The following is a 60,948-nucleotide window of genomic DNA, read 5'->3' on the forward strand; positions in this document are numbered from 1 at the left end:
GAAGATTTTCGGTACACTTTGTGCAGGGAGCTCCTGTGAAATGAAACAAGCTAAATTTCGGAGGATAGTGGACTGAAACTGAAATAATGCTGAATTCATTAGGGCTAATGTATGCGTAACGATTCACACGCGTACAGTCGTAACCAACAGTCGGAAGAGGAACACTGTTGCCGATAAAGTCCTCTAGAGGCCGGTGCAATGGCTTCATTTTTTGACGGCTCGACGAACGAAGGAACAGTAATCCTTCGCCATAAAACCAAACAGCCGGCCAGCGTCATTAGAACCCCAGAATTGCCGGATTCAGCTAGACTGTGCCGGACTATCCAACACTGCAACGGTGCACAAGGATGTTTCCAATCGGGATCGAGAGAACAACAAAAGTAATGAAAAAGGTTCGTACATTTTGAAAAGCTTGTTTGGCTTTTTTGAAAATTTTCTGGGTTCTGTAAACTGAAACAGTGGGCCATTGAGAGAAAGGACTGAAGAATGCCAGGGAGTGCACAAAAACGTTGTTCTATGCATCTTCCATAACATCCTTATTTTTCAGATGTATCCTAAACCTGATAGCTCCGCAGTTTTAAAATCTTTTTTTTTTTTTTAGAAGATAAGTTTAAATCTTTTTTTTGTGATTGCAGTTGCAATAGAGAGATCAAACCTAAAGTTTACACTCTATTCCTATTAAAGGGGATAACTATACGTGACCCAATCTATGTATAAGACTCTGCAACGAATCAACAGCTTACTGAGGATTTAAGGTCATTATCAGATACACAGACTCGTGAATGAATTGGAATCTATAAGCGTATTTTGAATTGTTTTTAGTTTTTTTTAGAATAAAAATTATTTAAAATTCCGTCTTGCGTATTACGTTATACAAAGATTTTTGTAAAATAATACAGCTTGCTTACTCATTTTTCCCTGTAATGAGAGGTTTTGCCTACAGATGGTTGAAAAATGAATTTCTACCGAACAGTAAACACACAAACCCCTTTTATGCCGATCAAGTGTTTTAACTACATTGGTTCCATAAATGTAGGTTCCAATTAGAGTTTGCCTTACTATATAAGATGTCTAGTCAGCGCTAGACATCAATAACGTTTCTATTATCCAGACATTTCCATAGCACCCGCCAGGAGCGAATATTCCGAGTTGTTTTCATGTTGAGTTACAACCCCAAATTGACTTGCTCCATCCCAAGCTCCAGAGGACTTAAATGGAACATCGTCAAATTGTTAAAAGCAGGACGATGGCGACATTCGGGTGAGTTGCTCAAAAACAATGTTCAGAGAGGAAGGAGTAGACCCATAATAAAACATATTTTAATCCGTTTTAAACCGATTTTGCGGTATTATGTGTTATTATGACGATACCGTCACCATGTCGACGAAACTCAGCCATGCCGAGCTAGTGTGTGTTGACGATTCTGATGAGTACGACTATGAGCATCATAATGATTATGATGATAAGACTACGTAGGGTCTGCGATACGTGTACGCAAGATTATATACATGTATAGGATAGGGGTTCGCTATAGGAGCACGCAACGAGAGATTAAGAGTGAGGGATAAAAAAGTAAGGTTACGGTCGAAGGTTGTGAAAGTCCGAACCGATAACTGGTAAGAAAAAACAAATTACAGGGCTACGCAAGGATACGCGTGGCTGTTCCCGGTGAGATAATAATGGTCACAGCTCCCAGGAGACACGATGCTCCCATCCAGGCACGGGGTGCTGCTTATCATGTATGAAAGGATGGTGGTTTGAAGGACGTGAGCGTGTGTCGTTTCAATTAAAGTTACGGTCATTAGGATTAATTCGATTATGTACGAGGATTAGGAGCGAGTGGGCCGTGCCGACAGTATTCTGTTTTCACCAACACAAGTTGTGGGTGATGGTTATCATATCGCCGATGCCACTATGCTTTTACGTATCTTTTCAACGGACTTATTGATTACAAAAACAATTTCTCATCGCTAATAGGAGTCAATTCAGGGCGTAAGTCATATTTAAACAAGAGACTGTATTAGCTGCCTACCTCAACCTGTTCATCAACTTATTTGGTTCCAAGTGGTAGGTAGGTATAAAAAAGGAGTTTATGTTAAAGCTACATATTCATGGTGACAGTAGAAATTCGTGTTGAGTACTGTTCAACTCATAGAAAGTTACGAGTTACGAGTATGCATCAGTGGCTTTAGTTTTCAGTTTTGTTCATATGGAGTCTAATAGAGTGTTTCGATGATGCTTGGTCAAGATGTTCTAGCAATTAATATTAGGGAAAGTTTATTTTATGTTATTTCTTAAAGTGATGCTGAAATTTAATTATACTATTTTAGAAATGAAACGTTGAATCTACAAAGTTATAGTATTTATCGTAAAGGTGGACTTTATTGTTTATAAGTGAGCGATTGTTTTCCCTGGCTGATTGTGGTGGATGAAGGATGGTGAAACGCTTCAGGGGAAAAAACATCATTTCGGCGTCGTCACCAATTGGCTTCTAGTTGAATTTAAAATCTCTGCATCGCTTACCAAAACGTTCACACGTGAAGGGAAGTCACGCAAACATGTCACGAACACCAAGCCAATTACACCGGCACAACCTTCTCGAAGCCACAAAAAACAAGTATTAACGCATCGAACAGCTGTTCAGGAACATGCGCCGTGATGCTGCGTGAAGTCTACAACTTCGGGGATGCGTCGGGTTGGTTCGTTCATCGTTCGGCTATTTCTTGAGTTTCATCCAGGCAGCATCGATGCAGCCTGTCAGTTATAGTTTGTCGCTAGCGGACGAAGGAGCTTCTGTGCGGTTTTCGCGTAATAATGCCGTGTGCTGTTCCTATATCAACATCCGGGTTACGACGATAGTTTTTCCTACAAGCGGTTTGTTATCCAATTACATTTGTAGGTCTCTTAGTGCTTAGTTATACAGAATGTTGGAAGATGATGTGAAGACGAAAACGGAAATGGCAACATTGACCCAATCAAAGTGGACTGTTGAATTGTTGTCATCGCACCGTAGCGACTGCAAGTTGAAAAAAATAAACCAATGCAGTTACGTGTCTGTAGCTTGTGAGCTATTTCCTCCAATGTGCAATGTTCTTCAATACAAAACTGGCATCAAAACAGCAGCCAAGCCAATCCATTTCAAAGGGGTTCTACGCCGGCTGTGCAAGGGCCGTATTATGAATGTTTCGTGTATACGATGTCAGCCAAGATAATTACTAAAAAGTCAAGTGAAAACAATTTGATATGATAAGCAAAACAAAGCCGTGCATACTACCATCTCGCGAGTGAAGATGTACAAGTGCTCATAATGATCTGATAAAGATAACATAAAATGTATAATGAAATACTGTGTGTTCGATAACTACTGTGAAAATGGTTTAGCTTTATGGTGGCGTAAATGGAGTATGTTGCTTAACTAAACAGTTCGTAAATAACTATAAGAGTAGCCGTTCCATCATTTACTGAAATAAATTGTTTGCATCGAATGTAATAACCAAACAGAAAGGATTATCCGTCTTCTGCAACTGGGGCATGGCAAGACACAAGTGAAAATACCCTATTCCAGAGCAACTAGAAACTGGCTCACCAGAGGTGAGTGTATGAGGTACTCCTGATGGAAATTCGCTGACAGTACTTCTTTGCTTTTATTGTTGATGGGAACGTCGAGAGAGCACAAATTCAATTCAAGCATCCAAGCAAACTGCTTCAACGATCGAACAAAAACAGCATGGCGTTTCAACCATGCTTTTCTTCCCCTTTTCCATCTTTCAACTGCGTCATATTTGAAACTGGAAAGCATCATCAAACTACGATGGCAAGAGATAGGAACGAATGAAAGGGGGGCGAATGCTTTTCCCGACGGAAGGATTATAGGCAAATTTTTCAGGATTATAAGGTGATTATTTGGAGATCTCCCTATGTTCGTTCGTTTCTTACGAATCTTCCTCGTTAAATCATGTAACTGAGGATGAGTATAAAACGAATAGAGACATAATTCACAGAATTTCGTTAATTCACTTGTCGCTAAGCTTTATAGCTACTATGTTCCTCTTGTTTATAAAGTCGAAATATAATTATATTTTGTTATCCATTAGTAGACTATAACAAGGACACTAGCATTCTTTTTAAATGTTCTGTTTGTGAAACTATATGATTTAATTTGTAAAAAATAATGTCAATCCATATCAGACAATTCGTTATATACATAAATATGACAGAAAAACCCGTTTTTGCCAGAGTCTGTTTTTTTTGTGTGTCAAAAAACCATTGACAATTTTACGATTGAGAAGTGACACGAATGTGTACAAAAAATTAGATCGTGTTACAGGATATGGCACTCGTATTAATGGCCCCATTAATAAAATATTGTCGCCGCTACCGTTTTTGATTGACGGATGAAGCAACAAATGTCGGGTCAAAGAAATAAAGAACGATAGTGTCGCTGGAGAGTACCATCTGGGGATAAACGGGGAGGATCAAAAAGGAAAAGGCAGAAACAACAACCAAATTTTGTTGGTTCGTTACTTGCCCGAGTTCTTTGATGTTTATCTGCAAGGCTTATTGCCCGTATCACCGTTTCAATTTCCTTAGAAACTTCATAAGCATGGTGCGTTCACGATATAAATATTTCAGATTTTTTTCCTCTGTTTTGCTTCATCTTTAACCAACCTTTTACAAGTTAAAACTCAAAACGATGTTGCATGTTTTTTGTTCAACATAAAATTCCTGCTATAACTCTTATAACAGTTGAGAGGAAGAGGAAAAAAGCAATCAAAATAAGTTGATAAACACGAGTTTTCATCAAACTTTTCACTTCCATGTAGGTATTCGTTCTAGAATATGAGGCCTCTTATGAGTCTAAAATTTCCATTATAACATTTTAAATAAAGCTGCATGAATAATGTTGCTTGGATATTGCTTGGAATACGCAGTACTTTCTCATTCGCAGTAAATAACAATACATGCAAGATGACTAGAACTTATCACCATATGAACACAGGCATAGATTGTGATAAGCTGAATGAGAATATTAGAATATATTTTAATAAAACTGGGGAAGAAAAAATGGAATTAAATAAGTTCATTTAAATTCAATTACTATTCCAGATATATGTTGAGCATTTGAGTAGGAGTATTATAATATAAAGCACATTTTAACATTCCAATAACTAATTCAAATTTAAGGGTTGATTTCCAACCCTATTAAAAATATGTTTTCATAAAAGCTTTGATGCTTTCTTTTTTATGCAATTATTTCTGAAAAACTCCAAAAATACGAGTCTAATTAATGAGTTCATACTTTCGTTCACATAACGATGGGTTTCTCAAAGCGGTATGTGAAAATCTTTTTCAAAAGTTAAAACAACTTGTATTTGAAATAGCAAAAGCATACAGCAAATAAAGTCAGACGAGTGTTTTCTTTCGTACGAATAAATCTTTTTGTGTTGTTTTTTATTCGGATGTAGCTTTATATGGTTGAACGGACACATGGTTGCATGTACCAGTAACGTTTGTTTTTCTCAAAATTACAAATAAGCTTCCCTTGCTTTCGGTCACCATTTTACAAACAACACAATTGAACAGAATGATAATATTCCTCGTCAATATTTTGTATCTAATTTGTGTATTTTATAGTGAAGACATTCGAGCAATATGCTTTTGTATCTTGAGAACTTTAATTGATTAAAACAATAACATTTTCAAATTCAACTTGTCCGCAACCTGAGCAAGCAATGTTGTACTATGTTCAACATGTCGTATGCTCTTTGATTCAATGGTTGCTCTATTACATTCATCGGTTGCTATTCATCAATTCTGTTACCACAAAACACAGGAAGCAAACCATGGGGTGCGGTTTCAATTAATTAAAAGTGATTACATCGTTCCTTCGCTGTCCAGAAACTGCTGCGGGCGCTTTTGAGGTACCCATCCTGAACGCGCAGATTTTGGGCGATGTTGAATCCGTTGGTCGCAAATCTTCCTCAGTAGTGAACATGTTCTAGCGCGAGAGTTTCAATAGCATACGAACTAGGACGCCGCCAAATGGCGCGCGATTAGCAACCGCATAGTCAAATATTGACGTTCAAGCTGAGGCTCCTCAGCACTGATGGTAAAAGCAGCCAAAGGTCCAACGGGAAGCACATTGCCGCGAAAGATGAGATTTGCGAGGGATGTTTTGAGGGAACAGCAAAACTTGCGTACGCCGGCGAAAGCTAAACAGCAGCACTGTGCTTACGGCAACGATGAATAATGTTAAAGGCTATTTGTGGGTGTTTTTGCAAAAACCGACAGCAACAACAACATGGGTGCCTCCAAGCAAATGGTCCCCTATTGCGCTCTTTGTTATTGACGGTAAACAGTATCGCGGGAGCTACAGGGAATAAAATTAGGATTCTTCTAACGAACGACCAAGTTTCCTTAGCCCATTCGTGGAATGTATTGATAAAACCGTGCCTCGAGGGAGGCGATATCTTATACTGTATATTGTTCTAAACGAACTTGAGAATCCCATTCGCTTACTTCGATTTCATGAAAAAATCAAAAGAAAAATATCCCATGTTTCTTTTCCGACTTCGAATTACAAATAGCTTGTATGTAATTAACCAAATTAGTTGCTTTGGGTTGAATAGCTTAGCTTTGGAAGATCAAATGTTAATTACCTAATGATTCTAAATATCTCGCATATTCATGAACTGAAAATATTGAAACTTGAAAATACTCCTATAAATTGAAATACACCTATAGAAACACTCTTCTTCTTCTTCTTCTTCTTCTTCTTGGAGTAACGACCTTGTTGGTCTTGCCTGCCCGTTAAGGGCTTACGAGACTTGTTTTCCCTGTTGTACGTGGATAGTCAGTCCTCTCGTACAGGGGCGGTCTAGGTTGGGATTCGAACCCACGCCGTCGAGGTGGTGAGCCCCGGCGGCGCTCATGGGTCGATTTTCTAACCGGCGCTACCGCTCGGCTGTCGCGGACCTCCAAAAATACTCACGTTTGCCATTTGCCATTATTAGCCAAGTTTAAGCTCGTTTTTCGTTGGTTTTGTTTCAACATATTTTATGTTGAATTTTGCATACCAAAATGGGAAAACAGTTAAAATTTAAAGATTTCTCTACACTTTGTGAAAAGCTTCGCAATTTCTCAGCAATAAAGTAATGCAGTTTTATCGGTTAGGGAGTTTTGGTTTGCAGTCAAATCATGTAGAGAAAGTAGTAGTAGTGTATATGGTTTTGAGATGTTTTGAGTCGGGTGGCTTCTTTCACCTCTTCAAATCATGTAGAGAAACATGTTTATAATCGTACCAGACTTGCTACATCCTTTTTTTATTTTGGGAAAACTAGAGTTTAAAAAAAAATCCATCCTGTATCATGACAACGGGCGCATGGTCTTGGGTATCCATAGTGTTGTGGAAATCTATCAAGGGGTCAACAGCGGGACAGGCGATGTGCTAATGGGTAACCGACCAGCAGCTAAGAATGGAAATCTTTATAAGGTTGCTAGTATTGAAGTTAACCACTTTGAGGCTCGTTGCCTTCCAGCCCGTAGCCTATGCTGTGTATTGGTCATTAATCTTATCGCCTGATCGGCAGAAGAATAGCATGTTCGTTTCATCGCTGGCTAGACGCGGCGGAACCACGCCGAGGAATTATTGTGGGAAAGGTAGCATGCCTTTGGTTCCCCATCCTGCAGCATTTTTACGACAATTGGAAATATTCTACCCTATTTACTCAATGGTGATTCGGGTCGAGGTTGAAATCTTTGCAGCGGTCGATGCGTAGTCCCACGGTTTCGCAACGATCAAGATGAAGGTGGAGCGGTTGTTGTCTTGTCCCTGAAATGCGGTTCGTTCTGGTCCGAATTCGGAACGGTTGGTAGCTTTTGGGAATAATTGATTTCCTCGGGATCACAAGAAATGGACTGGAAAATAGTTCACATCTCTATAACCGAACCCGAAGATCCAACAGTAATGGCTCGGTGTCGTCGTCCAGGAAGTAGCAGAAAAAGGAAAAACACTCGGTTGCAGCTGTGCCGAATGTTTTGTTTTCACATTCGAAAGACCTTTTTTTCTACTTGCCGGTCGATGTTTCGGCCCGTCTAGGAGGATGGTTTGGTAGGAACGAAGGAGAACTGCAGGAAAAAAGAAAAAGCCGGGCGGAAGCACATAAATTAGTCATTGAATCAGCCTGGACGTCCCTGGAAACGATACCCATCTGTAACTCGTCTCGCAATTTGGCCTCGACTTGCGCGTGAGCGAAAGCATAAATCGCCACTCGGAACCACGGCTACGGTTGGTCGGAGTCAAAAGTTGTCTTTGATCGCCGTCCAGGCACTATGCTGCCAAGCGAAGTGCGAAAATTGTCATCAGTTTTTCGCGAGCTCGCCGGTGAAAAGTGTTTTTGTAGTTTTAAACTAGTCAAAACTTAAGCCGCAGTCTGCAGTTTGAAGTGCTGCTCGTAGACCAATTCGTCAGGAAGGACATGTGCGTCCGACGCCACTTTTGGCCAAGCGGATGAAATGCAGCGGCTATTGTGGCACACGGGGAGAGTGTGTGTGAATGTAGCAGAGGTGGAACGGAAAGCGGAGGAAAGATCAGTTTCGCTATAAATAGAGGACGATGCCAACACGAGCAATTTACGCATTGCCTCAGGGTACGCACCATCGATGACTAATGCAACGACAGCAGCATTTAAGCCAAGAGATGGCCGACACGACAAAGCGGTCGGTTTTCTCGAGAGTTCAAAAAAGTGGATGCATTCTCAAAAGCCATTGAACTTTCGAATCCAAAATTGTTTTATGTCTGGGAACATGTTATCCACTTGGATTTAAATAAAAAAATGGATTAAAATAATTCGTCAAAAAGTCATGGAAATGTAGAGAATATTTTTAATAAAATAAAAATAAGTTTCCAGTTTTCACGGCACCTTGGATTCCTAACAGACTGCCGTGTAATGCACGGTAAGTGCCAGCGTTTGGATATAATATTTAAGACCCCCTCTGCGACTCATATTATAAATTAAGATCAATGCCAGCGAGGTCTTTTTTATCCGAGGGAATTTGGATGCCTTAATATTGATTTGAATTCGTTCCCGACGAAGCATGCTTGGCACTTGGTGAATGAAGTTGGAAAATGGAACACAATGTAATGTCCGGGTCGTACTGAATAGTCGTAGTAGAGCGTGTACCTTATGCCGCTTTGGTTGAGTTGCTGGAATGCAGTAGCGTCAGTGTTCGCAAACAACACGAAATCCGAGAAATGCTTTTCAAACAGCACGGAGAAATCATCAAAAGCGGTTGTGGGAAATCGACGTTCTAGGGCGGGAAGCTGAAGAGTGTCGCTGTGTGTGCTCAAGTGTTGACGGAAAATGAGTAGAGAGCTATTGAAAAATCTACCGGTAGGTCCCACTGGCGTGTCAGTCCTTGTGGGCGGAGATCAACAAGCGTATCATGGCGGAATCCCAGTATCCTGGACACAGCACGAGCTCACCCTGGCAGCAGTAGGGCAAGGATTTGCCTTGCCATGGATGGCAGGGGAAAGGCGAAGGTCTTGCCGTAGCTCTCATTACCTCCCGCTGCTCACGAGAAGGTATTCGGGTACAGCGGAGCAGATTATTTTCCAAAGTGCTTCTTTTGGTAGCATAAAAGCAGCACAGCATAACGATGCTTTCATAAATCAGCATCAGGAGCAACAGGGCGGCGATGTTATCAAAAGGACGATGAAACGTAAAATTCATTCAACGATTCGTACAATGAGTCTATTGCAGCAGGCCGATAGAGTGAAAGAATGTGAGAAAACTTTTCCGTGTACGAGTTCCGTTTGTAGTTCTATTTCTTGTATCGTGCCTCACATTAGTACGATGCTTTTATTAACCTTTTGTGGAAGTGTTACAGACATGGTTCTCAAGTTTAATGTAAAAATACACTGAAAACTATTATAAACATTTCGTATATCACAGAAAGCAAATGGAAAATTGACGTCACCGATCGTCTTCTACATGAATCGTCAATATATAGATACCTATCATCTCACATAGCTATATTCAAAAGTTGAGTGTGCGAATGTTCCTGATAAATGCGTATCACTATAAAAATAATATTCTTTCTTAGAAACCATTCGATACATCATCGAATCAAAAATAACAGCACCACGCCATTTGTGAAAACCTTTTTGGAATTAAATTCACACGATTCTCAGCAGCTCATATACCACCACTTTTCTAATCGTGTTAACGATTTTCTTTTCCTTTCAGATCCAGACCAGCACGGGGAGCATTCCAACTCGCGTGTCTGAGGGTTGAAATTAACACGGCAACACATTTACAAGCGAATCAGTTGTGGGTGTATTTAACTCTAGTCGATAGGGGCCATCCATTAATTCCACAGATGATTCTTTCAATATATCATGTTAAGCGCTGGTGTCAGACACTCGTTTAAGGGATCAACTACGTGAGGTTTGAAAAGTGTACATTAAAACAAACGGTTGTGTGTGACGGTGTTATGAATGTAAAAAGTGTATACTTTTCAAAGCAAATCTTGTTATACTGTCAAACAGTTTATAATGTCTTATGACATTTATGAAGAATTTTCTCCATTCATTAAGGCATATTGTGGTTGTTTACGTGGCGTGTAAAAACACGATGAAATGTTTCATTTTAGTTTAAAATAACCTTGTCCAAATGAAGTACAGAAATAATTTATTCGTTTTCTCTTCTTTCGCTATGTGCTTTATCAGAACTGAAAAATGTTCTAGCTGTGCTTCTTGTGATTGAAATAACCTCAGTGTCGATGTTAAGTTGTAAAGCGGTTGAATGCTTTGAAGTGCAACGGTGAAAGTACCAAGTGAAGCTTATGTTTGTCCATTACAACCCTCGTGTCACCGATAGTGAAAGAAGTGAAAATTGGCCCAAGTTAGCTGGTAACGTAGGCGTGAAAAATGAATTCCTGTTCAAGCGTTGGCCTAATAAGTATCGTATCATGGTTGTTTATAGTTTCCAGTATATTGTGTGTGCCTATAAAAGGTGAGTTAACGTTTAAATTATCATTCACCATTGAAATGTTGGAATTATGGAATGATTAAGGTGTGTAAAATCCAGTAGAATAGCTTCTCTATCGGTTGAGTCTCTCTACTGTTATACTAAGGTTAAATAAACCAAAGCTCTGTTTCTTTACCCATGCAAGATTATGTGAGATCCATCCCTAGTAAACCATCGAGCAGGCATGTTTCATGCCACGCGTATTATTTGTTTATTTACCCTTTGCATGAGTGGGTTCTCTTACGAAGAATCGCACTGTGCTCCAGAAGCACACTATCCATGGCACAACTCAATCCGGTATAGGCTTCACTACCGTAATTCGGTTTTGTTATCTGTTATTGAAAAAAGAAAAGAACAGGATGGACAAACCCTCTAACACAAAGCAACTTTTATAGGTTACGAAGTCAACGAGAAACTGATAACAGCACCGGAAGGATAATTCCTGTGCGTGTATCGATGTTTGTCTAACGGTTTAATCTAATTTATTTTTGAAGCTAATTCCATCCACCCACACAAGATACATAGAGATGTTTCTAGATTCATTTTGATCCTTCCACAAGGAAACTCGTGTTATTCTTTCATGCAAACTAGAATTTGCTCTCGCAGCTCTGCGTTTTTAAGCTCCCTTTTAAGTAATATGATCTTACCTTAGTAAGATAGCAATCAAAAGATAGTGGTTGAAATATGAGTGGAATGGAATAGGTTGGTAATTACTGTAAAGAATAAACTTATATAGGAAGCAAAGTCAAACCATAGTGATTCAAGTAAAACCAACTTTTTCTCTCTGCAGATCGGTGAAACTTCAAAGAAAGTTTACCCCAAACACACGTTAATGTCTTTCTAGCTCGTCTGTGAAATGTATTTTCCTTCTAGATTAATTTAAGGAACAAGGAAAAAGTGACACGAGAAGGGATACGGGGTTACATTCTTTAAACCGCAACACCAAAAGATACACAACTTTAAATTTGACTCGGAATCTGTTTTGTAAACGGCACAGGATGTCGGTTGTTCCGGAACGCTTTGCTCGAGTCCCTAGAGTTTTGGAAAACGGGGACAAAACCTTTTTGGAGGGGTGAAAAGGTCAATTTGAACAACATGGAAAATTAAAAGTGATTCATGATTCCCTTAAGGATACCGTCTGTGAGGATATCTTCCTGACGATCAATGAGAATGATTGGCCGGAGGAATGTTGCTTTTTTACATTTACCAAAAAGAGAATTAATTACTTAATATGGATCACATAAAATTTTACCACCATGGGATTACAGTGACTTTCTCTCAAAGTTGAGGTTAGGAAACTTAAGCTTAATCTATTGTATATAAACGAAAAATGCATGCCGTCAAGAAAACATAAAATGATGGATAGGTCGTATGATTAAGCACTCGTCTTTCAATCGGTGAAAATTTAGCAATTAGCTACGGTTCACAGTGAATCACGTAATTTACATTTAACTTGACATAGGGTTCTTTCATATTTTTAAACCACCAACGCGTATGAACAAATGAGGTAAGCTTATAGGCAGAATATACGCAAAACGCTACTATGGTGGTACCATACGATATCTAGGGTTTAGGGGTTTAGAACTACACATATTCGATTGAATTCGTCGCTTCGGAGGGATTGCAAAACAACTGTCAGTCGCACGCACACACCATCAGGAATGTTCCTTTAGTTTTTGTTTGATGCTGCCCCTATTAGGCAGTCTTCTGAATCAACGCACTTTGAGCTATCAGAAAAGGGGATGTAAAAAAAATGGCCAACCTATCTTACTAATCAACCATTCAGCGTGTTCAGGGTGAAGGAAAATTTTCTAATTTCTAGCCAAAAAAAGAAAACAACCCAGTGATATTTCGCATGCTGACAGAGCATGTGCCCAGAGTCGAACCTTCCCGGCCTGCTGATTTCACTCAGCCTTACCCAGATTTGTTAAAGCTTCCAACAAACATCTGATGGCTAGGGGAGTGCAATAGTTTTTGCTAACGGTGGACAATGGCGTACAACCGACGACTCTTTAGGGTCCTAGAAATGGGGTGTTTCTCGTGTCACTCACCAGGTGGTTGTTCAAAATGTGGATTAGGCTTATTTTGCGCGTCATCCATATTTTTGATTTACGCTTTAACCGTTTCATTTGGGGTGCGGCTGTTTCGGGAAATATTGAACCTTACCTCGATATGTCAACTTTTCATCATATATACCAAAAGTGCACTAATACTTTTTCAAAACTGCTTTAAGAATATTATCATGCAGTGCCATTACTGATTACGTTTACTAGTATACAAACTATCGATAGCAACAGTGCACGAAAGGAACTCTCGTAGGATAGCATCATGTCCACACTCATTTGATTCTTCTTCCGAACGAAGTTGGCACAAATTTCGTTTAATGCCATAACGTCGACGGTTTGCTACGTAAGGTACAAAGTAAAGAAAGCCGACAAGTATCACCTCATTAAACTAATGAAAAGATCTGCTCTGAAGATTAGCCTTTCATGTGTGCGCTTGAGAGCTTGCTTACAAAAAGTCGCTTTATAGCGTCAAAACGTTCCATGTGCAGCGTTGTGTGGAACCCAGCATGAGTGATGTGATGAAGTGCAACGTCAACCTTTACCACTATTTTATTTAAAATTACCATGCGAAAGGAAGGAGTTTCGTGCTACATTGGATGTGATTTACAGGGCTGGCAAACTAAGCGACCCATAGAAGATGAAGGGAACTGATTAGAGATTAAACCAAAAACCTCCGCGTCCTATGTCCTAGCTTACTGACACATAACCGGGAAGAAACCGATGTCGATGTTTGTCTTAGAACACGTTTCCTGTTGTTAAGCAAAAGGTATAAATAAATAAATAAAACGGATCACAAAATAACTGAAAATCGTTAAACACCATATACGCTATGATCTTACATCAAAATCTTAGAAAGCTGGGAGTTTCAATTTTATTCTGAGGAGATTTTATTTCATTTTCAGTTAAAAACTTTATACTCAAACGAACTAATGAAAAACTGTTCATCTTGAATATCTTCTGCTTCGCGTAACAACCGTCTTCGGTCATGCCTGTCCCATGAAGGGCTTACAAGACTTTTTCCGTTTAAGTACGTGGATAGTCAGTCGTCTCATACAGGGGAGGGTTCGGTCTCTGTTGAGATTTGAGCTCAGTCGAGGTGGTGAGCCACTGCGTTCATAGGACGAATTTCTAACCCGCGCTACCGCTCGGCTATCGCAGACCATATCATAAAACCCCCTAAAAATTGGCATTAATATTGTTATTCACATGATTGTTTGTGGTGTTGCATTTTACTTGTTATGCTTATGTTGCTGCTTGCCAACATAATAAAAACGATATTTAGGCAAACCTCGTACATCTATGTCGAAAATCCCAAAACTACGGGTATCCATTCAAGTGGTGTTCTATTCGAAATAAACCAATACCATCAAAATAGGTGCTATACTGTTAAATCGAAGATCAATAAATTTAAGTCGATTCGAACTCAAGCTGGATTTTCAAAACTAGTTTGATAGCCGGTCGATTTTTCGAAGTTCGGAAACCATCTGGAAGTAAGTTGACCAATAGCAAAGATACTGCACTTTAGGCTACCGTCCATTAATTAAACGAAAATAATTGATGGATGATGAAGTTTGCTTTGTTTGCTTCCTTCGAGTCTTTTTCGCAGTATCGGCTCAGCATGGCATTTTTGGTGGCTATTAATTTAATACAAACTCCATTAAGGTAATTATTACTTCCTCTCGCTATCACTCATTTCAGCTTCAACGGAACAAAAAGGCTTACACGACCCAAAGCGGACGAAGATGATTGCTCTTCGTCTGTCCGTATTGTATCCTTATCCATACCTTTACCACTGCTTCTAATGGTTCAGTTGTTTTCGGCACACATTTTCAACAGTTCAAAACTCATGGCGAAGAGCTGGTAGCGATGATACTTTGATTTTGTTTGACAGATTTTTCTTATAAGCTGCAAGAAAATTTGGTTTTGATGATGTTAAGACATGTTTCATTTCGCGTTGCTTTCTATGATGCTTATCTTACTTACATAAGTATCATTTTATAGGTAAGCCCTTAACGAGACAGGCATGACCAACTTGGTCCTAACGCCAAGAAGAAGATACAAAGATTTTCTCGTTATTAAAAGTCACTAGTAATTAGCTGTTCCATAACCTTTTCCATTTTTCATAGATATTTAGGAATATTTATATTGGAATATTTTCCCTTGTATCTTTAACAAACTACTAACCATCAAGGGTCGCTTTCATCTTATTTTGTATTCTTTTCTAGTATAAGAAAACACAGCTGAACCCGAAAGTACACAAAACCTGCGTACCTCTTATGGGATTACTGACTGCACAAGCTGCACAGAAGACGTAAACTTTCCCCCAAGGCAGTAGGAACCGTCACATCATCCGCTCATTTAGCGACCATTATATAACCTCCCACCGTCAGAGAATTTCATTGAAAAAAAATGTCACCAATTTTGCACGGAAAGAGTGGACAAAACGACTTTGTACGGAACCGTACTGCGTTTGTCTTGGGTGATTATAGCCGTCTTGCTATTATGAGACTAATCAAGATGTATTCCACAAATCAAAGCCATATCAAGCTTAACTTTACACAAAAGCTACCATGTTTAAGTGAGTGTAAAAATTGATTGATGATTAACTTCAAGCTATGAATTAATTCTACAAAGATATTGTAACTATTTATAAAATTCAGAATCAAGTAGAAATAATATAAAAAAAAATCTTTAAAAAACAAGGTCTTTAGAGTTATTTTTATGTTTGATACTACAAAAGGATGTTTTTCTTTGATTTAATTATTTGATTTGAAGAAAGCTATAAGCCAAAAGCAAATAAAAACTCCAGCCAGAAGCTGCATGGTACTAGTTTCCTTTTGCTAAGAAATCTGAGCGACAATGGTATGTCTCGATAAAGTTAAATGTCTTGTCTGGCGCCAACCAGTCGATTTAATTTTCCTGATAAAAAGATCATGGAGACATATCAGCTGCAATCAAACCGTCACTCAAGCCCCAAGTTCTAAGCAGCTATGACAGCTTCAACCACTAACGTGGTGAATTGATTGGCTACCAATGTTGTTTTGGTCAATTTGATTTTGTTTCTTGTGCCCTTGTATTCTTAAAGGTTCAGGATTAAATAAGTTTCAAATGTATTTTACAAAACTTACATAACTTAAACTACAAGTGTATACATTAAATCGAATTTAAATGAAAGATGAAAATATTGTGTCTAGGTCAAAAACTTCATAAGCACTGTCCAATAGAGATAACATTATATTTACTTTTACGGATAACCGAACTTCGGATCCGGTATAGTATTGCATGTAGATTTATGCTTACGCTGTAGTCGTTATATACAGTGCTAATTCAATGGTAGCTCTAAAATCGCTATAAGTTCTTTCCATAGCCAAAACGAAATCAATAAATTTACTCAAGAGCAATAGAACATAAGTAGACGTAGATGAACGTTGAAAGCAACAGAGACTAGCTTATCACACGAGCAAACCGTTCGCGTACTTAATAGTCAGTTGGACTTCACTTTTTCTCTATTTATTCTATTTCGCTTTTTCCATAGTACTGGTGTGAACCAGAGTCGAGAAAAAACCGAATACAGAAAATAAATAAATTCAAATTCAAGTTTGAATCGCATTCCGTCCCGGTCCTACCTGTTCAAATGGTCCGATGACGTTAAAAATTGCGGTAGGGATAAAATAGACTACTCGAGATAAGCATGCCTGTGGATCGTTAAAAGGCTCGTGATTATTTGGAGACCTGTACGAACATTCATTCAATTCTGAATTCTCTCGTGCTGCTCGAGACTGAGTCCTTCTTAACTTCTAGGTTGGACATCGCCTGAATATGGTTAGGTCTGAAGGGTTCTTGGTTGAAACGAATGTCCAATATCTATGCGTCGGACCCAATTCCTGAAGACACCGTAGCAAATGCCATTGGCGATCTGTCCATCAGATGAGCTGTTTAGGAACCTTACGCCGTTGCAGACCTTTGTACAACGACTGTTGATCTTTTTCCTGCTGAGATTCAACCTCCCGAAACTAGTTTAATTCATCACCATCGCTGGGGAAATGTGTTGAAATATTGCCAGCTGCCATACTACTTCCAGATATAACGAAAAACAAGCTAGACAGGTAACGTGTGCATCCAATTTAATTTTGACACGATGGGACGGGTATCGATAAGATATGATTAAATTAAAAAACCCCAAGTCTATTGTGCGCTCATCAGCAGTAGAAGCTGAATGCTTTGAGAACTACCTTTGAGTAGTTTATTTTAATATGGATGTTATAGAATGTGATAATTTAAAGTGCATTAAATTTGTTAATCCCATTGTATTTATTCATTTTTGTAGGGACAGGCTGGGAGCATTTCTTGTTGTTAACACTTTGACCGGTCCGCACAACTCGCGGTGTCGCAACGCTTCACGATCGGCGGGTTTGCACTAGTTCCTCCGTATCTGGCCGCCCTGTTTGATCATTCTTTTCCAATCTTTATTAGAATTTACGTACGAACAGTAACGCGCACTGTGAAATTTGTTTACTTTCCATTTCATATTTGTTTACATCCAGTAGTCTGTGGTGCGTGTCAGGAGACAGCGTTGACAGCACACCAAAATGATGTGATCGGATGCAAACTGAAACTGAGCCATTACATCTATAGGTGTTTCCGGACGTTAGAGTGTTAAGCCTCTCTTCTCTTTTCATTAATGTATTCGATCGTAGGTAAAGATAAGTAGGTTAGATTACGCCTTTAAATGACATAGCTTATAAGATATAAGAGATCTAAAAATAATGTAGTTGGAGCAGTTTGAGCTGACAGGCTAACAGCGGTTACGTCCATTACAAAATTGGATAATGAGCGCCTAGGTGCTGTGTGTTTGAGTATGATTAACTTAATCAAACCTGACTTAAGAATCAAAATGCATGTTTCAATTTACTTAATGATTCACTTAAAAAGATTGCATAAAATATTAGTGTGCTCAATCTCTTGTAGCCCTGGAAAGCACATTTAGCTGGTTAATATTGGATATAAATCAATATCTGAAAGGGAAAAGTCACGTGTTTCATAACGCAATTGTTTTCTCATCCTCATTTGGCCGTATGTTGAAGTAAAAATTTTGGATTTACACAGCAATTCGATACAACGTTCTGCTAGCTTGATTTGGCTTGATGTGCGGTGATTCGTAAATCTTGACAGAAAACGCATCAACTGATAGCTTCTACTATGATGGTGTAATATGCATAGGGAGGTTTTGACGTTTACTGACTTGGTGTACACCCCCTCCCCAATTCACACACACACAGCAGCTACTATTTACACACCCCGCTTTAGGCTAGCGTTTTAAATCACCAACAAATAATTCATTTCCATTCAGGCGAATGAGCATGTTCCAAACCCGATAAACCGAGCAACCCGCTGTGACAAGGAACAAGGCGGAAATGCTCACCACAGGATAGCCGGAGCTGTCCAGGGAATTTTGGAGATCAATGAGGGGCGTTTGCACACGCCGTGGCAGTGTCTAATTGAATCATTGCTGGATGATTGCATGAAGGTATTTCCATTTGTGAACGGTACCAGTGCTACACTTGTCTTACCTATTCTATACATGGTTGTACAAGTAAGCCTTGCAGAAGCATGATGTGTTGTTGGATGACGAAGGACTCCCATCTATAAACAGTTTCAGATTTATAATTCTTTCTAAACTACTTAAGTATGTACCTGCTAACATTGGTATCAAAAAGCTAGAATCCCCTTGCAGATTACGGCTTAATGGAATTCAGCTACAGCACCTAGGGAGATTATTTCGATTCGTGCATGTTAGTGTAAACAAAATCTTTTCCCTTGCTTCAATCGCTCTTACTACAGTTAATAAGGCGTGTAAATAATGCTTTCCTTCTATTTTTTAAATATGTCGGTAATATTAACGAAAAATCCTGTTATAATTGCCTTATATTTTTGTATACAGTATAGTGGTTCTTGTGAGCATTTTAGTGCAACTACTGCTTCAAATTGCGGATTTAAGCGGATTTTCTGTTTGAAAAAATATCTAACAAAATGGAACATTCATTCTTCTTGTTTTCTTCTACAATAATACTTGTTGTAAAAAACCGTCACGTAGGATCTAGCATCTTCATAAATCTTGATGTTGCTTTTTGGTCCTCTTTGCAAATTTCCACACTAATTCGAATATTTTAATTGATGAGTAGAAGATCTGTTATGATGTTCATATCCAAATGTTGCTTTTAAATTATGGTTAACCATTATGGCAACTTTTTATCTCTTTGATTATAATCAACAACATGAATGTTAGTGATGTATGAAAATGTATGGACGAAAAGAATGAGTTTAAACGTGATAGTTGTTAGAAAACGCTGTGGAAATGTTTAAATATGATGCCACCTACCTGTAAAAGTAAACTGGTTTCATTGCACCAAACAGACAGAATATATTAAGGCGACGCAACGTAACTCTCCACCACACTTCATAAACTAGTGTGAGCAAACGGGAATAAGAAAATTCAATATTTATTATACGACAATGAAGATTACACCAATACAGTCCGTTCCTCCACGCATGCGACGGAAATGGGTAAACATCATTTCATTATTCATTTATTTAACTCTCAACTCTTCTTCACAGTGACACGCTTCGGAGTTGATGTCGCTTTCAAACGGAGATCACCATCTTCAAATATGTGTAAAACGCCGCTGGTGTAGCTTCACGTGCCGGTTCCTTTTATTTCATTAGCTCCAAAGTAAACTGCTGCGCTGGTGTGAAACCGTAGATCTCAGAAAGTATTCGGAAGTGGAATCGGACAAAAACTCATTGCAGATATTTCCGTCAGTCACGTATATGCGTGAATATGTTGCACCAATATGCAAGCCGTTTCGACGAAGGTTGACATTGACGTAGATATTAGAAAATAGTTGAAATTTTGAACATCTCTCATTGTTCCTGACCGAAAACAATGTTCGATAGAATTTGCGCTCTTCATACTAGTCAGTATCTTGATAATGAAGAGCACGTTGTGCGTTGAGCTCCACGATTTACACACAAGCCAAGGAAATCGGTTATTTATCTTGGTTGTGCAAACGAACCAATGTTCGTACAACGGAGAATTAAAATGAACCCATGTTAAGGTTTCGCTATTTACATGCTTCCTGCTGTCTACCTGTATGTACGCACATAGCTCAGATCTTTTAGCTAATCTTTAGTGACAGCAGACCCAGTCTTTTGCCGTCGACTTGACGTTGTAGTATTTACAAATGGGTTTTCTTTGCATGGGTAAATCCACATAAAATTCAATCTAAATGATAATATGGACGCTTGTCTAATATCGATAAGTTTAATGAAAACCTTTGGATTTGCTCTTTACCCTGGCTACTTTGCTCATTATTCTCAAGTTGAATTTTTGTTTGTTTCTTTTAGATTTACAGATGAAGTATACTAAAAGTAAGGAGTTTTTACTGAATAAATTTGCAACGCACCATGTACATGCAGTATGAAGTATTTCATTGGATGGTGATGGTGGATATCATTGGAGCAATTTTGCCGAGAACAGAAACACCCAGTGATATTGCAAATTTGGTCCCCATTTCTGAGAATTTTTGTTTTCATATTTCACGAATCAATCAGTGCAATCTACCAACGCATCCTTCTAACAGACTTCCTGCAATGAAGAAACTAGCAATTCTGCCTCTTCAGAATAAGTGATTGCTTGTTGCAAACAGTCTAGTCATTTCATTTACTTCAATTAAACTTGCTGGACGTTCCGTTCACTAACGAATCAATCACCGTTCTGCTGAAATGGAACTATACGCTTCTTGGTAATGGATTGTTAGCGTCTGCTTATTAGGAAGTTGAGGTTAAACCTAGAGTACTACTTATTCAGGTAATAGTTGTTTGAGGAATATTTTGAAAATTATCAATTTTGACTTTTTTTTATTCTAAAACGTTTAGGTGTCATATGATTGTAATTCACAACATAATAACATTTACCTAATTTTATTGAAACATTGTTAGAATATCGTGTGTTGGCGTTATGTAACAATGTCTGCGTCTTCGTTCACATTGATTCACTCTTCAGGTGAATCTGTATATTTATACAGTATCTATATACTATACAGTGGATTTCCGATAATACGAGGCTAGATGATCTGCGATTTCACATTAATTTAGATTAGTATCGCCTCCATTCCGAATCGACCATCTTCTCATACATCATACTTCCTCTTAATCACCGCTAACAAGGATAGGTTTGGGAATTTTGTTGATCTATTTTGTTGTCGGAGCACACATCAAACATAATGATAACTACTAACAGTTTTAACGCTTCAAGGAGCATGAAGAAAGATAGTTGAGGAACAATCCTCATTTAATATTTTTTAAATCGAAAAAGTATCTGTATTCTTACAAGTGATTATGGTAAGAAGCAATAACGAGCCAGCCAATCAACCAGCAGTATTTTCAGGATCTATGTATTAGGACCTTTTGCTACTACACATTGCCCATAAAGCCAGAAGTATGACATTTTCATTACAAACAACTCGTTATAAACAATTACAGTGATATTGTTTTGCTTTGATAAAAATTATCATGCACAGAGAGATAATCACAACAACATGCAATTTCTGAATTATTATAAAAAGATCATGGAGTTAAAGCAATTGCTTGCTGCTTCGAGCATTATAAACCTGCGTAAATGCGTTACATATGTTTTGCTGGAATTTAAAAACCATCTGGATCAGCAGCAGCTTCTGTGACCGTAACATAGAAAAGGCCTCTCGGGTGGTCTCATCCGTTGTCAATGACTTCTTGGCCCAGGCCAGGCTTCGTGTTTGATCAACAAACACATTGATTCTCCGCATTTCTTTCTCTTCCGTCTAAAGCAGAGACAAATGGACGTCGAAGGAGCGGAAACGAATACGACAAAAAAATCAATGCAAACAAAACAAACAAAAAGGGGCGAAGAAAAAAGGAAAGCACACCATAAAACGGCTCGCCTTACAAACAAACGCACCGCCAAAAGCAATGTGGTTTTGGTTTTCCGTGATGTGAAATATCCTTCACAAAATGAAAAGGCAGAACCAAGTGTGCGCCAATATAAACTTTCTCTCTTTTTTTATTCCGTTCATTTTAAGTAATCTGTCTTTTCCTAGAAGAACAAAAAATGTAATTTTAAAGTTGTTTTCTAGCGCCAATTTTTATCAGAAAATGCTGATCGGTTGTCCATTCGCCTGTTTGTAGTTCAAAATTGTTCGTTTTCATTAGAGTTCTTTCGCTGCTCTTACCTACTGTTTGTTATTTTGCTGATATACTCCATGCCAATCATGCCACTGGCCCGTCAGATAAACAAACACATTGAGTACTTTGGACCTCAGGCAAGGAAATGAAAAAGAACATTCTAGAGTTGATAATTCTTTATGTCTGGTTTTCTTTCATGGTGCTGTATAAATAAAAGCAGCATCTTGGGTATGTTTGCATCGTGGTGTCATGTTCGTTGCTTTTCTCATTTCCTTTCAATCTTTACTAGGAGCAAATGAAAATTTATTTGCTGCGCAACATGTTGTGCTTCAAATAAACCAAGTAAATAAATCATTTGATATCATGAAGAACCTTTAAGGGAATAAGGTTTAACTAACTGATTAGAGAAAAAAATCTTATAAAACCCGATATTTTAAATAGGTACTTTATATTACGTGGCTCGATTTAAATCCATTAATGAAACGCGTCTTGGGGACAAATAGTCGTGGGCTCTAAACTAAACGGTTGCATAAACACACATTCATAAGTCTATCATACCTGTGCTCGGTACTTGTCCTTTCCGTCCTTGACAGAAACGATGAATGTTTGCGTTGTGTGTAGAAAAAAGGTACATACAAATCTGCTTTCCCTGGGGAGTATTTATATTTCGCATAAACCTACTGGTGCTCCATTTCCCGGACACGGACCAACCTGAAGATCCCAAGCACAAAAGGGAAACGGTACAAGGGGTTGGGTACACCCAAGCTCTACACTTGTATTAAGATTTTTAAGGATTGCTGATTGTGACGCAAAGGTAGTAAAAATACTGCCGAGAAAAAGAATTTCCGTAACATATTGCGAGAAGAACGAGATTGGGTGTGGGTGCAGCCCTCGGCATTTCAAGTAGCTTTCTCTTCTTCGGCAAGCGGTAGAAGAAAAAAAACTTTTGTTGTGTTTGTTTGACCATCAAAAAAAGCATCGCCCGAAAAATACCCACCGCACTTTTTCGAGGTGCTACTTGGCTTGGCCAAAAAGCGGAGAAAAATGGTATTTGTTTGGTGGGTACGCCATCAACCCCATGATGGGGTTTAGCACACATCGGGGTACACATCAGAATGGTTTAGAGTACAAACCTTTTCACCTTATCCAGTTTTGCTGAAGAGCCAACCTTTTAGTCGACGGTTTCACGTCGTTCAACCTCTTTCCGTACATAAGCACAAGGCCGTAAAAAGAGACCCCGAGAGAAATGGGAACCGTATCAGGTCTGCTGGTCGAGGATGTGATAAGTGGATTGTTATTTAAAAAAGGTCCAGGACCGAGTTTGTGCTTGTCCACCGCGCATCGTCATTCTTTGGAAGTCTTTGAATAAGCCCGTGCATGTCCAAATGAAATTTAACGCAACGGGGTGACAGCAATGAAGTTTTAAAAATAGTGTTTCAAGCATCAAAGTTTTGCTGCGACGTTTTGTTAAACTTCGGCGATAGGTAACCGAGTTTCTTTATAACACTGATAATATTTTTTTGATAGACTAACTTCCCCCAAACGAGTGTTTTTGAAAAATGTACTTTCAGTAGTGCTTGATGTGCGACCCAAATTAGATAAATTTAGGAATGTTTACATTATGTAGCACGATCTCTGGAACACTACTTCAAAGGCAGCATGAGTCATAGGAAGGTTATGACAGTTTAGGTAAGGGTGAAGATAAGCGTAATGTTTGACACACATCAAAAATATCACCGCAACACTAGCAGCATCAATGAAGAACATTTCTCGAAAGAAAGAAAAGCAGAGAGAATATGTCAGTCGGGATGTTACGGCGGCGTTAGTTTAAAGAATATGAACCGACCGGATTCCGTACATGCAAAGGGGGAACACGAGACATTAATGTGCTAGTGATGTGTTAGATCAAATAAACGATTTTCATCAGTTTTTCGAAGAAAAAAAAACCGTAGGAAGGGAGAAAACGCCACAACAACATTGCCGACAGTGGTTCAACGAATCGGAATGCTATGGCTACCGGTATCGACACCATATCATGCAATATGTGTATTTTACCGAAGAACGATTGATTAGTTCGAATCTTTACCACTAAAATATTAGTCATTACCATGGCGAGAGAAAATTAGTCTTCGTCATTGACACCACATGCACCCCTCTGGTCGTTCGGTAATTTATAAATCCGCTTTTACTATTAATTACAATCAACCGGTCCCGATTGCAAGTAATATGTTACCAGCAAGAGCAATGAAAGTAACATACATAGGTGCTAAAAACAAAGCAGAATATTGCTTAAATACTCTAAAGATGTTGCTTTCTTAAACCGCATTCACGAAGGATTGTCCTCCAGTGTGATGTTATGAACAAACAATAAACAACCTGCAGCCTGGTTTTTGGAAATGAATAGAAATACCTACCAATTATTCTCCAGTTTAGATACTCAGCTCCAACAAAAACATTACCAATACAGTTAAAAACTATGTTTCAACTATAAAGTCATTCATTCTGATAATCTGATTAATTCAATGTTAAAATTAAATTAAATAACTGTGATCCTTTCAAAACACCTTTAAATTCATTAGTCAATAAAAAGAAATTATAATTGAAACACAACTTTCATTATTGACTCTAAAATAATGATAAGTTCGCTAGTAGGAAAAAAATCTTGTGAATAGCTTCAGATGGAAAGGAAGAATTTGGCAACGAGTGAGCCGTCCAGGGCAAATGTTAACTGACTTTGTTCTCTTGGTGTGGCTCTAGTATGCCAGAACGATCATCGATAAAAATAATTCTGAATGAATATTCAGATTACAGTACCGGGAAATGTAATTCTGATGGTTACGTTCCTAGGTACTTTGAAAAACTTCCCTCCTACGCTCAGTTGAAAGGGTTGTTGGTCGGTTTAGCCAATTCGGGCAGATTGTAATAAATATGTCCAATGGACAATCAAATAAAACAAAACGATGGCTGACTTTGGTTCAAACGAACAACGTTTGAATATTTTCTGCTTATTTTAGTCCCGTCGGTGTTCAAAACCCAGCACTTTCATAAGCCTCCTAGTACATACTCGAACTCTTGAGTGGTAAGGTAACAACACATCTTTAGTGTTTTCTTTCAAGTCGGTCGAAAACATACTCATTTGTGTCATTGAATATTTCTGAGCAATGGGACGTCTGCACGAAACATGGGTTGGTCGTAAAAAACCTAGAACAGCACCAATGGATTGTTGCCATTGAAACCAGCCAGGATATTGAACAAGCTTTTAACCCTTAAATAACCATTGTTTGATCGATCGAAGTATGAAACTATCAATAAGAAAATAAAACACCAAATCAAAATAATAGGTAATTATAAAATGACCAACGGATCCATCCAATTTGGAAACTTTTTGGTAACACAGATTTTTATGATATCATAAATTTTTACGCTTAAAGTTGCCGTTGACTGATTTAATAAATTAGCACTGATCATTTTGATTCAATTCTTTTCTAATGGTTAACTAGTGGATAATTTGTTTTCAGTTCAGTGTAGTTGTTTTTTCCAGAAGAAAAATGTGAAAGAAATTGAGTTTTTCAATGTGCATATAGATGTACAATGGAGTGTGACATAATTTTCATTTGAGCGATACGAAAACTCAGTTTACATTAGTAAAAAACAAAGAGATATCGTTGCAGAAGAGTTAGAGAAATGTTTTACTTCTTAGACAAATAATAATTGATTATGTTTGCAATTGTTATCCAAATCTTATTTTAATAGATCTCCGGAACTCAAAATTTTGTCTTTTTAGTGTTTCTCGTCCCGTTGATACTAAAATTCAAAGTTGAGCTGTTTTTGGATTACAACGGTCAACAAATGCAATATTACAGGATGCCTAAACCGTTTGGTGTTTTATAAAAGAATTTTATAATTGATTAATCTAAATTTTAACATAAGGACAGCAAATTACTGCTTCAGCAAAAACTGAAGGTGCTAATATAGAAGACTCTTCTTAGCGACCTGTCATACCCAATATCATGAGAGTCGTCAGCGCCTTGAAATGGCTGAAATATTCTAGTTCCGCCAAAAACAACACATGCAGGTGGTGAAAATTCATCGTTGGAAGCTATCCAAAACAGAGTTAATACCCTATGGTAGCATGTGTGCTGTGGCGTTGCTTGTGGGCTGAAAATTTCCATCTGAATACGCCATGATAGCACCGCACAGGCTGCATGCACGGGCGCCAGTCAGATAAATGCCCCACTGCACTCGACATCCACGTTCACACTAAGTGAACGTGATTTACACAACATGCGGATTAAATATGGCAAAAGTTTGGTTTATTATTATTGTTAATTACAATGCAATTTCGAGCAAAACTTTGCCGCTGTCGGTTGAACAGCACAAGATGCACCGGTGCGTTCTTGCAATGCCTTCTTGGCTATCAAGCTTTCAGCGAACTACTGAAGAGATAAACAGGGGCGCTTATGGTTGGATCCGTTTTGGAAATTTCGTTGCGTCAACGAGCTACTGCGAGTGGATAGATTGTCCTGGAATTTGCATGTTCATACAACACGGAAGCTCCCTTCATCTGCTGCACGTAATACATTCGTTTGCGTACCACGACCTAGAGTGTTGTGTGGTGCGATTGGAACCTAAGCAGAAGTTTTGCTGCGATCACATTCTTGTGATAACTTATTTAAACTTTACTGAATACGAGCAAACGGATGTCAGTGGCAATCGCCGGTGGTAAGGCAAAGTAAAGCGATTTCGTAAGCGAGTCGCATGCCGCTTTTTCGTGACAATAAGGCTGCTTTCTGAATGTCTTTGCCTTTCTCAAGGCTAGGCTGTAGCCCTTGGAAGATAAGCTAGCACGGGATGCTTTTAAGGCTATTCTACTAGATCCCGCCAGTGCAAACCACACAATTGCTCCTGTATAAATGAATGAAACTTTCTTTGTAAGGACAACTCCATAGCACTTCCACAGCAACAACGCTGTTGGAGGTGCAGGGCACTTTATACAAGGAACTGGCATGGGTTTTTTTTTCACCGAACCACGAGCTACTCATCTGTGCCCAAACTTTTGCTGGATGCAATTTCAATTATGCATACAAAAATGTTGTTCTTCCATTCGGCCTCGTGCCCTGCTCAACACTCTCTGATGGTTCTAATTTATCTGGCCTAGCTTTGCTGGAGCGTGCTAGTGTTAATATTCTTTATCTAATATTTATGAAATAAAATTCCTGATATTTTACGCTTTGCAAATGCAAAATTAAATCATTGAAATTGGTATGCTGAAGGATGATTGAAAAATAGAAGAACTCTATTGTCGAAAAGCACGCTAGCAAGATTATTTCATACATCCTGCTTTTAAAGGTTTCAATATGATATTATGAATTACATTTCAAGTTCATTTAGCGCAATTTTTAAACTATAGTAATGTTATCTAATTTTTTTTACATTGTAATTCCCTCAACTTTAGGAATAGATTTATGATGTTTGTGAATTTCTAATTCCACCTCAACTATTTTTTTTAGCATTAGAGCATCCCAAGATCACCGAGCACCCTCTTGACGTCATTGTACCTCGCCACGAGCCGGCCACACTGAACTGTAAAGCGGAAGGCGTCCCGACACCGACAGTCACCTGGTTCAAGGATGGTGAACCGATTAAAGTAGAGCAGGGTTCCCTTAAAATCCTGCTTCCCGCCGGGGGATTATTTTTCCTGAAGGTATGGATAGATAACTCCCGCCCTATTCTGCCGATCGACCAGAACCTAGACGACGTCAATTTGAATTTTTAATTTTTCAACTCTCAGAACGATTTACTGCCCAAGCCCTGCACATTATCAACGTGCACCAGGAACGTTACATTGGACGTTGCACATTTTCCTTGCCACAGCACTGTATGAATGTGCCATTTTCCATTGGTTCTCTTGCGCTGCGCTTCCCGACTGAAACATAACAAAAAATCTACAATCGAGCCATGTTGATGTAAAACGAGCATGAGATGAGACCGTGGTGCACACACAACAGAGGACGTACAAAAGTGAGCAATTCGTTGCTCGGGGATGCCGGGAATTTCCTTCCTCGTAGATAGATGTCATGCTCTAACAAGCACCGTCCTATTGGGAGATGCATAAGGAGCATTTGAAGGCACAATGACGTGGATAACGACGTGAATCGTCACTACGATGATAACGCCGATAGTTTTAAAGCATGGAGACACTGAAGGAAACATCCAATTTTTCTCATCCAGAGTAATAAAATGATATTTGGGCTAAGGTCGCTTTGCAATAGTTACGTCTAAAAATAATCCCTAACAGACATATCGATTTATTAAAAGAATGATTACACTTTACTGTAGATTCTGTAACTTGTTTTAGTTTAAAAAAAACCTCTATAAGGCATAGCACATTTGTTCGTTATACAGGTAAAGACTGTTTGTTGCGCTTGAGCTGGGAAGTAAAGGTTATACTTAAAATAGGCTTTAAAATTATTTTGCTTTTTCCTAGTTTGTGTATTGAATCCTTTCAATGAACTTTGAATTTCCTCAGCCCTTCTTGTGAGGAACAAATTATGTCTATCCTGCAGGAGCTAGAAAAAAAGGTAATCGAACGATTTTTAATTTTCCAGGTCGTGCACTCACGTCGCGAAAGCGATGCCGGCGTTTACTGGTGCGAAGCGAAGAATGAGCTCGGTGTAGCTAGAAGTCACAACGCAACGCTTCAGGTGTCAGGTAGGTACTGGTGGATGCAAATTTATAGCCGGAACAGAAGTAAAGAATAATCACGGCCAAACAGTTAAAGGAAAGTCTTCGAAAGAACAAAAAATGGATCGATAAATAACGACCAAATTGAAGCGCTTAAATGTAATAGCTTGAGTGCATAACGTACTGTGTAGATAAAACGTCATGAATTGTATCTTGTGTTCATGTCAAAAGTAAATTGCTCGACATATTAGTCGAAGTAAAGGAAAACGGTTTTCTACCTGAGTTTATCTACTTTAACGAATTTGATAAACTTTTGCTTTTAAAAGTGTATGTTAGCTTACGACCCGTTTTCGTTAGTGTATCATACAATAATTTGTATGTACTTTACTTGCCGAATTTTGCAGTAATTACTTGCCTTTTTAACATATTGAACTGTATGGTTTATATTCTAACATAATCCAATACAACAATTGTTTATCCGTTTTCGCTTTTTAATTTTTTAAAAACACAACATTATTTGAAAAGGCTGGGAAAATTCAAAAGCACTACTCAACGTGCTTTTCTTTGTATATTGCATCTCTATATTTTTTTGTATAGGTAGTTTTTCTTTTGGCGAAACTGGTAGCTTTCCTACATCAAAACTACACCAAACAAATCATGTTTCATAAATATTTATGTTAACGTTATGCATTTTTTTATTACGCCACCATATCTTTCACCAATTCAAAAATAGCATCGTGCTAGGAATTTGGTAGGATAGCACAACATGTAGGCAGGAAAAGAACAGTAAAATGGACGTAATGTCCAGTAGGAAAAGCGTACACTACTCCAAGCTAGGATATTTCGGGTGGGTAAATTCTGACAAATGTGAAAATAGAAAAAAAAGCACCAAGCTATGTAAAGAATAGTGACTGAGAAAGAGTATTCGGTGGTAGAAATGTTTAAGATTTATACGAGTGAACTTGTCATAAATAATAGGTCGTATACAGCTATGCTTTGCTATCTTGTACAAACAAGCTAAGCGTAATGCTTCTAGAATTTTGTTTAATAATAACTTTTAAAATTTATCAGCTTATGTTGGCTTTCTTTGTACCCTTTGCTAAACTGATATATGAACAAAGTTGATTGATGTTGACCCTGATCATTTACCAATAAAAGACAAATAATCTCTAAATGAGTGTTTGAGAAGTTTTTGCACTAGTGAAATCATAAGTAGTTAAACCCTAAATGTACAAAAGTACAGAAGTTCAAAAAAAAAAATCCTTCCAATTGTGTTATTCTTTAAATGTGTTTTTCTTCGTTTCTCATCTACTTTAAAATTTAAAACCATACTCTCACATGATAATATGATGTTTAAAGCAAAAACCAAGATTCAAAACATTGATGTTTTTCTTCGCTGAAACCGGACGTTAGCTCGGGTTGAGTATCTACTACATATTTTAGCTTTTTTTATGTATGGAGTTCTGTGTACACTAAAAACTGGACCAATACTGAACCGTCGCTTCTGAAACTTTTCACACATTAAGTTTAAGTACTGCAGATGTTGTTGAAGGTTTGCTTGATCACTATTTTTTGATAAAATTATCTAAATTTTACATTTTAAACTCAGTTTTACTAACACTAACAAAACAAGCATGTAAACAAATGTCAAGGTGTATCCAACATAGTTACCCTAATGTTTATACATCACGGGGAAATTTATGAAATTTCATACATTTAAATTTGCCGTTATTGTAACTAATAAATTAATTCAAACTTTCAAGTAAAGAGTAAAACCATAATTCTTTTCTCAATCCCTTCGTCACCGAGCAACGCCGGGGCGTCAAGCTAGTAATCCATATTTAGGACACCAGAAACGTTGAGCATCATGCTGTAGTAATAGGAGAATTGGACTAAAAATGTTTAGCATTTTTTTTATTTGATGAATGCGGCAGGAGAAGACATTTTACGCTTCTTTGCGATTCACTGTGATCCACAAATCACCTGCTCCTTTTTTGTTACAGCTAGACACGCGACAAGGGTGTGCTAATTTTTACAATCTTTTTCCCAGACCGGTTTGCCACTGCTTTTCAGTGCTTCGCGCATCACCCTGAGCCACACAGCGAGATGTCTCATCTGCTTCTTTTCAACCGCGCTAATGGCTGATGATGTTTAAAATATGTGCCTCATACACAGACGCTGGCGAAAAATGACGGGTTACAGAGTGCGAACTGCAAAAGAAAAGTAAACCGTCCTCGTTGAACTGGGCGAAAATATTCATTGGCGACAGATGACTTTGTTCCGTCACGGTATCCCCTTCAGAATGTGAAGAGTAAAACGACTCTAGCGTTCTATAAAGACCTTTACTCTGCGACGTGTTACAGACGGTGAGGGATCATCATTGTCTGCAAGGCGCTTTTGTGAGCTAAACGATTCGTTTCCATTCGTTTCTTACTCACCCATACCAAGTGCTTGTACACTAGAAAAGCAGTTTTTGTATCGCCCTCAATGATTCGCTCACCCAGTTATAGTAATTGCTTGCCATTTTGCGTGAAAATCAGCAATTATCGTGCCGTTTAGCCCTCTTTCTAACGTTTCCGCGTGTTTGGTTCCCTGGCCGTAGTGCTTCCTGTTTCGCTCAGCTAGATTTCTGTTTTGCATAATCTATCCAAGTGCCAGCGACTTCCTCAGAGAAAATTACATATATCGACCCTCAGCGTTTGCAAGGAAACGCTCTTTTGTGCTGCTGAGCTCAGATGCTGCTTGCTAGTGGTGAAGTTAGTTAATCCAATTTGTGCGATCCATTTTCATAAAATCGGTGGGATTAGGATATTTGACAAATGATTTTGCAATCCGGAATGTTTGAAAGAGCTCTTCCGTCCCATTCCTTAAACCACCGATGGACAAAATCGATGGTGTCACATTCTGTACTCGGTTCAACAAAAACGTGGCCAACTTACCATGTATTAATCTTTCGATGGTGTTTTTGGGAGCAGTCGATATTTGCTGCTGCGTACTGCGTCCATCGTGCTGCCGTTCCAAGAGAATCAGCATGGGAAGTTAACGTGACCTCGGTATCGCTGTGTTTTTGGTAGGTAGAGTAACCTGGATGGAAAATATTCGTTGCCGTTAAGTTTAGCAAGTCACGTCCTGCGAAATGTAATCGACGCACTAGACACTGGAAGTTCTTGATGTCGTGCTTTATCCGGCACGTTATACTCCTCCCGTTGCTCAAAGATCCTTTTTCGCACAATCACCATTCTCACGAAACAACTGCTCGAGTGTGTTTGGTCGGAAATTCAAACGTTCACTACTGGCTGGGGTGCATTGTTGCCATTATCTTTCGCATCTATTCTCCACAATCTCCCTTTAGAAGTATGTGGCAACCCGTGGAGAAACGTTCTTCTGCCGGAGGATTTCGTTTTGTGAAAAAGTTCCCTTTAATACCTGGTATTTATCATCAAATAGGATTACCGTCCGGAGGGATTTTTGATATGGATTATAACTTTGTGCTACTGCTCGGTTTCTTGGCCATCAGTCAGAAAGTCTCACTCCTATGATATAAGGTGAAATTCCGGCACTTAGCTTGCATGACATTTAAGCACATAATATTTCTAGATGAAATGACCATAGGGGAGGAAAATATGTTAAAATTTACGAATCTTAACCACAAGACTATTTATGATATTTCAGAATGAAGAATTATCAGGCGCATGAGAAACATCCTGTTATAATTTTAATCGTGAGATCCCTTTTTCGCCCTTTTCCTCTAGTTCTACGGGAAGAGTTTCGCCTAGAACCACAGAATACGAGGGTGGCGCAAGGTGAAACGGTACTACTAGAGTGCGGTCCTCCCCGAGGCTATCCGGAACCAACAGTTTTCTGGCGCAAAAATGGCCAAACTCTGGACCTTACCAACTCCAAGCGGTCAGTATTCCTACCATGTACTTTTCTGTTTACTCTTCTCTTCCGATGCATTATTTATGAAGTTTCACATGAGCACTATCATTTACAATACCCCTCTTTGCTACCCCCTTCGCCATGCGCCATGGTGATTCCTAGTTTACGAATGAATAATAATAGTTTTGATACTTATCATCACTTCCGACCGGAGCCACAAGTAGCCGGGAACTTTAACATACATTAGCAAAAGTTAACTATCCGCTTGCGAGTTTGATCAGTTGACGTTCAGGGCACCATCTCTACCGAATAAATCATTACTTTCAGCATTCGCATCGTGGACGGTGGCAATCTGGCCATACAAGACGCTCGCCAAACGGATGACGGGCGGTACCAGTGTGTGGCGAAAAATATTATCGGCATCCGCGAATCTGCCGTCGCATTTCTCCGAGTGCATGGTAAGTACGAAAGCATCTATGTTCTGCTCATCCAGCGTCTTCCGTTTGGCCGTTTGGCGTTTAACAACGACTCTGTTCTATGTTGGCTAATGTTTTACAGTGAAACCATTCCTTATACGAGGACCACAGAACCAGACCATCGTGGCCGGGAACTCGGTTGTGTTTCAGTGCCGGGTCGGTGGTGACCCATTGCCAGATGTTCTATGGAGGCGTTCGGCATCCGGCGGAAATATGCCGCTCGGTACGTATAGCAGTACGGGGTTCATAACAGCCGGAAATGGATGCCAGGAGGGCATGCATGGACCGGTGGACTCTATCAGACGTGCCAAATAGTTAACGTAGCAACAATGGGATAAAGTAGTGCCTTGTGTACTGTCATTAGTCGTATTATTATTAGCTTGTTTATCAAGCTTGTTAGAACAAGGCTTGCTGACTGGGGGGCTGGCTATGAGCGAGGACAACAGAAAAAGGACTACGTGAGCTGGGTTTTCTGGCCTTTAAAAGGGTTGTGGTTAGGCCCATAAATTCGTTGACCAGAACAAAGTTGTCACGTTTGCACAACTGCACAAACTGGGCCGGATCTGGAAACTGGTCGAATCCTCGCCTACCGGCCCTGTCGAATGGTTCTTACATTTTCCTCGAACAATTGAGGCGGTTAGAAATAAATTAATTACCACCACCACTTAACAACGTCCTGTACGTTATTCTGCGATGGACCACATGCACGCATTGTTGGAGAAAAGTTGTACATGTTGTCGGACAAAATTGCTGTTGTCCTAAATGGCTTAGTAAGTGTTTTTTTTAAGTGCTAATTCATAGCCTTTCTTTTAGTTCGTATTGCAGTTGGTCAAATTCTAAATTTGAATTAAATGAAAATAACGATTTTCTTAGATTTTAACAACACAACATGGCTGCTGACTCAGCTGTTGCTGTAAACCCACCATATGCTAGATTTTGTGGTTTTGAGGCGTTTTAAAGGAACAGCAACAAGAGACTAGAGAGAAATTATGAATGTTTATCCATTGACATGGACGAGAAGTGCCAGAGCAATTGCAGCTGTCCCAGATAAATCATTGAGTTATTTCTATAAATTCAAAATCACTGGCATCCAAATCGAAGTGGTTGGTACAACCGAAGAGTTCTGCCGTCACTTCTACTCCGTGTTGTACATACTCTCACGCTGTGCCTGTTTTCTCTGTCGCAATAGAACGTGTACGAGTGTTGGAAGATAGAAGTCTACGGATAGATGACATCACCATCGAAGATATGGGCGAGTACAGCTGCGAAGCGGACAATGCCGTCGGGTCCGTTACTGCATCTGGCACATTGGTGGTGCATTGTAAGTTAACCAGCTTGTCTGCACATCCCCTATTCATTCTATTGACCACAACCTAACTCTTGAACTCCCTCGCCTTGCTGTAGCACAACCAAGCTTCCTGATACGACCGAAAAATCAACTAGTCGAGATGGGAGCAGAGGCACTGTTCGAATGTCAAGCCACTGGTCATCCGTACCCGACGGTGTTCTGGTCTGTCGAAGGCAATCGAACACTTTTGCTCCCGGGCAGCCGCTCCGGCAACATCGAGGTAACCCAGAATGCCGACGGAACGAGCGTTCTATCAATCGTTCACGTCACTCGCATCGATAATGGAAAGGTGATTGTGTGTAGCGCCGTGAATAACGTCGGAAGCGTGAGCACCCGGGTAGTGCTAAGTGCTAACCTTCAGAATGATAGACCCCCACCACTGATACTACAGGGACCGGCCAACCAAACGCTGCCCGTCAAATCGGTAGCGATCATGCCCTGCAAGGCGACTGGCACACCGCCGCCCGTAATCTCCTGGTACAAGGACGGAATACCAGTGCTAGCCTCGGCCAAGACGAACATCTCCGAGACGGGCACTTTGACGATAGCGGATCTAAACAAAGTCGATGACAGCGGACTTTACACCTGTGTCGCCAGCAGCAAGGCAGGCAAGACGACCTGGAGTGCACTGCTTCGCCTCGAAGTGCCCACGAATCCTAACATAAAATTTTACCGGTCACCAGAAGCGTCCACGTTTCCCGGGCCACCGGGGAAACCGCAGGTGACCGAAATGACCAATAACTCCGTTACGATATCATGGATGCGAAGTAGCGCTGTCGGTGCGTCCAGTTTGCTCGGTTATATAGTGGAAATTTTTGGCCGAAACCTAACAGACGGATGGTTACGAGTGGCCAGCCGAATCGTCGACAACACCTACACCAAAACGGGGCTCAGCGCTGGGGAAACATACTACTTCTTGGTGCGGGCTGAAAACTCTCACGGCATTTCACAGCCCAGCCCACAGTCCGAGCCTATTCTGCTTGGCATGGTAATAGCGCATTGAAAAGGATACTTATTTGGTGTATTTTACAACGTTTTAAACACTCTTTTTTGTTTAAATGACGTGTAGAGCGACAGCGGCAGTCAAGGAATTGACCTGAGCGAGGCTAGGGCTAGTCTACTATCTGGCGACGTCGTGGAACTTATCAACGCTACATCGGTTGATTCCACTACCATGAAGTTAACCTGGGAGGTACGACGATTGTCAATTGTTACGTTATTATGGTTTAACATTAATTAACTAAATAATCCTACAGATCATAAACGGAAAATATGTAGAAGGGTTCTATATCTATTCGCGAAATTTGGAACCTGATCGAACGGAGAACCAGCATTCGTTCAAAATGTTAACAGTATTAAACGCTGGCGCTTCGTCTTGTTCCATTACGGATTTAGAGAAATACGTAAAATATGAATTTTTCATTGTGCCATTCTACAAATCCGTCGAAGGGAAACCGTCCAATTCTCGCGTTGCAAGAACTCTAGAAGATGGTGAGCATTTTCTCATTTTAGTGTGTGTGTGTGTGAATAACTTCACAAGATATAGATTTTCTAACCCCACCCATTTGTGTCCTAGTTCCTTCTGAACCCCCGTATGGTATGGAAGCGCTTCTGCTCAACTCCTCTGCAGTGTACCTGAAATGGAAGCCACCTCCAGTAATGACACAGAACGGTAAATGGCCGGATTTTGTACTGTTCCAAATGTTCCAAAACTATTCCTAACCTCTTCTCAACAATACACCAAACAGGTATTCTGCTCCATTACAACATTATTGTTCGCGGAGTCGATATTAGGTCGAACTATTCGAAAGTGTTGAGTAATGTTACGATAGATGCAGCTTCATCAACGCTCCTTCTGGCAAATCTCACGGAAGGGGTCACGTATACGGTTAGCATTGCTGCCGCAACCAGCACTGGAATGGGCCCGTTCAGTAGTCCTGCCACGCTGCGACTAGATCCTATTACGAAGCAGCTCGATCAAACGTCCCACCGATTTCCTATCAATCATGACAATATGGATGACATCCTTACCAAGCCATGGTTTATCGCTTTGCTTGGATCCATTCTGGTACTAATGATGCTCTCCTTCGGTGTAATGGTGTTTGTGAAGCGAAAGCATATGATAATGAAGCAATCGGCTCTTGCAGCGTTGCGAGGTAAGAGTACAGTTTAAAATCCTTTATAAATGATTTCTAGCTTTTGGTTTTATTAACTACAACTAACAAGTCAATTAATAAAATCATTAGTAAATGCTTTGGACTAAGTAAAAAAGATTTTTTGCGTAATTTAAATTTAGGTTCACAAATTAAAATAGGATTAGTAGTCTTAGTAAAAGCCTTCAAAATTCTACCTTTTACGGAGTTGCAGTACGACATCTACTAAAACATTATCAGTTTTAGAATCAACCAGATAAATTTCCATTTCCTTTTTCCATTCGTTTTAGGACACTCTACCGGCGGAGTATTGAAAATACCGAGAAATGGCCTCTGGATGGATTCTTCCGGGATGGTGTGGAATCATCAGTCGGATAGTGCGAGAGACAAGAACCACATTCAAGACTACGCACCAGTTTGCACGTCTTCCACGCTTCCGCTCGAGCAGCAGCACCAGCATCCGGCGATACACCATCACAATAATCGCAGTCGGTGAGTTTTTTTGGGTATAATTCGAGTTCGATCAAGCAAAAGCTGAAAACTATGTTTTCTCCGAGTGGCGTCGATCAGACAGCAGTTTTTCTCTAATCCGAAATTGCCTCTGTGTGTGTTCTTTCTCCTATCGTCGGTTGTGCAAATAGGTACGTTGAATACTCGGACTATCCGGGCGATTACGCCGAGGTATCGTCCTTCAACCCCCTGCCACACGGAGTCCTGAACCCAGGCGCCCCGTTAGAGCGGGCACCAAGTGAGTACAGCTCGGCTGGGGCTCAATCGCCCGCACCTTACGCTACAACCACCTTGATTGGAAACTCGAGATTTATTACTGCTCCGGGAGGTTCGGCCGGTAATGATAGTCTCCATGAACTATTACCGCCATCAGCAGCATCAGAAGCCTGTAATTTGTATTACAACGCGGAAACATACTCATGTGCTCCGATAGCACGCGCACCGTCGGACACGGGCAGCGTAGACTACGGTCGAAACGTTTACTCGGAATCATATTTCAGTCCGAACGAGAAAATCAATATCATCGAGAATAAGCTGGCGTCCCATGCCGTGGATACGCTACCCGGTGTAAACGCACCCATGAATGTTGGCTATCATCACCTCGTGCCCAGTCAGAACGGCAGCTCGAACGGACAAAGTGCGGCCAGCAGTGCCAGCAGCGGAAGCAGTGGAAGCAGTAACAGTACCAGCGGTGCCGGTGGAGCGGTCACTCGGTCTCCCGGCTCTACCGCCTCGGTCCAACCGACACACGGTGCGGGGGCACTGAAGAATGGCCACAATAAAAATCGCTTTAAACTACCCCGCATGCAGACGTACCAGTTGCGGTCCGGTACGAGGCAAGACCCAACGGCTATCAGCGACTCAGATGGTAATCAGATGGGCCAGCACCAGCGGAAGAAAATATCTTCGTTGAACAATTTGGGCCAGAAAGAGCAACTGTATATCAAGGTAGGCGACACTGGAATGCCGGGATGCACAAACAGTTGGAACCATTCTACTGCGGGTGCTGCGATGACCATGTCGAACCTTTACCAAAACGCGCTCGCAACCTTGCCGTCCAGCAGCGGAGGAAGCGGCGGAGATTCGAACGTGGTCGTCTACCTGCCAACCGGAAACCGCAGCGTCATTAGCTATCGGGTGACCGGTTCCGACTTTGGAAACGACGTTTGAACCTCCATGCTTTGGCACCACCAAGGAAGGCGGCTGTTTATTTATAATTATTTATTCGCAGACCCTTTGCCAGGGCAGCTGACTGACGATAAACTTAGTCCCAGTGCCGTAAGTGGCACCGTTCCTAGCGTAGTTTGTAAGGAGTTGCTGCTTGACTGTAAATATAAGTAGGATAAACAAATTACGACATAAGCACGGTCTGCTTCCAATGCTCAATCTCCCAAAACCCGGTATTTTGTCAAATGTAAAAGCGAACAAGCGCAACAAAACCAAACAATGTACAACCAAGACTGATCCTTATGCTTCTAACGTGTGTGAACTCAATGCGCGGTAGTGAGGGGGACTATATAGTACACTACATGGAATCGAATGTCCCACACCGCCCTCACCACCTGCCACCATTACCTCCAGCCACCCACGCTGTACATAAATTAGACTCTGACCACCAATTAAAGCGCACTCAGCCGCAACCATACTCGTTCCGGTAGATTACAGCTGGATGTCCTGTTTTCGCCATATGTTGCACCTATGGAAATCCATGCTACAATTTTACTTTTCGTTCTCGTTCATCGAAAACACAATTTGTTATCGCGTAAGGTATTTTGTTTCACCAGTTCAAATGTCCCTCATTGTACCTTTTTCGTGATTTATGCCACATTTCATCGTGTTCATTCACTTTCATTCAATGCTTTTTTTTTAATGTACACGAAACACACTGAAATAAAAAATAAAGGCATTTCAACCAAATGGCATTAAACAATAAGGTAATCAATTTCATTACTTAATTCAACAGATTCATGAAGGGTTTACCGATAGATGTGAAAAATTCAGATTGCTGTGCCCAGAAAATTCGAAACTAAGGAATTTTTTATGGAATGTTTTTTTTATTACGAGAAGCTGTTTTTAATATTTCTTAAAGAATCTAATCGTCATAAGCTTCAGAATTCCCATTTTCAAATGACTAATATTAAAACGATGATAATATTCGACAGAAAATGACTTAAGCATTGAAAGTTGAAAGGAAAACGCTGTATTTTTTCAACAATTTTCTTGTCATGCTGAATCAATCTATTCGTAGCAGGTGAAGATATTTTTCGAAACTTTCGTATAGCTTTTACTAATATTATTCAAAGAACCCAAAATAATTTTGTTTCCTACAATTATTAAAATTATATAAAAAAGTACTTGTTTTCGATCTACAATTTCAACGTATGTTATGAATGCTTCTCGTGCCGCAGCGTAGCACCATGTGGACCATGGTTTTCTTTTTTTAAAGGTGTTTTGCTCAATTGCGGTCTCTGTATTGTAGGAGCAAAGTATGCAAAGTAGGAGTTTAATAAAAATGTTACAATATTCGCATCATCCTACGCATCTTAAGCATGTTCGGCATACTTTTTAAATATTACACTTTCGAAGATTAACTCAATCAAATTTCAGATCATATTGCTAGCTAAAACGGGTTGTCTAGTTGTTGTTATGTGGACTATTTTTTAAAATACTACCGAATATCATATATCTAGCAGAAACATAAGCAATACCAACCCTCCGAGTATGTAAGAGACAAAGTGTGATGACTGAACTGTTTTAAAACTGTTATGTTCATTTTACATCATGAATCTTACGCACAAAACAAAAACAAAATAATGATGTTTGGTTTTTTTCATTAAAAATACTCGCGTACAGATTACAAAATATTGTAATGTTTTATGTCTTTTTAATTACCTGAGAGGAAATATTTTTCACGCCTGAATCAATTGATTTCGAAACTATACTACCCATACTCGCATATCAGTCCCATTTGACTTTTCATCACTTTTGAGTTAGCCCCATGACTAATGTTCATTTTCAATATATTTTCAAAAAAAAATCTCAAAGTGGCCATTTAGTGCATGCTAATGTGAAAAAAATACCCAATTGACTGCGTCCCATATTGAAAGTACCCGCATAACAGTCCCATATATGATTACTTTGCTTAAATTAAAGAAAAGTCCTAGTTATTGAAACTACAACAATTTTGTAATGTAAAGTAATTAAAATTATCAACAAATGGTTGTAATTCAAGTCTTTTTAACGAATTATACACTGTTAAAGTGCAAATATCAGTATGGAATGAAACCCCGAACATCGACGTTTTGACGAGCAAGGTAAACAAAGTATGCTATAAGATGGGACTGATATGCGAGTATTTTTGCCTTCGCCTTCGAAAGTACCCGCATATCGTGTCCCATCTAGTTTATTTTCACCATTTTAATATTAAAAACGTGTATTTTATATAAAAAGTCGTTCTCAGCGAAATGTTTACGTTACAATACAATAGTTGTGACCAACCAAACATGTATTTTGTATGACTAATAACAGCAAAACAATATCTAATATAAAAATGTTCAATCGTTATTTTCTCAAAATGGTGATTTTGCAAATGGGACTCATATGCGAGTATGGGCAGTATAGTCAGGATAGGAAACTTCCAGGAACATTTGCCGACTTTTGGGAAGACTGCAGTTGCAAAACCTGTGTAAATAGGCTCATGTTAGTGTAACGCTACTGAATACCAGACTGTACGGATACGTATAAAAAAGTGTAATTATCTTAGAAATATGTAAGATACGTATGAAATGGTATGTTACTCCAAAATTACATATGGTAACATTGTGGTGAGTTAAGAAAAAATGCTTAATAGAATAAACCATGAGAAATTGAAAATTGTGTTCAAAATAACATTCTACGATTCTTTTCATCACTGCATAATTTTTTTCAAAACTAAAAAAACAATATTTTGAATGATTTTCAATAGATTCGTTATTATTTGCAATGCTTATAAATTCGTTTAATTAGTTTTTCTAGTTATAACAATATATCATAACTTTAAATGCAACATAACATAAAAACAGTATTTTGCCCCGATTTAAAATAGTTTTTGAATGTTTGACAGACAATAGCTTATATTTTTGGTGCATTCTATATCATCCAACTGAACGGAATAATTCTCTAGAATTAAAAAATACCTTTGTTTTTTTAACTTTTGCAGCACTAACCTACATTCAAACTTTCAACATCATTTCACCTCAATTTGGGTTTAGGTACCTAGTGGTGAATCACAGGGCGTTTTTATTTATGATTTCCCTAACTATGCGCTAGCTAAATGCGGAAGTTCGGTTACTAACACTGTGAGTTTTTATGTGATGCAATTTTCAAAACGGCACTTTCTATTTTTTAATAATTTTAACGAGACATTCAAATTCAATTTTGTCCATTCACCACGAAATGCTAAAAACGAGAATGAGCAATTCGTTGCATACCTGTTAGGCGCAACGATTCATATGCATCCATCTTTAAAAAAACGGTCGATCGAAACCGTTATTTATTTAGACTTTAATTTGATTATTGAACATTTTTGTATTATTTAACTTTATGTGTATTCTTATATTTATTTATTTATTTTCAATATACACCGGTAATAGTTTATTTGTAATTATGAATGAATTAATCAAGCTACGTCATTTCTACAACAACGTTTCAAAATATTAAAATCAATGCTCCTTCGCAGTGTTGAAGTCGATAAAATCGATCATAGTGAAGTCATTGAGAAAGTCAGTCAACGGATCCCCCTACACAAATACAAGAAGGAAATTACCATTGCTGACGCCATCGTCACAGTCGGTCGACTCAGTGAAGCATGCGAGAAAGGCCCTTAAGTGAGTCCTCTATTTGCTACCTCTCAGTCGCAGCAAGTGTCGCGTTGTGTAAAGATCACTCGGAAGTATCTGCTCAGATAGTTTTGGTTACCCAATCATAACAAGATCGCTCTTGTAACGGACATTTATAGGACTCTACGTTTTGTTGTCTAATTATCGATCGTTGGGATTTTCGGCTCGTATGTTAGTGTTTGTATTTTAATAGCTCTTTGTTTTTAATTTTGAACGCTCCCAAAGTCGGTTGATTGTAAAAGTATTCATTAATCCGTATAAAATATGGAATTGAGGGTCAGAGGTAAGTGTTGTACACCGGTAAAATGGAGCTTTCAACCAGAATAATCTAGTCCAAACCAGTATTTTCTAGAAATGGGAGAATGCCTTCTTATCCCTCTGTGACTTGTAATCGTTATTATTTCGTTTTATTGTGCATTCTATCGCGGTTCTTGCTTTGTTAAACTGCGCCTTACCGTATGGAGGAGATAGCACCGATAATAATAAATGCAAACACATCAAATCGCAAGATACATTACACTCACCACAAGAGTTTAAAATGCTACACAATTTCACCAAAGCACCACATTGCAGATAGGGCACGCATACAAAAATGGGTTGAAAAAATATAAATCACTTGCACAACCCGCTGTTATCTTTCTCCAAATATTTGAATATCCAAGAGTCTGATAGAAGATGCCCTCGCATGAGAAAGGAGTGATATTTGAAGATTATTTTGTAGTAATTCACTTAGTATGTAATTAGTGATGAAATGTGGTCCGTAATGGGGGAGAAGTTGATTCTTGAGTTTTGTGGAGCGGAGAAGAACTACTGATAACACGCCAAATGCGGTCTCGTGACGCGATAAAGATAACATGTTTCGGGATAAATTTGCGTTACTAACACCTGAAAATGTTGGAAAGCCTAAAGTTTATTTATTAAGAATAAGAATATGAATTGTAAAAGTTAGCCCAACTTACCCAAGGCAGAGTTATCTTAAGCATTGATTGCATTAAAGCTGTTCCAAAATCGTAGATGTGTATCAAACAAGAAAATTGGCCGGTATATCGCGATCGCAGAAAAGGGTAAAAGTACCGTTAGCATATGCGTTCCTGACTATACACGCTGCTTTTCTTCTCGGTCAATGTCCCCAAGGCCGCCAATGTACTGATTTTATAATTATACTTTATTTCTCGGCACACTCACTTTGTTTGTCATACAACGTCTGTTGGCCCCCACAGACTTGTCGTGTAAAACCTCAGCATGGTTTTCCACATCGTATAGATGTTTACTCTTCTCCTATGTGGCTGAATCCTCACCTATTAAGCTGCTGCCTAGGTAGGGAATGTCACTTGGTTTACCTCTTATTATTTTTTTTCTACTACTGAATTCAGGTACATGAATCCACATGTATCCTATAGTTCCTCTGAGAGTTTATCGAGACGCTTCGATATCTTTGTTTTGTATAGTGCTAGCTTGAATAGAGTGCTTTCGTTCATCAGTTCAGTTTCCATCTGTACGTTGGGACTTCAGCCTCCAAGATGAGTCATCGCAGCTCGGTTAACCGCGTGTACCTGTTGTGTCAATTATAAGCGATGAAGTTCCATCCATATCCATATGGTTATCAAACGTAAATGGAACCCTATATCTGTATTTGCTTTTTATCCTTTCCATATAATACCTATTAGTAATAGGCTATTACTAAACGCATAAGAAAAGATGTGGTTTGAAATAATCGGAACAAAAGATTTTTTTAACATTCAAAATAGAACTTTGAATTCGAAAGCGCATAGAAATAGTTGTTGATATATTTAAGATCTTTTCAAAATGCGTTAATCTAAGTGAAATCACCATACGATACCGCAAATCTCATGACCTTGACCACAGAAGACAACATTCAGACGAAATCCGTGAATGTTTGTCCCCCGCATTCTCTCTCTCTCTCTCTCTCTCTCTCTCTCTCTCTCTCTCTATCTATCTCTCTCTCTCGCGCTTTCTTTCTCTCTCGCGCTCTCTTTCGCTATCTCACACTTATTCTCATTTCATTCACTCTCTTTCTCTCTGCATTTGAATCTATAAAATTCCTGTTCCGACCAACAACAGACGTTGCCAGAGTTCAGTCTTATTTTTCTATCGCATTGAACGTCGTCACTAAAGCGGGTATACGACTCTTACTGCGAAGATTACGCATAGTGGGAATTACTGAAAGAGTGCATATTCAATTGCTTTTCTACATAACATGGATAACATGAGTGAGTGAAATTTACGTGATTCATCCCAGCTATTTGAAAGCATGTGCTGTACACAGTGAAGTCGCGTGTTTCCTCTACACTAACACTACATAAGACTATTGTGCCCACATGCCCATGGGCTATATTATCAACTAAAGAGCGCCAGAATGGGTTATAGTTTTGAAACTGTTGATCAACAAATTCAGCAGCACGCAATTGGGTATTTAAAAAATTGTTGCCGTTTGTTTATTGTACATTGCGCGTTTATTAGCACAAGTGACGGCTTGCTTCCATAAAGTATTTGTTTGAATTTAATACCTGTGTCTTGGAATCCTAAATCGTTTCAAAAGGAAACTTTTTAGGTTTAAAGTTTAAAGTTATCACTCGTTCAACCAGCCTGAATTGTGTCGGTTGCAACTTTGAATGCTCATTTGTGTGACGGCTTAACAGATTGCGAGGTATAAAGGACCGAGACAAGTTCAAACCATGTCCTAGACCTGCAGCATGCCGTTAATCTAGTACCGATCGCTATTTATAGGAAGCCGGCTTCAGAGGCTGCATTAACGGACTCGTTTCTTTGATAATGACTGACCGTTGAACTTAAGGTTGCTGTCGAGTGTTTGTACTCGTTTTACTTTTTATGATCGACTGTATATTATCCTTCATAGTTCACAATGTGCACTTTAACGGGAAGAAATGAAACATGGTACACGGTGAACTTTTCATGAATTGTATTATTTTCGATTATTGACGACCAAAACGTGCACACTTTAAAAAAATAAACTGTAGTCATAGACGACAAAGTAAAGGAAGAGCGTTATCTTGAAGGTTATATTTCGCGATCGAATTGGTCAGAGACCGGCAATATTCGGTACACAACACAATCCTTGCTGGATTTTTATCCAGCTCTGATGGATTGTTTTCTCTTTACTCCTGGAAAAGAAAGTCGGTGTGAGTTCAATCTTGCCGTTTTGATGTTTTGTCTATTTCAACTTTTTGATAATATGAGTAAATATTATACAAAACGTTATTATATGGATACACAAAACATTATTTTTCATTTTTATTCTTGATCATAGTTTTGTTTTTTGAAGCCGTTGGTTTACTTTACAATCAAACTTTATCAACAATGAGTGTACTAGACGTAATGTTCTAAATACAGTTTGGCAGCCAAGATGTTAAAATGCTGCGCGTTGGTATTATCGATCGTCGAAAGAGGGAATGTCGAATTCTTCAAGACGTTTAGTTACTATGACGAAAACCTTATAATTATGAGATTTTTCCGCATTCTCGCGGTGTTCAATCAAGTAGTGCGATTAATATTAGAGTATAAAGGTTTATACAATGCTTAATGAAAAACTTACAAAATCATAAGTAAAGCCCGGTACTACGAACAAATATTACACAATGTCTGTGACGTATGACAGAACAATCGAGAAGATAAACTAGTTCCATGAATATTTACACTTCCGCCATTGCTAAAAACCGGTGGTTATGATGTGTATCCATCGGTGTCAGCCGTGCATGTAACAACGTGGCCGTTGTCCGTGCGTTAGGAAGGATTGGCGCCTCGTCGAAGTTCACGGTCATACAAACGACATGTTTACTTACAGCTTGGGTTATGCCTACCATGAAAAGTTATTAACAGGTTTTTTTCAAAATTGGACTGAAAGTGTATGTTGGGCTCAATTCAAGCAATTCAACATACTATTTATTGGTTGCTGGCATAAGCATTTAACTATGGCAAATTTTGGTGCAGAATTGTAAAACCTGTCTGCTTGCCGGATGCCGTTAACACGTGAACCACTAATTTTACGGCAAATTTGACCTAACAAGAATGTTTGTGAATTCCGAAAAATCAATACAAAATGTATAATGATATGGTCTAGTTTAAAGATCAATACGTACGTGACATGCTTGTAGAAACAATTTGAACTTTACAAAAATTTGAGACGATGGACAAAAGAGCTGTGCTTTATGGCAAGTTTCTCACAAATTCATTAGATCTGCCATTAATATAGCGGTGCCTGTCTAAACGCATTTTTATATGCACACTGATCGCAATTCGAAGGCATCTGCTGCAACTAATGGGTGTGTGTGTGCACGTTCAACCGTTACCATGACGATGGCTTCGAAACATTAGCCAAGTCTACTGAAAGTATATTTCCTAAACCGTTTCTATCGACGAGCGGGTAGTGGTGTTAAGTCAGCGAGTGTTGGTGTTGTTTTTATAATTGTTGTTTCTTGGGTTTACACGTTGTCTGAATTTCAAGTTCATGCTCGCACAGCAGAGCTTATTGGTATGCGTAGCTTGCTATAGCTGCCTGTCTGTAGATTAGTGGCCAGAGCGCGGGCGTCACATTTGCAATCGAAAAACAAAACTCGTTCAATCGGATTGTAGTCCCGCGGGGCGCCTACGTATCACAATATTGCGCCACAGTGACGAACGTCAGTCGCTTGATGATCGCGTTAATTGTGTCGTTCTGTGAGTAGCGAGAAGGGCCAGCGTAAACGATGTTGTGCCCGCGAACTTATTGTGACACCAGTGATTTTTGTTGTTCGTTGCATCGGGTGAAAAATAACTTGTGCCTGTTTTGAACTAAAGCTTTATTGCAATAGAACTTGACAAGGGATTTTCAAATCTGCACTTCAAGCAGGAAACAACATTTTAAGAAATTGTTCAGCTACAGTAAGTACTAGGAACGTGTGTGTAGTTTAAAGCATATTCTATTATTAGACCGATTCAACGAGCCAACGATTAACTAGAACCAAACTAAGAGATCAACGAATTTATCCCGTTGCTTTGCCCATTTACCGACGAAGTTCGGGACAGTTGAAAATTCCCCTCGCACAATCGTTCAATGCAAATTACACATATGTTTTACTGTTGGAAAAATATTAATATTATAAAGTGTGTAGTGGCAGGCGTTATCGATGCAAGTTGTGATAGTCGATAAAATAGTTATTGTTGATGCAATTAAATACATTATTTGTGGTCTATTGTGCGCACATGTTTTATTTCGATTGTATGCTTTTCAGACATTCAAAATCACGCACTAGCAGCAACAGTGCGCACGTGGGGGTTCCATTTTTTTTGCAAAAAATGTCGAAATAAGTCGAAAATGTCGACTTATGCCTTCGGAATTCGTTTTGGTGTAATAATTACATTTTGTGATCGAGCAACACAGTCGTCATACTAAATTTAGTTTTCGGGATACTTTACAAAGATTTTGTTTCGTAGCTTTTATGTAAAGAATTCCAACGAACCGTATAAATAAAAGCTCTCTGCAGTAGGTCGTCGTGATTGCCGATTTTGTTAAATTTGGAGATAAATTTGATACTGCTTCCGTGTTGACGGTAGTTTCACAACGCAAGGTTAACCGGTTTATAAGTTGTTGTCTAGCATGAAACTCGCCTCTACATAGTTAATCGTCTAGTATGCGTTTTGTTTTACTTTGATGACCACACCATACGGAAACCTCTCAAACCAAAGAGCACATTTTTTTAACGATGCCCTTAAAATTGATCCATGAAGGTATATGATGCAAAAATGCAGTCAAACATTAATATTTGAGTGCTGTTGGCTAGAGTAAGAACTGGTGCAAGTTACAACAAACGCAACTGTTTTATAACACTTTATAGTTTGGCACATTTATCTGTAGCTTTGCCGCTAAAAGCTGCTTTTAAAATAGAAGAATATCAGAATACAAAAGTATCCCTGTGTAATTTACGTGACGTTGCGTGGTTGAAGCATAGTAATACGCACTATTTGTACTACGCATATAAAGTATAACAATAGTCAGTATTTTATTTGTATTCGGAAACTGGGGGAATAGTAGTATTTTTATTATTGTCTTTTAAATAAAATTAGAACATTGTTCCAACCATTCCTGCCAGAAATTTTTTCGTACCATCACGTTAAAAAGAGGGAAATTGTTAAACAATACAACAAATCGTCAAAAACCACACAAGCATGATACCGTGCATATTCATTTTGTAAAAGCTATTTCGAGCTAACACTTAACATGTACAAACATGGTTATCTAATACGGTGTTGTGAATAAGGGTAACAATAATTTCCTCGACACTTTCGAAGGTATTTAAAATTGTATGTAATAATTCGCATTTTATCGATTATACGAAAACGGTAGTAATAGATATATTTCTGAACAAATGTATAACTGTGCCATTAAAAGAAATGTTTATTTTGCCCGTCAATTTGTTTCGCTATATTTTTTACCCTTAAATAAAAAAGTATGTCATTAGCACTGTCGTGCAATCTAAATGATATGCGGAAGATGCTGTTACCATCTTTATCTATCCAGGTTGCCACTTCACCCCTAAACCAATATTCACGACCGAGGTTATCCGCCTGGTCTAGAAACGAGACAAATTCTCATGCTTATCACGTACACTAAACCTTGCTAATATGTTAAGCAAAGTGAACCTCTCTTTCCACCAAAGTATCACGATCTTTTGCATGTCCCAATGATGCAATCGATGTTTACACTGCGATGTCACAAAACAGGAAAGATAATAATGACCAGCTCAGGCATGTTACGCGTCCGATAAGTATTTTTGACTTATTTAACAGAGTTTTTTTGTTGGCAACATTCAAACAAATGAGGATGTTTCTATTACGAAGAGATTTGTTATGTGTTTTGCATGGATTAATTAGGATTATACCTCTGCGATACAGGTTAAATGTCAACGAAGTAACAAACGGTATCCGATCATTGTAATACATAGATTAGAACCTTAGGAAGATACTTTCAAAAAGTTCATTAATTCCACTTCACAAATGTTGAACCTTATAAAAACCACGGGGACCTACAGCATTTAAATAAACATTGAACATTGTCTGCATAGTAGGCGTATTCATAAAATAATCACAAGGAATTATTTTGTGTATCGCAATTCACAGTAATGTCCTTGGAAGAAACTCGTCGAACTCAGCGTCCATACCGATACGGTATGATGCTGTTATGCGTCGGTGCTCTAGTCAATTGGTTGGGACTAGCAGAAAACTATTCAGAACCAGTTAGATACGCCGGGGTGGCGTGTATTTTGGGTAAGTTATCAATAATTAGCTAGATGCTAGCCTTTCCATTGAGTCACCACATTTAATTTCATCTTTTCGGCATGAACAGCAGGAGCTTGTTTGATATGTGCAGCAATGTGCTGTTGGCTTCAGACACCCAATCGACCATCGTCGAATGGTGAAGAGGTATGTTTCAGACTGAAGAGGCCGTTTGCTATTTGATGAGAAAAGTTTTATACTATTTTTTTATTTTCTATTTACTGCAGAACGACGATCCGGTACTTGTAATAAACGATGAGCGACGAAGGGAAAAGCCTCCTGATTACGACACAGTGGCAACAGCGCCTCCAAGTTATGATGATGCAATAAAGCTGGATCCTGCCGCTCTTTTGCACCTCTCAATGACACCAAATGTAACCAATACAAGTTATTTGCCATCAACGAATGCTTGTTCATCATACACGCCAGGAAACGGCATAATAGACGAGCACGATCAAAACGATGCAACGCACCCAACGGTAGATTGTTCGGTATGTGTAGTCGACGAAAAACAAGTCGCGGAAAAACCACCGCCCTATGAAGGACCAATTGATCCAAATGCCGTTGTACCGAGCTGCAATCATCGTGACCCAGAATGATCTTGCTCACTCTGAATGATAGGAGTGTTCTCTCGAGTCGAGATCCTAACTTCCTAGCATACTACTACTACTTAAGCTAACTTCATTTCCTGAAATGCTATTCAGGACTCGAATGTATAGCATTGGCTGTGTTCGGGTTTACTATTATTTAGTTTGTTAAATAGCGAGGACACCCCGTAAGACTCATGAAAAATTCAGAAACACAACGAACTGGGATTGTGAATACCTTATCTTAAGATGTACAGTATTAACGATGCCATATTGTACTGGCGAAGATTACTAGAACGTAGCAATGTGCCCGTAAATTGCTGATAAGCTGAGCGGTTGTTTGTACAGGTGGCTATTACTAAGCAAACATTTAAAGGTGGGTATGCACAGGAATCCTACTATTCATTACCAATTAAATGGTAACATAACGTAAAAATAAACAAACGGTGAAAAGTGTTTGCGCACAACGATTACGGAACAGATCGTACTCCAAAGTTTGTTTTATTTTTTGTGATAATAGTTCTGTAAGCAAATAAAAAGATCAAGTCAAGTTAGATGTTCTTCTGTTTTTGAATAAGTTACGAGATATCACAATCGGAATTACCTTCTTATTCATTCAGTCTAAATTCGTAAAACATCATGTGAATATAAAGTTCTCGATTCCGCTCAACATCCATTGTGTTATTCCAACAGGACACAAATAAATCCAAATGTTCGGTTGATAGGGCATGTCCAATATTTTCTGTACATAAGAACAACATTAGTTTGTTGATGGGTTATTCAATTCATCGGAATTTCTTACCTGCTATGTATTTCCTAGTGGTTATTTCTTTTTCGTATGATACAATGGACATTTCTACTGTTTTAACCGTTTGCGCAAAATTCCACGTCCGACCGATGGTATAATCGTTTTCGAAGGACTCTTTCAGGGATTTAAGTTGTACGACCATATAAAAAGCATTTGCGATAACATCTTCCATGATAGAAACCATCACTATTAAATTCTTACAATGCAATATGAGATTTTCTGGGTATGCAACTTCATTGTTCGCAGAACGAAACACATTGTTCTTTATATTCCGAATTGCATTGCAAAACTGCAACCCTTTGGCAACGGCTTGGCACCATTTTCGATGAAATTCTACAAAATTTGTAACAGCATTTACGACTTTTAGAGAAGCAACGGTTCCCGGAGATGAAGGCGTTCGTGGGGATTTCAACCTCGACAAGGCTACAGTTTGACGATCTGGTGTTGTTGCCATCATGTGTTCACCACAAACTTAATGCACGAATCAACATAAAGAAACGATTTTGTTTACGTTTTCGTTGTACGATGCTGTTGACAGTATTCGGGTGATTCGAAGACTCTATTCCTTCACGGATTCGATTGATTCCAATTTGATGGATTCGAAACAAATTTGATTCATTTGGAACTCGATTTGATTTGATTCAGGTGCTAAGAAAGGTGAAGTCAAAAACATGGGCATGGTAGCCATATTAAAATCGATGTTTGATAATCATTCTTAGTTATGTTTACCAATAAAAGCATATAACAAAGATGCGTTATCTAGTTGCCGGAGCTAGTTTAAACGGTTACCTTTACTGTTCAGTTAACTTTAATGAGGACGTGATATTATCTATGAAACCCTGACGGCTATCGCGAGGCAATTGAGTGAACTGTTGGTTTGTTTCCATATTACATATTCCAAAAAAAAATTGAAATTAAACTGATGAAAATTACGTGTTTTTATGTGGCTCGACATCCCCCCTAGTGGGTCAAGGCATCTCTCCAAAGAGTTTTCTGTGACCGAATGACGATAAACCGATTGGTTTCGATGGTCAACCGTTCGTAATACCGGGGGGTGCCAGACTCGAGATTCGATCCCACACCTGTGGCATGGTGTTTCCTCGTGCTACCACTGAGCCATGGGCACCCCCTGTGAATATACTCTGAAAATAACAAAACATTGAAAATTGAACATATAAACAAAACTAAGAATGATTGTAAAAGTTTTCCTTTATTTTTATAATTAAATCAAGGCGTTTTGTTTGGAATGAACACACCCGAATAACAATCCCTTTGGTTTCGGATTCGGAGATCCGGATCGCAGTCGAATCTGAATCGAATGAGGTTAAATCCCAAATGAGGCCCCTAGTTGCCGCATCGTTGTCATTTTTTCCACGTTTGAGACCGAAAGTTATGCAATAGGTGGCACATCAATTCAGTTTGAATATTTGAACTGTTGAATTTCCGTTAGAAGCTGAAATGATTCGGTTGAACTGGGCAAGATGGACATCATAAACCAATACAGGGTTTGACAGGCCAACATACAACTGGGGCAACGTTCCTTCTAAATCGCACCTTCTTTCAAAACAATAACAAAATTGAAGTTCTAACGTCAACTGGCTTATCGATCAGCATCACGCTGTAACTCGACACGGAGGGCGTAACCGATCAGTGTCAAAAAGGAACTTGTCAATGAAATGAGTGTTCTAGACACAGCAGAAAATCCCATCGCTTCTGACGTTTCATATGGTAAGTACTTTTTCATTGGGGTTTACTGGTGTCAACATTTTTAAAACCGTGATTTTTTCGCGCGCTTTTTGTACATCTGGTTTCACATGCTTGGTGAAATTGGCAAGAGTTGGAAAAGTGTATTGTCAAGCTTCTAAGTTTTTCGTGTTAAACTACAATTGATCGAATAATGGAAGGAGAAAACGTCGTCCAAAATTCGTCGTCGTGTAAAATTTGGGTGGGCGTGTAGCCCAGAGCGTTCGCATCTACTACTCGCTCGCGGTCTGCGTCCGATGTCGTTTTAATTTTTCCACGTGGTACTCTTGTTACACTTGCGGCACTCAGCATTGCTAAAAACATAGACCGTATGGTTACACCTAAGTAATTCATGTTTGTTCATGAATATATAAAAATTCACACAAACCTTCGCTTTCTTCTTCGCTATCCAACATCTCAATTTCTAAGATCTCATGGACGACGTTTTCTCCTTCCATTATTCGATCAATTGTAGTTTAACACGAAAAACTTAGAAGCTTGACAATACACTTTTCCAACTCTTGCCAATTTCATCAAGCATGTGAAACCAGATGTACAAAAAGCGCGCGAAAAAATCACGGTTTTAAAAATGTTGACACCGGTAAACCCCAATGAAAAAGTACTTACCATATGAAACGTCAGAAGCGATGGGATTTTCTGCCATGTCTAGAACACTCATTTCATTGACAAGTTCCTTTTTGACACTGATCGGTTACGCCCTCCGTGTCGAGTTACAGCGTGATGCTGATCGATAAGCCAGTTGACGTTAGAACTTCAATTTTGTTATTGTTTTGAAAGAAGGTGCGATTTAGAAGGAACGTTGCCCCAGTTGTATGTTGGCCTGTCAAACCCTGTAAGTTGGACTGAAGAAATGAGTTTGAAACGGCGGCGCGCCCGAAGCGAGCGCAGCGAGCGGACTGCGTTAGGTCCACCGAAAAAAGGAGTTTGTTATAAATTTGTGAAATAAGGGGGGCCCGTGGGCCCTCCTCATACCGCACTCCTAGGTTGATTGCGTAGCCGAATTTTCATAAACTCGTGCAAGTAATGCATGAGGGAGTTAATGTTGTTCATCCTTTCCCGTAAAACCATAATCTTTGATTTACATGCCATAGACCATCTCCTCTGGTCGAGCGTGGAGTTTGAAGCCGCCAGACCCGAACTATTTGCCGCAGTCCGAGCGGCTGGAAGAGTCCCTGCGACTCCCATCCGTGACATCTTGGGACAGAGGGATCACTCTCTGACCTTCTCCTCTACCTACCCTTATATCTCCTAGCCTCCCACATCCTATCCATTGCTACTAGTATATGTTAATCCTTATTCGTAGTCTCGTGTAATTAATAAATGTAGTAAATGTTATACGCCTTGCTCGGTAGGGCGGTTGCCAGGCCAAGTATCAGGCTCTGAGTAACCGAGCAAGACAAGCAATAATGCTGAAGAAGCATTAATACGGCCTGGGCGTTTAAACTAAAACTTTAATAGTAATAATCTTTGATTTAACGAGACATTCAATTCAAACGGTTCACACAACGGCATTTATTTTATCAATTGCATACCTTTTAAGTACATCTGTTCACAAATGGTGTAGCCACGACAGCGATTTCGGCTGGGGTGGGCTTCATTTGGGATTTTACCTCGAATGATTTTAATCCGGGCAGGAATTTAATTTCCACATCACTAACTGACCAGTTCAACCGAGGTGAAAAAAGTGATTTTGACAGAATTTTCACCTATGTCGAATTCCGTTTATATGAGAGAGCTTACTCTGATTTATGGTAGTGTGAAATTGGTTTCAAAAGAGTCATGTAGATCAGAGGTACAGTCTGTTCTCGAGTTACGCGGTTCTCGACTTACGCGGATTCGGAGATACGCGGTTTTCAAAATTTGACAGTAGATTGGGTTTACTGAGATGTACAACCACACGAATAAATATGTAAATTACACATCTGCATAACTTACGCTTTTATTTCGTTTGTAGCAATTTATGTTGTTTGAATACGTTTGCATTGCATTCATATTAATGGACAAAGAAAAATTTAGAATATTCTATGACACATCCCGGTTGACAGAAATTCAAATTTTCTGCTGCTGTCATGTACTTCCAGCAAGAGTCCCAGCAACCTCCCAGCAAGTCAAAATTTGACGGATCGCCCATGTATTGCCGCACACATTTGCATTGGTTTGCTTGGTGGTGTGGGTGAGAATAGCTCGCGTGTAGGTGTGTGTGTGTATGGTATATTCTACGAATGTGATATTTTCTTCTACCCGCAGAATGCTACGGTGAAATCAACACATTTGCTTTTTGAGAATTAAGTCATCGGATGTTTATTATTCGGATATTTGCAATCACACTGTTTTCTGACTTAGGCTGGTGTCAGTGCTTTACCGCACGATCTTTTGACAGACAAAAATGTATGGGATTTGACAGCTGCAAGGTTCGCACGATTTCTCCGCACGACAAAATCAAAATCATTTGATTTTATCGGATGGACGCATCCGATTTTATCTGTCAACAAAGTTGGACTTTATAAACTCGGAGTTGTGCCTTTCATCTAAGAAAAATAATAAAATTCATTTAATCGTCTTAGAATTTAAAAAATTACAGAAAAATTGGCGGACCTGTCGTCCGACAAAACATCGTGCGGTAAAGCAATGACACCAGCCTTACCAGGGTAGAGATCCGGCCTCTGCAGTGGACTTGTCGTCCCAGAAAGATCCAATTCTTAACTGCATATGCGATCCAGCTCATGCACCATTCGACGCATTCTTTAGCTTTGCTTTTCATTTCTAAAAGTAAAAAAAGTTAGAATGTTACTGATACCTAGATTTCCATCATTTCCATACGTTTATTAGTTTGTTCTTACCTCAGCAGTATTAATGGCACGATCATAACACTTGATGCTCAATGCACTTGCGCCTGCACTCTGAGATTGCTATGACCAGAATGCGCAAATACATGATGCTGTGGTCGCTCCATCAAGAAACACACTCACATATCTCAAATACTATTCGTACGTAAGGACGTGCGTATACGCGTATAACGACACAGTAAGCATTTGGCGATAGTTTGGTGTTGCATGGTTGCAAAGGATAGAATATACATAGGACGCATTCGCACCTTTTCTCTCCCTAAGAAAACGACCAACGCACACATTCTCATTTCTAATCATAGAGTTAAGGGGGGGAGAAGTACAGATTTTTGGATGCGGGGACCCAAAATCAGGGTGAACTGACATTTGTCGTCAACCGGGATGTACACAAGAGCTAGATCTCTTAACTCCTTGTAGGGGTGGCTGGGGTAATACGCACCCCTGAGGCAAAACGCACCCTTTCCCATTTCCATTGAAAAACGAGTTTTCGACGCGTAAAAAGTAGTCACCCTGCAAGATCAACCTGAAATATGGTCACCCTGTGAGTTTGATAGCTCTACATCAACAGAAACGCGAAATAAACGCAAAACAAAATGATTCTCAGCTCAGACAGTTTTTGTTATAATGTGACTTACCATACCGCTAAGGAATATTAAGTGCAAAAACCGATATTTACCCACGAGGAATACGAAATTTAGTGAATTGAGAATTAGTGCTTGAGACTATTCATGAAAGTTTCGGAAAGTATGCAAATTTACTCATATTTTAGTTGAAACTTGGAAACTTGCCCGAATGCTTTTTAGGGGTCAATTGACCCCTATTTTGAAAACGCTATAACTTCACTATTTTTGAAGATTTTTCAAATCCGTAAACTTTTATTTTACGTTATATATATATATTTAGGTATAATCCCAAACGAAGCCCCCCCGTCGCCGCATCGTCGTCATTTTTTCCACATGTGCGCCTGAAAGTATGCAATAGGTGGCACTTCAATTCAGTTTGAATATTTGAACAGTTGAATTTCCGTTAGAAACTGTAATGACTTGAACTAATCGGTAAAACTGAGCAAGATGGAGATCATAAACCAATGAGTTGGACTGAAGAAATGAATTTGAAACGGCAGCGCGCCCGCAGCGAGCGCAGCGAGCGGACTGCGCTAGGTCTACCGAAAAAGGGAGTTTGTTATAAATTTGTGAAATAAGGGGGGCCCGTGGGCCCCCCTCATACCGCACCCCTAGGTTGATGGCGTAGCCGAATGTTGATACACTCATGTAAGTAATGCATGAGGGAGTTTATGTTGTACATCCTTTCCAGTATAATCATCATCTTTAATTTAACGAGAATTCAATTCAAACGGTTCACACAATGGCACGTTTCACCAATTGCATACCTTTACGGTGCATCCGCTCACAAATGGTGTAGCCACAACAGCGATTTCGGCTGGGGGGGCTTCATTTGGGATTTTACCTATATTTATTTATTTTTATATATATAAATACCATCTTATTTATATATATACATATAAATACCATCTTATGGTATTTTTCATTTTTTGATGTTATAGCGTTTTACAAATAGGGGTCAAAATAAACCCTAAAAAGCATTCTAGGGATAGTCAAGTTGGTTCTCGGAGCTGGTCGAACAGAAAATTCTGAAATTTTTGTTTTAGATATAGCTTTGGATTTTTAGAAAAGCCGTATGTTTTTTTTTGTAAAAATATTCAGCCGTTTTCGAGATTTAAAATCGAAATCTGCGTTGGGGTCAAAATGATCCCAATTTGGATTCTAGTGTTAAATAAGTGTTTTCTTCGGCAAAACGATAGGAAATTACCCAAGGAGAACCATGCTGCACTTTCCCATCAAAGGTGTACATGTCTGCCAAAAAACCACCTTGCCAAGTGTATTTTTGGTAGGATTATTTGATATTTACACCTCATAACCTACCAAAAGTATATTTATGGTAGGCATGTACACCTCAATCGCGTATTTGGCACAATCTCCGTACAAAACGTCATGTGCCTTCGATTGTCGAAATTTGTTTTGTTTTTAATGAAATCGAAGCAACTTGTTCGGGAGCGCGAATTAAGAATAACCGCTTTCGCGGGTTTGGGTGTCGGAATCGGAGTGAAGTGTATTGAACAAATTTTTAAACAACATCGTGGAACATGATAGGAAAAGGGCAGGACAGGAAACAGGAAGAGACGATGACCCTTAGCGACAGGCGCCGAAACTGCAACGAAGCGTTAATAGTTGGTCGGTGGCGGTTTGACATCGCAGCGATCATCGGTTGTTACTGGGTGTAAAATAGCATCTTTGGCCAGTGTCCGATAGCAGCGCTTGGATCGACCGACTCGGGGTGGTTAACCGGGGCCGGGTTAACTAGCGCCAGAAAATAAGTACGTGTGTAAGAACCCACAGCAGAGAGTTCTTACTGATGATGAGTTGTCCGCGCTTTTCACACATGTCAGTGTCTCGACAAGGCGGAAGAAGCGGCTTAAAATGAACATCAACGCGTTCTAGGTGTTTTCACTGACCATGACGTAGTGGTGCTGCACATCGTATATCGAAGAAGCCTGCTACGATCCGTGGTCACTGTTTGCCAACACGAACCAGAGGAGGGGTCGGACGATTTCTGAATGTTTCGCCTCATCGCCTTCCGAACCGGATGAAATGTATATATTATTATCGATATATCAAAATAATAAAACAAACAAAAATATTTTCCTGCATGAAAATAATTATTATGGGAAAGAAAAGATATCCTGAACTCAGCTCATATAATCTACTACGAATGGGTATAGGTTTTTTGCACGTATAGTCAGAAATAGGTGTTATAAACGCACAGTCACGTTGTCAAAAGCGTTCTCTTTTGAGGTGTACCGAAAGTGTAAACAGAACTGTTTTACACTTCTTTTCAGAATTCGGTTTACACCTAGATTGCATAGAAAATCTGCTGCAAAAGAAGAGGTAAAAGGATTCTGAAAAGAAGACCGGGCAGTTGTGAAGAGAATTCTTTTACACCTGAATAACACCAAAATTTCTCGTTGTATTAATTAATTGTATTAATTGACATTAGTTCAGTTCTCTTACAATTTACAGTTCGTGAAGCCAATCACAAAAAATTTTGCTTTTCACACGAAAGTCAATACTCAAGGATCCAAACTTTCGATGTATTGTTTCAAAGAAGTGGCGGGCCGCATCCAATGTTCTGGCGGGCCGCATGTTTGACATCCCTGATATAGAGCAAAATTTTTGTGTTCACAGTCGGCAGCTGGAGCTACTCGAAAATACGTTGCTCGTATGAGATGATGGCTGTCTTCACAAACTGCGATCTCATATCGCTCAAGAAGCAGTAAGAACCCCCTAGACAATTTTAACGTTTTCGCTCAAGTTAGTCAATAAGAATGTTTGAGACTTTTTTATTGGACAAAATATTTGCGAAATGTTTTAGCATTCGAATTGAAATAGTTAAAATGGTTTGTGTTTTTACACAACATTGTACCTTTACTTATTAAATTCGCTAACCGAATTTCATCATGCTACAAAATTTTGTTAGAAATCCACGTTTATTGATTTATATTTTAGCTATAGTTTCCTTCCCCTATCCACCGACCAGCCACTGGATTCTTATTCAAGGCATTAACGCTATACATTGCTATCACAATATTCAGATGAGACAACATCGTCATGCGTATCACTTACCACCTTTTAAACATCAGAACCGTGGTCCTTGGTATCCTTGCAATGCCATTCGGCCATAGCCAGCTGAAACCTTTTAACTACCAGAGGTGTTCAGAAACTGTGTGCCCAAAGTTGACTGCGATCGATGGGCAATGACAAGATGCCTTCCACCCGCTACCAACGAACGCTGGTTGGCTCTTCATTTATAATCCTTGGCAGCCATCGTATCGCCCATCATCAGGGTCGTTGCGCTTCGTTCCATCTCGCTTCGTAAGGGTTCGCGACCAACGAGGTTCTCGGGCAGTTACGAGCGGTGTGGGAGAAGGCGATGAGGTAGCATAACAGTCACAGGACGAGTCTCGGGTTGATGAGTTTGTAGCTACCGAGTCGGGAGCGGAGGTGGTTTTACGAGTTGTGTTTAGCTTGGTGGAGTGTAAAATAAATTAAAGCCTATGACCACCTGCCAGGCCGATCGAACCACCGAAAGGATCAAAGCACTCGGCTTAAAATCGGAGGTTAAATGGTTTCGTTGTGAAGGTTTTCGTAGAATGTCCTTTGTACAATTCAACTCATATTACCAGCGGGGATGAGATTGACGCATTAAGTGGCAGGTATCCATACATACACAGTGACTCTTTTTGATTTCATATTATCGGACAGCGCATCGATTGCAGTCTTTTGAACCAATATGTACTTGAATATGGTGTAAATTTATGTGTTTTAGCATGTTTTTCTCACCTTAACTCTGTACTATCATCATGCCCAGTCCTGCAAATACTGTAGTTTGAAGACAGCTCATATCATTGGAAGCGAGTCTAATTGTGTAGCTGCTATATGCTTTTAATGCTTTAAAAGGATTCGTTTATCAGTGGAGATTCAACTGCCTACCACTTATCTTAAACAATCCTAATAAACAACCTTATATTGCCTATCGTGAAACCTTTCCAAACAAATTGTGCGATTCTCGTTTGTTGTACCATTTTCACCCTAGCGAGAGACATATCTCATGTTGTTTGCTTCATTATGATATTTGTTTACTGCTCCAAAAATTCCTCATTTTAACAAAAAGATTACAAAATAAAAACTATGCTGTTATCAATCACACATAGACAAGCAACGCTAGTAACGGATTACCTCTTATCACTCTAGAACACAATGAAATTCGTCGCATTTTTTAAACATCTCGTCGACTTCCGCACAACCAACAGCGATATTTATGCATCTGTTATTCTTTGTGCATTATAAATATTTATGGTGCATCTGATTTTCTTTTTGTCTTTACTCAACAGACCGAACACATTTCCTGCCGATTTGGACCAGACAAAATAAAAAATAAATTTACTCCTCAAATAGTTGCCCTGCCCAATGCAGAGTTGGCAGGAGTGAAAGAAGGAGCATCAACTTGGGTGAAAGCGGTATGATCACGCTGAGTGGTGCATCATCTGAATCTATTTGATTCAATTTAACATTCACCATGCATGCAGGCGTGGGACAGGTAGAATGCATTATTGTCGCTAAATATTTCATGAATAGTGAATTTGGTGGGAGTTGAGTGGAAGCCGAGGCTTCCACAGAGCCAAAACAAAAAAAAAAGAAATAGTATCACAATATCACCTGCGCTCTCGGGACTTGATTCAATTATAGCAAAAACTGCGAAATCACGTTTTCCAGCGACTGTTGTACATCTCATTAAAATTTTTGTACAATTAAATAATTTTCACACACCCTTCT

At 39.3% G+C, this 60,948-nt stretch overlaps 3 protein-coding genes across 3 annotated transcripts; 2 read left to right on the forward strand and 1 right to left on the reverse strand.

Moving 5' to 3' along the window:
* Positions 1 to 25,496: 25,496 nt before the first annotated feature.
* On the forward strand, positions 25,497 to 38,885 carry LOC131293654 (roundabout homolog 2-like). Its single transcript, XM_058321729.1, has 14 exons — positions 25,497 to 25,500; positions 27,826 to 28,019; positions 28,924 to 29,026; positions 32,752 to 32,905; positions 33,206 to 33,336; positions 33,437 to 33,577; positions 34,544 to 34,675; positions 34,759 to 35,690; positions 35,772 to 35,894; positions 35,959 to 36,193; positions 36,279 to 36,374; positions 36,451 to 36,858; positions 37,146 to 37,347; positions 37,497 to 38,885. The coding sequence occupies exons 1-14, from the start codon at positions 25,497 to 25,499 to the stop codon at positions 38,533 to 38,535; spliced, it is 3,894 nt and encodes a 1,297-aa protein (XP_058177712.1). The 3' UTR covers positions 38,536 to 38,885.
* Positions 38,886 to 42,506: 3,621 nt separating this feature from the next.
* On the forward strand, positions 42,507 to 50,471 carry LOC131289603 (uncharacterized). Its single transcript, XM_058318899.1, has 4 exons — positions 42,507 to 42,525; positions 49,377 to 49,523; positions 49,603 to 49,679; positions 49,760 to 50,471. Exons 1-4 carry the CDS (start codon positions 42,507 to 42,509, stop codon positions 50,129 to 50,131), a joined length of 615 nt encoding a protein of 204 aa, XP_058174882.1. The 3' UTR covers positions 50,132 to 50,471.
* Positions 50,472 to 50,496: 25 nt separating this feature from the next.
* On the reverse strand, positions 50,497 to 51,415 carry LOC131289593 (uncharacterized). The gene is made up of 3 exons (XM_058318888.1): positions 50,922 to 51,415; positions 50,724 to 50,861; positions 50,497 to 50,641 (listed from the first exon to the last, which is right to left on the reverse strand). The coding sequence occupies exons 1-2, from the start codon at positions 51,382 to 51,384 to the stop codon at positions 50,728 to 50,730; spliced, it is 597 nt and encodes a 198-aa protein (XP_058174871.1). The 5' UTR covers positions 51,385 to 51,415; the 3' UTR covers positions 50,497 to 50,641; positions 50,724 to 50,727.
* Between the last annotated feature and the right edge of the window lie 9,533 nt (positions 51,416 to 60,948).

Source organism: Anopheles ziemanni, chromosome 2 (assembly GCF_943734765.1).
Source record: "Anopheles ziemanni chromosome 2, idAnoZiCoDA_A2_x.2, whole genome shotgun sequence".
NCBI classification, from domain to species: Eukaryota; Metazoa; Arthropoda; class Insecta; order Diptera; family Culicidae; genus Anopheles; species Anopheles ziemanni.

What these genes read in the sequence shown, in the direction of transcription:
- LOC131293654 (XM_058321729.1), top strand. An exon ending in GGGGATTATTTTTCCTGAAG is followed by an intron (nt 28,020 to 28,923) that starts GTATGGATAGAT and finishes TTAATTTTCCAG; the next exon opens with GTCGTGCACTCACGTCGCGA. An exon ending in CGCATTTCTCCGAGTGCATG is followed by an intron (nt 33,337 to 33,436) that starts GTAAGTACGAAA and finishes AATGTTTTACAG; the next exon opens with TGAAACCATTCCTTATACGA.
- LOC131289603 (XM_058318899.1), top strand. An exon ending in CGGGGTGGCGTGTATTTTGG is followed by an intron (nt 49,524 to 49,602) that starts GTAAGTTATCAA and finishes CGGCATGAACAG; the next exon opens with CAGGAGCTTGTTTGATATGT. An exon ending in CATCGTCGAATGGTGAAGAG is followed by an intron (nt 49,680 to 49,759) that starts GTATGTTTCAGA and finishes TATTTACTGCAG; the next exon opens with AACGACGATCCGGTACTTGT.
- LOC131289593 (XM_058318888.1), bottom strand. Translation starts at nt 51,384, where the DNA reads ATGATGGCAACAACACCAGATCGTCAAACTGTAGCCTTGTCGAGGTTG. An exon ending in CACTAGGAAATACATAGCAG is followed by an intron (nt 50,862 to 50,921) that starts GTAAGAAATTCC and finishes TCTTATGTACAG; the next exon opens with AAAATATTGGACATGCCCTA.